This window comes from Coptis chinensis, chromosome 1 (genome assembly GCF_015680905.1).
Source record: "Coptis chinensis isolate HL-2020 chromosome 1, ASM1568090v1, whole genome shotgun sequence".
Taxonomy (NCBI): Eukaryota; Viridiplantae; Streptophyta; class Magnoliopsida; order Ranunculales; family Ranunculaceae; genus Coptis; species Coptis chinensis.
The window spans coordinates 62247443-62319531 of record NC_141456.1 but is presented as its reverse complement, the minus strand read 5'-3'; the positions used below and the strand labels follow the sequence as shown (position 1 = coordinate 62319531).

The window sequence follows — 72089 nt, the reverse complement described above, 5'->3', positions numbered from 1 at the left end:
TTTACCGAAAAAGAATTGCATGACTTGTATGTACATGAAAGCAATTACTTGTTTTGCTTGTACGCAATAGTGAAATACGACCCACGTATAATCGCACCGATCATGACTCGGAAGCGAAAAAGGGAGATGGAAAATTCACAATATGACCATCCTTTGGATCTTCCATTAGAATCTATAGATCCATTTGTTCCTCCCGAATTCGCTCCAAAGCAGATAGTGAGTTGGTACATGAAGCGGATGATAGTCCCGGTTCCCGATATGATACTATCGAGCTGATGATCTCCGATGCACAAGATTGGCGCCTTCCTTATATCCACTACTTGCAAGTTTCTTCACTTCCGCCCGAGAACCAAAACTTCGCTGAAAAGAATCAAACGTGATGCATGGAAGTTTTGGTGATATCCGCACATCGACGGAAGTTTGCACTTATATTGCAAAGGCTCGGACTTAAACCTTATGTTGCGATGCCTCTCAAAACAGGAAGGACTTCAAGTTTTGGAAGAGATTCACTCCGCTTATGCGGAAGCCACCCAAGGGCTTAAGTTTAGCTCATAAGGCTATGACAATCGGGCTATTGGTGGCCGAGATGCAAAAGGATGCAAAACACCTATCCGAGAGGTGTGAGCCATGCCAAAAGCACGATAATATGAGTAAACTACCTTCTTCGAAGTTGCATCCCATGCTTAGCCCATGGCCATTTGCCAAATGGGGCTTAGACATTATTGGCCCTTTACCTAAAGCTCCGTAGTATAATGATTCCTTCTTGTGGCAACCGATTATTTTTACCAAATGGGTAGAAGCAAAGCCTTTGGTCCAAATCCATGCTTCCAACGCCAAAATGTTTTATGGAGAAATATTGTTTGTCGCTTTTGGCATCCTCGCGGCACTTGTATCGATAATGGTAAACAATTTGATGCTGAAGAAATTGGCCGGCTACGTGGCTAATTTGAAGATACGGCATAACTTCTCCGCGACCTTATCATCCGCGAAGTTAATGGGCAGGCCGGCCACCAATAAGGTGATTTTGGCCAACCTAAAGAGGCGTTTAACTGGCGCCAAAGGAAATTGGGTCAAGGAGTTACCAGCTGTCTTATGGGCTTATAGGACAACGCCAAAATATTCAACTGCATAATCACCTTTTAACCTTGCATATGGTGCTGAAGTAGTCTTACCTACAGAACTGATTTCCAGTACATCTCGGTCAGTTGCTGTTGAAACAGGTTCCAATGACACTACTTTGGGTCAGTCAAAAGCTCTTATTGATGAGGTTCGCTCTGAGGGACTACAACAGCTTATTAAGTATCAAGCTAACATGAAACGGAACTACGACAAGAAGATCCGTCCTAAGTCTTTTGCTCCTGAAGACTGGGATCTCTGTAGAAACCCAAAACTTATAGAATCAGGAAAGTTTGGGGAAAATTGGCAAGGACCCTACATCATAGATCGCCCAAAGATCTAAGGGGTCATATTTCCTCCGTACTATTTCTGGAAGAATAATAGAGAAGCCATGGAATGCTTACCACCTTCGCAAGTTTTACCGTTAGGAAATGTTTTGCAATTTTACATTACTCCATCAATAACAAATCTATCCATCTATGTAGTTCGTTCTATTTTATCCATCAATAAAGGCATTCAACATCCATTCTCTTAGTTTGGTTGTCATTTTACATTTCTCTATTCGGCTGCACTTTTACTTTCAACAATGTCATTCATTAACGTTCATTCTAGGGAGGTCATTCATATTATGCCTTTTTCGGTCCAAGTAAGTCGCATTCATGCCTACTTGACGGAAATCCGAGTCAATAAGATGGTTATTCTTGCTCGGAACAATTATTGCAATACTCCCACAATACGATATCCGTACTAATTCCACTACTAAGGCAATGACGTTGTGTTTTAGTTTGGTCCCAGTGCACGGGTGACGACTTTGAACCTGTGACAACTCCAACAGTTGTCAGGCCTTGCTTCACGTTCGGTACAAATATTTTAACACCTGAATAGCTAGGTTCATTAAGGACGATCATGTCCCCTTTGCCTTTCAATAACTTTCTCCAATGGTTCTATATTGGGAGGTTTTTCTCTCTACATGGGGGCGTCTCGTTCTTTTACATTCATAAATCAACAACACTAAGTTTTATGCAGGTATGTTATCTGACATCACATGATATTCCATAGCCAACACATACTTTATTTTTATTTTCATAAAAAGAATTTTTAGCTCTATGGTATTACATACTCGCAATCACATGATCATTGGTTTGGGAAAATCCAATGGTTCCTTCCCAACTTTTCGCATATACAACTCGTATAAATCTTTGTAATTCATCTTCTCACGTTCTAGTTCATCTCCCGTTCCTATTAAAGTCTCTGTTAGTTGTCTTACGGATGATTCACAGTGTGCCATTTGCACGTGATCTTGGCCGAGCCGCCGCTTAAATCATCATTAAACTTGTTATTTTTCTCTACCTCTTTTTGCGCACGTTTAAGTTCCTGATCTTTGGTCGCCACGAGTGACTTCAATTCTATCACATCTGCTTTTAAGTGTTTGTGTTCCTCCATTATCTCACAGGCTTTCCCAAATTCTTCGTATGATCTCTCCTCTACTTCTTCCGTCCGCTCGTTTAGGTTTTTGTTTTCGTCTTCTAACTCTCTGATGGTTCCGCTTAACGCTTTGTTTGCCTCTTCCAATTTTTGGTTGAGTATCTTCACTTTCTCTATTTCTTCTAAGGCATTGACTTCATTCGGAACGATATTTTTCTTCGCGACTTTTTCGTGAATTTCTTTGGCCCGTACTACCGCCGTTTTAACCTGCGCCGAAAAATATCTGATTTCATAATTTTTCAGACTTAAACACAAGTTTGCAATAACTGATAAAAATAATACTATCATACCTGGTTTATACTATCAAAAATCATTGACATTGCTCTGTCATATTCTCCGATGTTCTTCGTATTCTGGTCACATTTTTGATATTTTTTGAGCCCTTCCATTGGTGTAATCCCGGCGATCCCTTCACTTCGCCTTCCAAACTTGAACATCTCGCTTCATCATCGCCATTTTCATCGGTTTAGTGTTGGACACAAATTTCTTTACCGCTCTAACGCAATAGTAAAATCAACGGTCAACTCAATCGCTAACAGATTCTTACGTGGTTTTCCTCCATGAGTAGTATTACCCCCGGCAAGATTTTGCCGCTGGTTGTTAGATTCTTTGCTTCTGCATTTTGCTTTGCCGTTTATTTTCTTTCACCGACTTTGTGTTCTTCGCTGCACTATCTTTTGTAAGTATTACTGTTTCGTTCTTTTCCCAGCCATTCTTTTCCTGTATATACCAAAACAGAGCGAGATATTACATCTCTCTACACTTTTACATATCTATGTTTTCTACGGTACATACCTTTTCCTCTTTGTGTTGAGAATGTATTATTTTTCGTCTGGGTTGTTTTGTACATTGTAGTCTCGTCCCTCGAGGCATCATACATTGTGACGTTGGTTGTCTCTCGTAGTCTCCGTTCGCCCGTTTTCTTGTGGAACATTTTCTTTTGTACAATTCGCTATTTGTATTTGGCAAGCTCAGCACTAATTCTCGCTGTGTTAATTCCTTTCCTTCTTCTTTTTCACTATCGCTATCGCTGCCAAATATTGCATTTCTGAGACTCTTATTCTTCTTCGCCATTTCACTATGTGTTTCCATGGACCTATCGGGCCGTTGTTTGATACCCCCGTAATGTCGGAAATCAACAATATCATCAAAGTAGCTCAAATCTACCAATCTTTCGTCAGAACATTCATGAAAGAAGAAACGAAGGTTGTTCTCCACTTCCTTGTCCAATTCAATATCTAGTAGTGTACTCGCGTTTTCTGTTAGACACAAAAATAACTCGTGTTAGTCAACAGTTTACTCGTAGTACAATTTTTCATACTTATGTTTTGGCTTACCTCAAAATTTGTTCGGCACTTTAAACTCTGTCGGATTCCACTTCCCTCGCAAGCGGTACAGAAATCTATCCCATCGGGTGTATACTTTTGGGAACCCTTTAAAACTTCTGTTTGAATCCTTGAATTCAACTTCAAATTTAATGTACCCTTTCGTCAGTATGACTTTCGGTCGTATCAACGCGAAGATTTCTTGAGCCCCGAACCTTCTGTTAAATTCATTTTGTAAATGGTGCGCTCTCGTAAAGATTAACCAGAACGATATTGGCAGTTGTCCCGGTGCTATTTGCCACCACTCCAATAATTGTGCAATTTCTTTACTCAACGGAATTGCATTCCTGCAATTTAATTGTGTGTAAGCCATTACTACTTCATTTTCTTCGACTTTCGTTTCAAATTCGTACACTTCATCCATCTCAAATTTCTCGAGTCCTAGTATTTTCTCAGTTTTCCTTAAAAGCGACCATCGACGCGGTTCTAGGTAGTCATTTGATATCGCCACCTTCTTTCCACCTCACTAAGTCTGCAATCGTCATCGAGTTTTCTTCTCGGTTACTTTTCGCCCGTATATTACGGTAGTTCTACCTACAAAAACAAAAAGGTCAGAAATCTCAAAAATCGGAGTCACTTTATCCATTTTAATACAACACAGGTACGGTGCCCTGCCTTTGCTGGCGCTGCACCATATCATGTTTTGTATTATCAGTTTGAAACAACTTGAGCGCCATCGTCAGTTTTTTTTTTTTTTTTTTCTTCTTTCTCTGGCATGTTCGCTGTTGGTTCCTATGCGGACCTTTTCGGTACACGCCTCTCACATCTTGCTGTTTCAGGCAAGATGCAAAACGTTTTTTTTTTAACAGGTTGAGTTTTTTGCCGATACGCGGATTTTTTTTTTTTTTCGTGGTCGCTCCGATCACCTTTTTACTGGTGCGATAGTAATAATAGATGAAGACGATGAGGAGAGGAGTTACCTGGAACCATAGGAACGTATAGGTGGATTACAACAGTACTAACCTTTTTCGTTTTCTTCGACACCAACAACTGCACAGTACGGACACTCAATCACTCTCGCAGTGGTTTACTTCTATTTTCTTCTCGGTTAACACAGCTAGCTCGATCACACTTATCTCTCTCTGAGGTTTGTGCTACGTAGGGGTTTGTTTTGCAGATCTCTCTACTTAAGTTCTCTGTTCTGTTTTCAGGAAAACCATCTGTTTTTATAGTTTTTTTTTCCGAAACTTGCGTGGTCCGGTATCTAAGTCCTTGTGTAAGTCTATTATACAAACCGACTTAAGGTGGGTGACACAATTCTAAGCTTTATCCGATCCGGATTTATTTTAGAGTCCTAGTTTTATATGATGTACACTTCTTTTATATTTCCTTATGCTCACTTATCACGCTACTCGTATTCATATTTCGGAACAAATTTTTGACTCTTGTACATTTTTCGAATTCCAATTATTCCGTTCACAATAATTCGCGAATTTTTCTCAACAGTTTTCAACGGTATAATCCAAGTATCGCTATTCCGTTGGCACGCATCGTCAATTCAACTTTCGTAGATTATTACGTGGACGCTGCTCGTACAGTTTTGCCAATTGAATTTTTTTGCAATTTTATTTCGTGCATCTTTTGTTTTTCTGCATTTTTCGCCATCTTTTATTTAACTACGCCATTCGTCCCGGCCCACGTTAATTTGACATTATTTCGCTTCCGATAATTCACGAATTTTTTCCGATTATCCTTTTTCCTATCGTTTCCGTTCACACGACACTTTATTATACATTTCGCTTACTATTTTCGTATTCTATTTTTTCCTTGCTTTTTCTTCTCTTCTTTGCCATGTGAACTTTGTTCGCATGACAAAGAGAGGGCGGTGTTTCGACCCCCACATACGTGGCAAACGTCAATTAGTAGGGGTCTCCATTTTATTCGTTTAATCAACAGGGCTAAAGCCCAATTTGCAATGCCATGGATCAATGTACAGGCCCATTAACTTATGTGGCTAAGGCTGAACCTTAGCCACATGGCTTGCCACTAATGTACATTGATTTATGTCCAGATTCGTTTATTATCAAAGAGATAATTATCAGTTGAAAGTTATATCTATCACAATTGCTCAAGCTACAAGATTACTTGAGCTACAAGGACTCTCTACTCTACCTATATAAATACCACATTATTTTTCATAAGGAACTACGTGGAAACTTGATCCCTAGATAATAGATCTTGGGTACGTAGGCAGCCATTATCTTGGTTCAGTTTTATCTCCCCCAACATCAAATTCCTCTGTTTCTTAGTGTGTTCTTTACCATTGCTCTCGTTGTGTTGAAGTAGTTTATTGCCGAAACAATAGCCTCGTGAGAGTTTTCTGGAGATGATACTCACAAACTTCATTTATACTCCAACTACTAAGAAATAAAAGCAATGCTACCTAATTTTATCTCAGATATCTATACATCTCACTAGCATTTAAACAAGGATCATCAATCTAACTCCTAAATTAATACATGCATAATAATCAAATCATCTTAAGATAAACAACTATACAATGAACTATGCTATGAAATGCAATGACAGGTCCGTTTTGAAACTTTTGGGTAGCGTGCCTAAGTAGATTCTCACAAGGAATGTGTCAAGACACATAACACTCTGATATTTCCACTCAAGTTTGCTAACTCTAGTGTGCAGTGGACATACATTTCCTCACAATCTCAATGGCAATCCAAGGAAGCCGAGGTCGATCAAACACATATACCACTTACTATCACACCAACCTATTCCTAATTAAGCTAGAGGTCTTTATTAGGTGATATGGGGTGTAGGTGTTGGTTAAAGAATGAAGGAAATGGATATTCAAATAGACAAGTCTGAGATAATAGGGTCTTAAAAATATGTAACTAGAGAAAACCTTGTTCTTATTTTGCTTCAACACTTTGTTTTCATCCTTTGCCCTTTTGTTTTGGCTTTTGACTCTTTTGATTATGTTTTTAGAGTTCTAACTTTTTATTTTATTTTTCTTTTCTTTGGATGGAAACTTTATTTTCTTTTTCTTATTCTTTTGAAGTAACTAACTAATTTTTGTTTACACAGGTTTTTTCTCTTATCTTTTCTTCACTTATCTAGATAGGTAGGCTGATTTTATTTTTCATTTTGTTTTATTGGGTAAAGGATTTATGGTTTGTGAAAAGGCTAATGAAAAGGTTCATTAGGGCTTACTAACTAAAAAATATACTTAGGTTAGAATTTCTGGCTATATCGATCCAAAGAGGGCCAAAATTCTCGCTTAGGATATAATATGATGATCAATCAAGTGGATGCGTTATTTCTCTACTCGGATTTGACTTCTCCCTTGTGTCATCACTCAGATATTTCACTCTTATGAGGCTTTAAGGCTAGATGCTCACAGGATATGTATTAAGTACTCTAACCTAGGTCTCAGAAAAATACTGCCAAGTATAATCATAGATGCTCATGCAAGTTGTTCATGAAAAGATGCAATGACTATTACCTATATATTAACCTAAGTTTCAAAAATTAAATCCTAATTCAAGTACTATGTGCGATTTGTAGACTAATATCATCATGGAGAAGGGAACAATACCATTATCACTAAGTGCATAGTATAAACCATTTTTATGATTTTTATACTTTTCTAATTTTTATACGACAAATAATACATAATATACAACCTAATATGTTCTTAAACATTTACAATGTGTTTCTATACCACCCCCAAACAGAATCATGCTTTGTCCCCAAAGTATGGAATGAAAATAAAGGATAGAGAGTACCATAGAAACATACTTGTAAATAAGAGCACCTGAAAAAGAAGGTTAATCTATAATAATATAAAGAAATAAAAACATACGTAACTACTATATGATTTCCTCCCGTTATGGGGATAACATAAAATAATAAATAGCGCTTGGGACATAAGCGAACTCTAACAGAAATAAAATAATACCATAAGTTCACAAATCAAACATGCGAATATCGTGGCTCCTATAGGATTAGCTTTTGAAATTCTGCTAAATAGTGAAATTTCACGAAATTAAGGTTCATAATTAAATTATGCATCCCAATTAAATCAACAAGGCCCATGGGGTCTATATTTTAATATTTATAAATGCAATTTTAATACGTGAACGTACAATGTGCTAAAATTAATATATCACCCCTAAACAATTTGGGAGAAAGGGGTTCATGAAATAATTCAATAGCACAATTAAATTACGTAACTAACTAACCTAGACTCTACTGGAGTAAACATGACAGACAAAAGAGGTGGCAAAAAGTTTTGAAATGAAAGGCCAAAATACGCCACCCCCAAACAAAATTTGAAAACTCTTTTTAAGTTTGAAAATTTTGTGGCCTATACTCCATTAAGGTGGTATTGTACACAAACTTGGGTATTTTAAAGTCAGATTCCCTAGACCTACTAATATATGTTTATATTTTTATTTTTATATTTTAATTTTTATATGTTTGATTTTCGAAAAAACAAAATTACGAGAAAGAAATTAAAATGAAACTCACTCCATAGAGAAACACTACTCAAACAATGAGAAAAAGTGCAAGAGATGAATGCGTGAGTCACATGAAATGTGAACTAAAAATCCGGCACTTACAACCACTCACTCCAAAAAGAGGGTCTGGTTACCTTAATGGTGCACTCACATAATATATGAAATAAAATAGAGTACACCAAAGATTAAAATGAGTCTTTTATAGTCAGATAGGTACTCAAGACTTTAGCTAAAGCATGTATTAACATATATTTTACCATATATCAACAATCTAAAGAGTTATGAGTTTTTCTATAAATAATTAACACAGAAAGCACCCCCAAACAGAATTAGGTACCAAGATTTCCTATGACGTGGCTTAGTGAGTTGAGAGTGTAGTCTAATGGACCTAGAACCTAATCGAGCATGCAATTTCTTCTTTTTCCTCCAACGAAAGGGTCTCCAAGTAAATGATCGTGATAAAAAGAATGGTTGTGAAAAATATGTGGAATCTGGATAAGTGTTAGAAGGAAGGGATGGAAAAAATGAGAAAGTGTCAGGTGGCTTGTCCTTGGGTATTACTTCTTCCCCGGATGGGTTTAGAAAGTCATGAAACATAGGAGAAACAAGAAGGTAAAGTGCAAACTGAAGGTGCCTTTGAAAAGATGGAGGGAGGGGAATAGAGGTGGTGGTAAATTATTGGTATTTATTAGGGATTAGCTTAGGTGGTGCTCTAGGTAGTTCTTGAGAAGGTGGATCATCACAAACTCTTAGAAACTCATCGAATTCCTCATGTAGGTTGTTCGCGTCCATATAATTGTAGTATTCATATGCATCTTTGAGAAATTCATCTATCTCGTCCATTGTGAGATTGAATCCATCTCTCATAGGGTCGGAAGGTAGGGTGGAAAATTCTTCCTCTATTTTAGTTATGTTCAAGGAGTAGAAATTGTGATCTTTGTCTTCTTCTAGAAGAGGTACATCTACTAAAGTGGGGACTAAAGAGTCGGCTGTACTAAAGTAAGATACAAAACTCTCAATGTACTTAAGCTTCTCATTCTACAGGGCAAACCTAGTTGTCCATGCTTGAGTCTAACCATGTTAACCTCTATAGAAAGATTGCCAAAGGAAAGAGTCATTGATCCATCTTGGCAATTTATTTGGGCATTGGCAGTTGCCAAGAAAGGACGCCCTAAGATGATAAAATATAATCATGAGCAACTTCTGTGTTAAGAATAACAAAGTCGGCTGGGTATGTAGTAAAAATCCTAAACTTTAACTAGAATGTTTTCAACTATGCCTTTGGAATACTTAATAGAACGATCGGCTAACTGCAAAGTCATTTTGGTCGGTTTAAGTTCGTGGAGACCTAGTTATTTATATAAATAAAAAGGGAGTATGTTAACACTTGCCCCTAGGTCTAATAGCACAGTTCTTATGAAGTTATCTCCCAAGGTGTATTGTACAGTAGGACGACCAAGGTCATTGTACTGAACGATTCCGTTATGTTCAGATAAAGAGGGATATTATTCAGTTAAGAAGGCTTCTTTGGATATGTTGGTTTTTGTCTTTGTGGTGCACAACTCTTTTAGAAACTTAGCGTGTCCAGGTAGACTTTTTATAGTATCTAAAAAAGGTAGGTTTATAGTCAGATTTGTTTGTTGACTTAAGATTAGGCATTGCTTGACTCGGGAACATGCCTTGTTGGTTATTATTGTGGTTAGGAGAAAGATCAAGTACCTATTGGCACAATGCCTGCAACATATTAGTTTGTTGTTGTTGGTTTTGTATCATGGTTAATAATAAGTCATCTTTTGATGGGTTAGCTGGTTGTGCGGTAATAGGAGGGGTGACTGGAACTAAAGTTTGTTGAGTATTATGATTTTGATAGTACTAAGGTACGTGTACTAAACTTCTGTTCTAGTCACCTAAATCTTCTTGTCCTAGATGTTAGTTAAATTGATGGAAGTTTGTAATAGGCCCAACGTTTTGATAATTAAAGCATGGAGGTGTAGGTTGTTGTTGTTGAGTATAATTTGTGTTCTGCATCTATCGTGTGTTAAGGTTGGTGAAAGCGTAATTATCTACGGGTTGTGGTGGAGGTGAACCGTAGATTAAGGGACAAAAGGAATTGGTATGGTTGGGATTAAAACAGACATTATATGGAATAGTGTTTATGTTCATGACCGAATTAGGTTTTAGTTTCTTGTTTGTTAACGAGAGGGGCATCGACCTTTCGGGTGCATGAGGGATTCAATTAGAGATATTAACTCAAGGTTGGCCTCAACTATGTTGGTTGCCTTAGCTGTTGATGAACAAGTATAGTGGGAGTACTCACTACCTCCTCGGCCAGTTGCTTCTCTTAGTTGATTGATCTTCTAAGAAGATATACGCATTAGATGCACTTTTACTTAAGAAATTTCCTCCATTCATAATGTCTAGAGTCTGCTTGTGGTATTGTGAAAGACCTTTGAAGAAAGCATGAACAAGCGTGTCTTTATGAAGGTTGTGGTGGGGACATTCTATTAGGAGATCGGTAAAATGACTCCAAGCCTCTGAAAAAGATTCATGAGGGTTTTGGCGGAAGAAATGGATCTTCCGAAGTATTTCATCGGTCTTTTGTGGTGGGTAGAATTGTTCCATGAATAACCCAACTAGTTTCTCCCATGTGTCCACAAAGTTTGGTTTTTGTGATGTTAGCCAAGCAGCCGCTTTGTCAACTAGGGTGAAAGGAAAATACCCTAAGTTTTATTTGTTCAGGACCTACTTCAAGATGATGGAAGGTGGTTAGTACTTGTTGTATCCTACGTAAGTGGTGATAGGGTTTCTCATATCATGGTCTAACCCATGAAACATAGGTAGTAAGTTAAAGATATTATGGGGGATTCTAAAATCTCCCGTAGTATCTGCAAAAGAATTATGCATGACTCAGGTCCATCATTTAAAGCCTTATAAAAATCAGAGAGGGATCTCTTTGGTATTTCTTCACCCATTGCTACAAATGTAGTTGGCGTTTGTGTAGGTGGTATGTGTGTGGTGATGTGTGAATTTCTAGACAGGGGATTATTTTTGTGTCTATGATAAACTAATAAGGTAGGTTTATGTGTACCAGATCTTAAGCTCATGCAAGTTTTAAGTCTAATAGGCAATTACTAATGAGCATGCAAAAATTAGCTTGATTATTACTAGAAATTGAATCCTCTTACAATATATTCGAGGATGTAAAGAGGTGTTACCTGGAGCGTCCTTGCTACGTGTATAAATAGCGCCTTCAACAACCTTGAAACACGTCTATGTTACTTGAACAATTATACGAGTACAGGTCCAGGTACACAAGGTGGATAGTGAAGTCCTGTAAAAAGTTTACCTTGATTAGTGATAAAGTATTAAGAATAAAGTTATTTAGGCTTTTTATTATGGGCTTCGTGTTGGGCCTGGATGTCAGGCCTGTGAAACGGGCTTTGGTAGTGAGTAGGCTTACTATTTAAACTAATATTAATTAATTTTTTTTGTATTTTTGGATAAACTAATGGCCATGCCACTTAAGAATTGAGGCAGGTTGTCCATGCGTGCACGTTCCTTAATTAGAGAACCCCAATTCTTTGAGTTTTCTAGACACCGTATAGTATGAAAAGAATTAATTTTAATTACTAAAAGTTTTTGGGCATATGAGTAATATATTGTACTCTTGAAGTAATATTGCAATTAATATTAAAAAAAATGATTTATTATACTTCACATAGGGCGCGGGGCGTGCTGTGTGAAGGCTAATCTAAGGCGCGGGGAGCGCTCGTAAGTAAAAACATTAGGTTCAGGTCACAGAGTTGTAGGGAGTTGGTTTCTCAACTCGTATGCACTTAAACAGACCCAGAAATTTTTCGAACAATCGTGAACAGTGAAAACAGTGTTTTGGGTTGAAAACAGTGAACAATTTTGTGAATTCTAAACATGCGATACAAAAGCAAACAAGATGGCAGCGGCGCCATTTGATAACTAACTTTTAAAAGATGTAAAAACAAAGTTTCTAAAGTATTAAAACATGATAATCAATATATAATAATACTCTCAAATATGTTGATATATGGGAGTAGTTGTGTTCTATCCACTCTTGCTTGTACGTACTTGAATGCAAATTTAGACTAACTAAACTAATTAACTAATGAGAGTAATATGCTAGGAAAATAGTAAATTATAATACTAAAACAGTGATTTAAAGTGATGAGAGAAAGATATAGAGAAGGTTAATGTAACGCCCGTATTTTTAAATACGTATTTTTTCTATTTATTAATTAATTTAATTATTTATTTTCAAAATTCGTCGGATTGGACTCGGGATACGTGGGCCTGGTTTTGGGCCCGAGTCCGTGTTGGGCTTGGGTTTCGGACCCAAGTATATAAACACTTTTTTCTAGAAAATAGGGTTAAGAGAATAATAAAATAATGAAAATGGAGGCAGAGATGAAAGCTGGATTTCTGGAGGGTGGAGCGCGACGGCTCGGACTCGGAGAAATTCGTAGGAGCTGTTCATACAGGTGAGTAGCTATTTTGCTATTTCACCGGATTTATGGTTTTCCCTGTATCGGAGTATACCGACTAAGGTTTCGGCCTATTAATACTGTTCGTTATACTGTTGTGTTGGACTTCGTGCCATTTGTTTTATTAAACTTTGTTATATATCGGATTTTTATTAAACCTGTTAAACCGTGGAAAAGCGGTCGGCTTGGGTTTCGTTTATACTCTGTTTGGTCGTGGTTTTGGAAACTCCGAACTTAAGCTGTTCAAGCTTCGGAGCTTCGTTAATGGAGGCGACTACTAATTAGTTTTAATTAATAATCCACATATAATCAACTGTTAGTGTGAGTATCATTGTTGGGATTATCAGTTTTATTAGTTTTGGGTTGGACTGTGTTGATTGGTTGTCGGGTTAGAATCGGGGGTGGCTAGTGATGGTGAGTGGAAGGTGGCTGTCGAATTACGATTGGTGGCGGTGGGTGGTTGTCAAGGTGCTGCCAAAGCTTTGGGGGAAGCTTTAATGGCGCCGAACGCCATTACTGTGTTACTGATGGTTTTTGATTTGTGATTTTTTCGTTGTTTGAATTGTTTGGATATTGTTATGGGTGGTTTGATGATGTTTGGTGGTAGTAGGGATGGATGGGGGCTGTTGGAAGCTCCCAAAACTCATTAATGGCAACCGAAAATTTGTAGATCTAGTTTTGGGGAAAGATTGGATTTAAGGAGTTGGGGGTTTCGGTTTTGTTAAAGTTGTAGGGGTTTTCTTAAGGAGAAAAATCGGTAGGTTTGTGTAGGGTGGTGTGTGGAGGTTGTGGTGGTCGGTTTTGGTGGCTGTTGGTGGAGGGAGAAGATGAACAGTGATTTCGGTGTGGGCTTGGGCCTTAGCTGTTTAGGTTGGGCCCGAGTGTGGGTTAAGTTGTTTGGGCCAAAAACTGATTTGTTTCTTTGGGCCGGTTTTGATATTAGTTTTGGGCCGAACCCATTTATGTTTTGAACCAGTTTAATTAAGTTTTGTTTGGGCCTTCTTCCATTTGTTTTTCGGGCCGAACTCAGTTGTGTTTTGGGCCAGTTCAGTCTAGAGTTTTTGGGCCCGTTTATAATATTGTTCGGGGCCAGTCCATAGGACTTAAAATAGATCCAATTGGGTCAGGTAGAATAAATAAGTGGATTTTTAGACTTTCGGGTTCTAAGGTTTGGGTTTGGCCAGTTGGGTCCGAACCATTACTTTAGCCATGAGCCATACACATTGACCTTAGCCATGAACCATGGCTATGACCCTGGACCTGTCGAACACGGAAACGACAGTTTGACTTTGACCAGGACAGTTTGACTTTGACCATGATATGTTGACTTTGACCATGATATGTTGACTTTGACGATGACAATTTGACTTTGACAATCGACCGTTGACTTTGACAGTTGACTTTGACTTTGACCATGACATGTTGAGTTTGACCTTGACCATGATGTGTTGACCTTTGACTAGGACACGTTGACTTTGACTATGACATGTTGACTTGGACTTTGACCAGGACCTGTTGACCTTTGACCATTGACGGTTGACTTTGACTTTGACTGTTGACTAGGAAACGTTGACTTTTCTAGTTTTTCACACGTTTGTTTATATTCATTATATAATTATGATTTGACGTGAGTAGTGTGTAAAGCATATATATATATTGGGCTTTGATTGTGGATTGTGGACTGTTTATTTGTGCTACGTTTTATGTGTATATTATATGGACACATATAGTAATAAAATGCTGTGGAAGCTTGTATAATTGGGTGGTCATTATCTAAGAAAGATTTGACCTTGATGTTGTGTATTTTTGACACGTGACGATATTGAGATATTAGGAGATATTATATTCCTAATACGTTATAATAAAAATGTATGTGATACGTTGAAGCATTGTGACATGAGATAATATGCTGGGATATTTATATTAATGCAATATCTTGGAGAAATGTATATACACTCCATTATTTTATATGTGAGATGCTAATATAGTATTGGTGAATATTTGCCCACGGGAGTGTGGTGTAGTGCAATAATATATTAGCACGTGAAAGAATGAAAGTGACTATGAGATATAATTGAGATGTTTCTAGATATTATGGCTTAGTGCAATAAGGTAATTGACCTGCACGTGATATAGTAGAAATGTTTATGAGTCATTAATGTATGACACCTGAATAAATTACGTAACGAAAATCCTAGAACCTCACAACTCATGTGATTGGCCCTTCTGGCGTTTCAGTTAAATCTGAATGGCCTTCGGGCGGCCCTCCTGGCGTTTCAGTTAATCTGAATGGCCTTCGGGCGACCCTTCTGGCGTTTCATTAAAGCTGAATGGCCCTCCTGGCGTAGCCGAATAGTGGCTGGATTATTCCGTTCGCAAAATAGAACGATGATGCGCAATATTTTATGCCGAATAGTGGCAGTACTTACATAATTGCTTCCGTGTGAGGATTTACCTGGTGTGCGACATCCCGCTCAGGGTAGTTACGCACGGAGTGGTTCATTATGTAAGGGGAGGCATGTGGATGTACATGTTCGGCGTTGGGTAGCGATTGTAGTAGCCAGGGAAACTAGGTAAGACATAGATACGACGTGCTTTTAGGGACACGCAAAGAAAACCTTAATTAATATAATTATGGTAATATATTTGTTAATGATGTATCTGTAGATAGACGATTATATATAGTTTTGCAGAAGGGTGGGTCAAATTAATTACTTGGGCAGAGACGACCCACTCTGTGATTGAACAGGAAATGAGGTACGTGTATAATACGTTTGTTTGGTTATTTGTCTAGTTGAACCTAAGGCGCCTCGATGGAGGAACTACATGCCTTATTTATTATGTGTATAGTTTGTTGTGTGGTTAGTGGGAAGTTAAGGCACCTCAGTGGAGGAACTACCTGCCTTAATTATTATTCTTAAGGATGTTGTATTTGTCGTTGAAAGTTAAGGCGCCTCGGTGGAGGAACTAACTGCCTTGTGGATTGTGTATATATATAGGTATACGTATATTTGTATTTTAGGGCTACTCACACCATCATTGTTTATAATGCTGACCCGATTTGTATGTTTGCTTATCGAGTGTGTTCATTAAATGAACATAGTTGATAAGTCTTGACAGGTTTAGTGATGAAGAAGATTGGTTGCTGCTTGTGGTTTGCGTTAGCATTGCATCTCAGGTTGTGTTTTGTTTTCCCTTGAGGTGATATAGATTTTCAGTTGAGATAATATTATTTGCATTTTCATTTGTAAATTGTTTTATAATGAAGAGGACTTTGTTTAAGTTAAAATTTTTATTGGTTTTAATTATCCGCATATTTTAAACTGTTTATGGGTTTTTGGGAGTGGAGAGTGCGTCACACCTCGGAAATCGAAGAGTCGGGAACAAATAATGTTTTTCCGAATTCTGTCGAAATTCGGGGTGTGACAGTTAATCCACCACGCGATTCGATTGGCTATTAGTTTAGTCATTGAATCACTTTTCTTGATCCCTAGTGAATACCAAGTCATCTCTGATCATGGTTTCACTAGCATGAGAGTTTAGCTCCCCCACAAATCTTTTTGATGGTGGCTCTAAACTCTAGTTCAACTCTTATAATTTTTATCTCTAAATAATCATGAGAATCAAACTTGAAATGCTATTTTACAAAACAATAACTATACTACTAACAATCATCCTCACGTGGCTTCATTAACCACCTATAATGGAGGTTTTAGCCTTGTTTCATTGGATTAAATTTAACTAAACAATAATAAGAAAACATAAGAATAAAGAAAATTGAATACTAAAGCTTTATTGAATGGGTTTTAATGGAGGCTACAAACTAAACTACTTAACCTAAACTAAACTAAACTATTCTAAAGAAAGGGGGAGAGAGATAGAGAACCCTAATTACTACTAAACTAATGGGGGAGTAGCCAAGTTTTGTTTAGCCTTAAATCTCTTTATAAAGGAGAGGGTTAGGGTTACATTTTCGTGCATGGGCCAAAAAGGGGGACTTTAGGCCTCTAATGTGAGCCCAAAGTCCATTAGGTTAAGTCTAAAGATCTCATAGCTGCTGGAAATTACTTTAGTGCCTTTTTTGTCTACTTTTACAGCTCTTATTGGGGCAAGGATAGATCCATTGGAAATCTTATTCTGATCTAGTCGTTTTGACATAAAGTAGGCCCAATGCCGAGGCACGAGTCTAAAGATATGCCCTTTTGAAGTTCTGATGGCTTTTTGTCCTTTTTCTACCCGAATTGACTTTGACTTTCCAGTTTTGACTGGGCTTGAAAATGCTTTTTCTTCTTGATTATTGGGTTTTAAATATAGAACTCTTCTAGCAATCGTCTTGACTTGTTTTCCATGCAAAATGACATCTTTAAGCACATAAACAGCTTCAAGACCTGAAATACACAAAAACACGTAAACAGTACTAACTTTTATTTATTATAAACATAATTGGCCTAAATATAATACTATTAAGGAATTTAAACTACACTTTTGGGTGCTTATCAGGGTCTGCCCCTACCTCTTTTTCCAGAATGAGTTTGTTGGTTGCTTGGTTGATTACTTTGCTTCTTATGGGCTCTAGTTTGAACTGAAGAGCTCCCTACAATCACTCTCTCAGGAACCGAGGTGGAGATGTTATCTCCAAAGAGTTCTGGCTCTACATCTGATAGGTCGTCATCTTCCAAGTCAGCTAATTCCTCAAAGACATTTCGTTCAGCCTGAAATAGTTCATAATCTGGATGAGGTGGCTTGACCTATTGAAGTGGGGTTTGTAACACCACTAGGGAAAAGTCTTCAGAACCTTGGGCAGTTTCAGAAAATGTGTATTCAACTCTACCAGGAGATACCATAGTAACACTCCTTGAGTCTATTATCTCGTTTTCACTCAATGGATACCAAGTTATCAGCTGGGGTGTAGCAGCTGTAGAAGTGCATATATCAGTTGGGTTATCTTCTTTGATAATCAATTCTCTTGCTCAATAGTCAAGCTAATCACTTTTGTTAGGGGTTCAGTGATTTGACTATTTACTTCTTGAACATTTATGTTTTATCCTTCTTGTTGGCTATATGTGTTCCTCTCAGTTGTATCCTTATTGGCTTGTACATCATCATTTTTTTGTGTAGTTCTTCTTGTCCGCACCCTTGTGGTTTTCCCAGTACATTGTTTAGTTAAATGCCCAAATTTGTTACATTTAGTACAAGATAGGGGCTTCCATGGATACTCAAGTGGAAGGACTACCTCTCGCTTTCCAGCTTTAACTTAAATAGTTTCTTTATAGTCATGATTGACAGGGAATTCAAAACAAAAATGTGCAAAGGATAATCTTTTCCTTTTTGCAGTAGCATCATCCATAAACATCAGTTTACCTCCTACCAAGCTTGCAAGATAAGACAAGCAATCAAAAGTCCATATCTCCTTTGGAACGTCCATCAACTTGACCCATATTGGTGCTAAAGCCACCTTGTTTTTGTAGTTGTCAACTTCCACAGTCCATGCATTGACTTTATTACAAGCACTCTTCCAGCAATGAAAACATGCCCCTCTTCTAACACCATTTGACGATCTTCTAGGGTAGTAAAACTCATGTAGAACAACTCTTTATCAGTGGTGATCTCAAAGGAGCCTTTTAACATCCCACTTATTTTCCAAAAAGTCCTTAACCATAGGAAAGGAGAGTTTGGAGTCTAAAAAATAACCCACCAAATATTAATCCCATTGTTTTATTCCTTGCTCTATAAGGTCTTGTGGAAAAACAACTACTCCATCAATGATGACAGGTGAGTACTCTCTGAAATTAAAGTGATCGTAGCTTCTTGTGAACCTAATCTACTAAAAAGAGCACTCCACGAGTTGGCTCAAGGTCCAACATTTTTGTATGAGGTATTCGAAGGAGGGGGGGTTGCTTGTTGACGCCATAAGGAAAAAGAAAGGAGAAATTTTGAAGAAGAAATGGCGGTTTCAGGCATGTTCTTCTACGAAAGGTGAGGGGAAGTTTTCTTATTAGGAAATAAAACTCTAGAGAATAAGGATAAGACAAACTTCACTTAACTTTTTTTAACTATAAAAGGATTCTAAGGATAAGGTTCTAAGTTATTTCTAGAATGAGAAAGGCAGAGCATCTCTCTCAAGCTAGAAAGCAACTAGGCTTTAAATGTTTTTTCTCCTTGAAACTTGGGCTTGAACCATAAAACTTCTCCAGCAATTATATTAACTCATTTTCTATGTAAAAATGATGTCTTTATACACATATTCAGCTCCATGACCTGTAACATACAAAATCAAGTAAACAGTGATAAACTTACTTATTAATAACATAATTGACCTAATTGAAATACTATTAATGAGTTTAAACTACAGTTTTGGGTGCTTATTACATACCATAACCAGAATTAAACTAACCACTAATACTAAAGACTCCTAACTAACCCACTAATAATAACTAGATAATATGAACTAACTACTCAAATCACATATTCATTCTTTATATAACATTGTAAATTCGTAATAGTACAGTTTTTCGCGTTAATTTTTTTTTTTTTTTTTGATACATGATAGATAGTATTGAATGATCATATAGGGTCTTTCATCCTTTTAAAATAAGGGAGATAGATGTATTTAATCTATGTTAAGTAGTTGTGAAGGCAAGTAAGTAATTTCTAACCCATAAATAGTATTTTAATTATTTCATTTGAGCATCATCCAAGGGTTTTAATTGTATATGGAAGCAAATTTGCATTGCAACTACATTTCTTAATTAGTTATCAATGTGTAGTTTATTATAGCTCAACTAGTTTTTTTTTTTTTTTTTTTTTTTTTTTTTTTTTTTTTTTTTTTTTTTCAAATAAGTGGAAATTTTATTGATAATGATAATGAGTTTTACAAATAATTAGGATAGACATGTAACAAGCTGCGCTGCAAGTCCTTTTTGAATAGCAAATCATATCCTTCTAAAATCAAACTCATTAGAACCAGCTATCATTACGTTGTTGTCCATAACTTTCTGAAGTCTCTTGATGAGCCCAACAGACTGTTGTGCCAAAAACCCGCAAGTGTCAAAACTAAACGGAATAAAACAATGTTATAGCTAGCCCTACAAGCCTCTTCAGGCTTCTTTATCTTCCATATCGTTGCTCTATTAGCTGCTTCTCCTACCTCAAAGTCACCATTCCCTAGCCCTACCAACAGAGAGACTCCAATTACATCAACACATGCATGTTTTCCCTCAGACCAACTGTAAATCAAGACATCCGTCGGCCGAAGTGTCGATCTGCCCTTATTTGGATCAGTGAGAAAGTTAATGGGAGCCTCTTTCTTCACTTGCACCCCAACCTTCCAAATTGCATCACTTAAAATGTCTCTAACATGATCATTTCGGTATTTAAAATTGAAAAAATGTCTACAATGTGTTGTATAGTCCCCAAAGGCATCTAGTCTACTCTTTTTGCATACAGGACAAAGACCACCATCAGAGTATAGAGGAATCATAAGATGATACTGGAGAATGGCACGATACTCCACCTGTGACGTACTTTGTCCAAGTCCTTCCATCGAAATAACAAGTAGAAAATCTTTTGCATGTTCAACTACAAGCACCCAATGACTGCTTTCTTATGAGTAGATAACTCAACTCCCTTTCAAGACCAGCAACAATCTTATCGTAGAAAGCTTATGCTAAACTTTTGAGGTTTTAAATGGACGGTAACATTCATAGCCAGAGTATTAAGGTCAAAATCGGGTAGACAGAGACGCAATGCACTATTAGCATCATCAAGAATCTCACCCATAGGCACCATGCCACAACTCCTAAGAATGTGGTTCTGAAGCTCTTAAGTCTGAAAATGAGAGACAACAAAAACAAAGGCAGATACATCAGTGGCATAATAGATACCTAACCCACCAAGACCTAAAGGAAGCGTCGCTAAATGCCACTATAAATCACCCAAGCCAGGACTATCAAAAACTATAATACCCTGAAGAACAAGGTGAAGATGCCGATCAAAAGTTGTAACTACCTCCCTAAAAAATGATGGTGGACAAGTATGAATCGCAAATACCAGCTTAGAGAGCCCGACAAGCTCGTAACAGCAATATCTCACACTTTGGATCTTCTAATACAGCTAAACGTACAGTCCATCAAAATCATAACTTTTTTATTTTTATTTTTATGGTTGACTATATTTATACAAGGAAGTCATAATCAGATTGTAGTGAACACGTAGGTGATTTTATGGGCTCGTGTTATCACTAATTTAATAGTGATGAGAGGATCAAGAATCACATAATATTTCACATGGCATAAAGAATATAAAATAATGAATCAATAAATCACTTACCTTGATCCATAACAAGTAATGTGCATAATTGAAATTTACCTTGATCCATAACAAGTACTTTAGGAGAGAGGACGGTAATTCTAACCCTAGATTCTTAATATCTATCTCACTTTCCCATAAAATTGAATTTTTTTATAGACCCAACTTCTCTCAACCAATAAGAATTAGGGATGTGCATAATTGGATAGTGACATAAGAGACATTATAATTTGGAAACCAAATTCTCATAAAGTTTTATTCGTATAGACCACTTTATGTGAAGATATGATAGTGTGGTCCACAAGGTAATGTGGACTATAATTTCGAATTCATATCTTACAGGTCGCACATAATATAGTTGGTTTATGGTTTAATTTCTAGCTTGTTCAACTAAATAAATTGAGTTTTTTTATACCATGTAATTATGAAGTCATATTTGGAAACACAATTTGAGACATATGAATAGTATTTTATATGGATGTCAGACCATCGAGAGTAGCCATCAGGAGAATTCAAGTTGGTCTAAGGTCTTTCACTGATAGCCAAGTTATCTTTTTCCCTTGATTAGAATCAAATACAAAAAATTGAAATTATTTCTTCGTGGTAATTGTTGGTTTGTTATTGTAAAACTGTGTGGACCTTGTTGGAATAACAACTCGACTATTTCTTTAGTTCCATGTGGCCATTTAGAGATATCTTCTTTAAACTCTTGTGGATTCAATAATGCTACACTCTTTGATTAGATGCCTTAAGGTGTGCCTAGCTAATAACTTCTATCATGTAGACAAACAAAGTTTTTGATTCATATAATCCATTTGTTAGACATTTTTAAACATTTTAGTTTCTTATAAACTTAGGTGGTAGATAGGTAGATAGTCGTTAAGCTTTCTAGTGAGTTCCAGTTAGAAGAACTAAGCATAATGGCGGGAACTACAATTTGTTGAGACTGAAGGAAATGGAAAGTCATCTATTGCATAAAGGAAAAATATAATAAAGGAATAAGCCTAACTATAATCCATACATTGAACTTTGGGTACTAATTAAAGAAATTAATGGATGAACTTGGCTCACGTATTGATATCCTTTTTTATTTTGCTAAGTAAGTTGAATTACATTAAAAAGGATCCAAGTACATGTGTTTAGGGTAGGGCAACATACTGCACCTCCCTAATTCAATCAAATCTCACATAACACTCATACAAATACAAGTATTTTGAACTAACAAAATTGGTAAAATATTTCAAATGGAGCTTCCCACTCGTGTAACCACTGGGGCATCCCTTCAATAATGACAACCTCCTGAAGGGTAGGGCTGTACCTTTCTTAGACAATGCATCTGCCGACGTATTAGCTTCTCTCCACACTGTAGAAATCTTGAATGTTTGCAACTCCTTCTGGCAATAGCTCCATCTTGGAGTCAGCTCCCATGGTAAGTTACCGGTATTGAAGGCTTTGGCAGCAACTTCAGAATCAATTTCTACCCACAAAAGTCTCCAACCTTTAAGGATTGCATGCTCAACTCCTTCCACAATTACCATACACTCTGCCCTAAAACTTGTTCCCACACCAATATTCTTGCAAATTGATAGCTTAAATTCTCCCAAACTATTTCTGTATGAGATACCTATACCAGACATACCTGGGTTGCCGGTAGAAGCACCATCAGTGTTCAACTTCATGATATCGGGTTTTGGTGGAATCCAAGAACATTGTTTCACCTAAGGGGCTTTCCTTCTTCTTGGACTTACATTCCAAAACTGAAGTGTCTTTTGTTCCTGTGCAGTGTGAGCACTCCCACCCTTTGATTTACTTGCAGATATTATAACTTGAGTTCTCACCAAGTGTTTACATTTGCCAATCTTAGGAGTCTTGTTATCAAAATGAACTTTGTTTCGCTACTTCCAGATACGAACAAGCCCAGTCACCAAACAAGAGTTCCAAATATGTTGAACTTTTGAACCCTAATTTTTTCCCAGTTTCATTGCTTCACTAAAATTCTGCATCCTTTGTGAAACACCAAATGCTTGAGCAATCCACGACCACAACTGCTAGGAGAATGAACACTGCCAGAAAAGATGCTCATTATTTTCCACTTTGGCTTTACATAGCCTACAACATGAAACCAGTCGAATGCCATTACTCTGAATTCTTTCATCTGTAGCAACTCCCCTTTTGCTGATCTTCCATGCCAATGCAGCCATTTGAGGATGTATATACTTGTTCCAAATGTGTTTATGCCACCCAATTCTAGGTTTTCTCCTCCTGATTTCTTCATAAGCAAATTTTATGGGAAAGTTTTCATTGATGTCCTAGCACCAAACTAGATGGTCTTCACAATTTGGTTCACACTTAAGAATAGAATTCACTGACCAGTTTATATCAGACAATATATCTTCTATTGGTTGTGGGATGCACCACTTATCAGCCACTAGAAGATCACAAACTTTTGTTGTACAACCTTTTAGGGTGTGTTTGTTAACTGGCAAATGGGGATGGCTAATTGTATTTTCCCACTAGAAGCACCATTTGCCAGTGTTTGGGTGTATTTAAGGGCCCTGGCAAACACTATTTGGAATTAGTCGGCAAATCAAATTATCCCACTAGAAGTGGGAAAATAGAAAACACCTCCCCCCAAAGTTGAATTAGTCACCCGTTATTTTCCCACTAGATAGAGAAAATAAAAACACCTCTCCCTCTCGATCTCTCTTCTCTCTTTCTCACTGGCTGCCTCTCTCCCTCGATCAACTCGCTCTCTTCTCACGTATTCTCTCTCGCTCTCATCTCTCATCTCTCTTTTCTCTTTCTCTTTCAAACTATGGGTCTCTCTTTCTCTCAATCTCTCTTTCTCTCTCAAGAAATTTTTTCAAACAAACACTAGCAAATTGAAATTTTCCCACTATAAATTAGCCTGGCAAAACTCTAGTGGGAAAACACTGGCAAATCTAATATTTTCCCACTACAGGTTTGCAAGTAAACAAACACACCCTTAAATCTTTTGCATATGTTAAGCTTCTCTTTCAAGGAAGATTTACTTAACCAATCATGTCTCCATATTGAAGTTATAATAATGGTGGAAGTATACTTCAAAAGAGTTTAGATTGGAAGTTAAGGTTCATCCTAAATTGTTTAGAGTTGAGTGAGGAAGATATGAAGAAGAAATGTAGACTCTTGTAAAATTAGAATGGTTCTAAGTTATGAAAACTTAAAAGCTTTGATTATTGTATGGAAATGAAATGAAAACATGGAGAGGAAGATTGATTAAAATATTGAAATGAAAGTAAGCAAACGAGATTGATGATTTAAAATATGAAAGCAAATAACAAGATTGAAGATTAAAACATGAAAGCAAATAACAAGATTGAAGATTAAAACAAAAAAGCAAATAACAAGATTGATTGAAATAAAATAAAATAATAAGAAAGTAAAAACATGAATTGAAAAACAATACAAGAATTAAACAAACCAAATGGTTTGGATCCTAAGATAATGGATGATTTTCTCTCTCCCTTGCTTTTTGCTTATATACCCCTAGTTTTGTTTTTTACAAATTTGCCCTTCTCCATTACAAACTAGACACCTCACACTTTTGCTTTTACTTTTACTTTTTGGTGCCTTCATGACCAAGATAGGTTTAGGGAGAAAGTCTTCATAATTTGAGATAAAGGCCTCCATCTCTGGTCTTCTGATTTGAGGGCTTTGACTTTTGACTTTGACCGTTGACTTTGACTTTTTCAACACTTTTCCACAACAGCTACTGGTCTTCATAATAAGCATGATTAATTCTCTTTTTGGTGCTAAGACACAACTTTTATGATAAGTAGTCTGAAATACTCCTTAACCTGAAAAAGACAGTAAAAACTATGAGTTGTCTTTTCGTTAAAGCGTAAGAGGGACTGTAATGCAGCAATATATGAGTAATAAAATGCTCATTTGAGAGCTGATCACATATATCCACCCTTTCACCAGTTGCAATTATCCACTGAGATCTTAGGTATACTTCCTCCATAGTCCTTTTTATGCCTGTCCATATAGATGATGGTTTTCCCATTTTGATATCTCATTTTGTTTTCTTTTAGCATGTAAAAAATCCCATGAGTTTCTTTATATGTTTTTAACTTGTGTCATAATTCGTGTATGTTGTTTACCAGAGGTTTGGTGGATATTTTGGGAGCTTATAGTGGAGGTTTTGCTTGTCCAAAACATATATATGTATCATTTTCAACTTTCTTAATTAGCAAGACACCATCTAAGTGGCGAGTGATCCGATCCATGCATATGTATTTTTTTTCTTTTTTGTTGTGTAAATCTAGACTTTAATATATTACATGCAAGGGTAGATCAATGAGTTGGTTGTCCAACACCCCCCCCCCCCCCTTTAACTTTTCCATATATATATATATATAGGGGTATAATTCATGCATAGTGACCACTATAAAGTCAAAAACCAAATATTAGTGGTCACTATGCATGAATTATACTCCCCCCTCAAAGAATCCTACATCCACCCCTGACTGCATGTAACTTAGATCGGATCAAACAACTGGATATATTTTAGGTATCTCTTCTTTAATTTGTACATAATGCATGTTTATAAAATTTGTAAGAAAGATCCTTTTATTTTGTAGATATATGGGGAGCATTTATAACAGCACGAGCAAGTGTTTATATACTCAACATTTTGTGGAGATGATCTATATAACCACAAAAAATTAGGTTTGAATTCATTTTCTAGGTAAAGTTTTACTTACGTACTTATTTTAAGTTAACTTAAGTAACTACTTTTTAGAGAATGACTATAGCTAAAACGTAGCTACTTAAGTCAACTTAATAAAATAAGTATGTAAGTAAAAATTATTTTGAAAATGAATTCAAACCTAATTTTTTGTGGATATGATATACTCAACATTAAGATCATCTCCACAAAATTTCATCTCATTTGGAACAAAAAATGATTGCGAAAACTCAACATTTTTGGACCGTTAGATTTCTTTTTTAAAATGACAACAATTTTTATCTATGTTAGAGGTTTATATACCTTGACATCTTATTTTGACAATGTATGGGTAGGCTACCTTGACATCTTATTTTGACACCTTATCTTGACATCCAAAATCTAAAAATGAACTTGCACATTAAAGTAAGGGCTGATTTTTGGTAGAGAAGATCTTCTTACCATAGATAGAATCTCCACCAAAACTTGTCTCAATTAGATATGTCTAGCTTTATTAAAAAGAGTGCTAAAATTGTGGGCCGTTAGATAAATATCGAACTTAAACACAACTTTTGACAATGTTAGACACGTTCAAATGTCTTGATATTTTGTGGAGATAATCTCTATTATATGGATAACATATTCGCAAAAAATTAGCCCTTAGTTCATTGTGTAAGTTATGGATGTCAAATAAGGTGTCAAAATAAGATGTCAAGGTATATATATATAAATTATACATATTAACAGATTCAGAGGCCAATCGCCCTACAAATTGCACCGCAAACCCTTTCTCATGAATAATAAAACCTATCTTTCTGAATTAGATACTCATTAGAACTAGTTGTCATCAACTATTGTCCATGACTTTCTGTAACCTCCTAAGGAGTTCAAATCAAGTGTTTATGGTGTGAAGATATGTTGGTTAGCCTCATAAAGTCTCTTGTGTTTCTCCACATTTACTAATGTTGCACCCAATATGACTGCTTGTCCTACCTCAAAGACAATATTACCAAACCTAACCATTGAAAATACTCTTATAATATCCATACATGCATCCTTATCTTTGGATCAATTATAGATCAAAGTATTCGCTAGTCGAAGTGTTGATATGTTTTCTCTAGGTGTCACTTTCTTTTTTTACCCAAACACAGGAAAAAAAAATGGTCTAAAGAAGCTGAATTTTGGGCAACAAAACTGGCTCTAAAGCACGCTCAGTTTGTGGTGATAATAAAAATGTAGTGCTTGTTGGAATATTGATTTCCTGCTTGTTTGTGGGTGATGAATCGATGAAGCAAGTGGATTTCCATTGATAGCTGGGATTTTCTGGTCGTGCAAAGTTAGTTTTTTCCGAGTCTATTGTCTGAGCTCATGAAACACCAATTTTGGATGATGTTACTGTAGTATTGATCAGAGACAGAGACAGTGCTCCAATTTCAGTTTCATTAATCTGCGAATAACATTTTGATGAGCATTCTGGATGGTGGTAAGAAAGTGTATGAATGTTTATTCCTTCTGAGTTTTGAGAAGTCGGTTGTGACCTATGTTTTGATTCCTTCTGAGTTTCAATCGGTTTAGGCTTTGTGGTTTATTGTTCAAGGCTTTGAGTTGTATAGTTGCAGGTTTGAGTTTGTCTTGGTGGATTTTCTTGTTGCAAGACCAATGGGTCAGTTGGGGTGTATGCAACTGGCACAGAGAAAAATTATGTTGCTCAATGATTGTCTATGCTACTAAGACTGTACCTGAGTAACCACTTGATAGTTACTGAGACTATGGATGTGAATGATACTGCCGAGCAAATGACTGATGACACTCATAATCCATCCACACAAGGGTTTTCTCTGGCCCATGGCTCATTTTGGGTGATTTCAATGCTGCTGTGTGCTCTATTGAAAAGGAAGGGGGGAATCCTATACCCCCTAGCTACTTGGATGATTTTGTTAGCCTCATTAAGGATCTTGATATGACTGATCTTGGGTTCTCTGGACCATCTTTCACTTGGTCGAATCATAGAATGGGTGAAGCCAACATTAGAGAAAAATGGGATCGAGCTATTGCGAATGTGGAATGGCAAGATGTTTTCCCTATGGCATCTATTTCACATATTGCAACTTCTTCATCTGATCATGTTGCTCTTGTTCTTCATATGACTGGTGTGGCTGATAGTGGCCCAAAGCCTTTTAGATTCCATGATATGTGGAGTAAAGATGTTTCGTGTGAAGGCGTGATTGAAAACTGTTGGAGTCACCCATCCTTGGGGTCGCCGTCTTTCATTCTTAATTCTAAGTTCAAGCTTCTCAGAACCTTTCTTTGGACATGGAATAGGGAAGTATTTGGGAACAATTTTACCCATATTAAAGAATCAGAAATGAAGTTAACTTCACTTCTCTCGGAACCTGTAACTGATGTCTATCTTCTGGAGATCAAGGAAATGATAAACAATATTATGGACCTATATCAGAAAGAGCAGTTATACTAGAAACAAATCTCTCACTCACCCTCTGTGTTGGATGCGGTCAACAATACAAAAATTTTTCACTCCTTTGCTAGCTTTCGATGGAGAAGGAATTGTATTGATAAAATACAGAGAAGGGATGGCACATGGCTTACCTCCAGACAAACTATTGCCACCAAATTCCTCACTTCCTTTAAGGATATTTTCAGACCACCATCTAACCCGACTCTCCCTATTTCTCTGAATACAATCGTCAATCTCTTTGACCCTTGTATAACTGATATAGAAAACATGTCTATCATCAGATGTCATTCTATTACAGAGATTCGAAAAGTTGTTAAATGCATGGGGAGTCACAAAGCACTGGGACCTGATGGCTTTCCAGCCATGTTCTATCAAAGATTTTGGAGGATTGTGGGTACTGACCTTGTTAAGATGGTCCATAATTCTTTCACTAAAGGACAGTTTGGAAAATATCTTAATCAAACTTTCATTTCTCTTATCCCCAAGATAGACAACCCTTGTTACACTTCACACTATAGACCCATCAGCCTATGTCCTACAAGATTATCTCCAAACTCCTTGCGAATAGGTTAAGAGGGTTGTTGCCTAAGTTTATCTTTCCCAACCAAGGTGCCTTTGTGCCTAACCGTACAATTGGAGATAATATTAGAGTAGTACAGGAAGTCATCCATAAAATAAAAAAAGTGACGAAGAACAAACTGGATCTTTTTGCTTTGAAGATGGACATGTCAAAGGCTTACGACAGAGTTGAATGGGTTTCTCTCCTTGCTATCATGAGTAAGCTGGGTTTCTCTGACAGAGTTATTGCTATGGTTCATTTTTGCATTTTACTGTGAAGTATAATGTTTTGCTGAATGGCTCCCCACTGATGACCATCACACCGATTAAAGGGCTTCGGCAAGGGGACCCCCTATCTTCATACCTTTTCATCATACTCTCTAAAGTTTTATCCATACTTCTTCTACAAGATTAAGCTGCACAAGCCATCTCTAGCATCAAGATCTCAAGGAGGGCTCCTAGTATCTCTCATATGCTGTATGCGGATGATTTGATTATATTTGGCAAGACTTTACCGAATGAAGCTCACAATATCGATAAGATTCTGAGACTCTATTGTGATGCTACTGGTCAAATGATAAATGAAGACAAATCATCTATTCTTTTCAATTAGGGAACAAGTCCTGATGATATACAGGAGTCGGTGAAGCACACTTTGGAGGTGGCATGGATGACTGGGTCTGATATGTATCTTGGCTCGCTTATCATCTTTTCAAAATCTAAAGTCCAGGACTTTTTCTTTTCTAGATAGGGTGAGAAGTACAGTGGCGAATTGGCAAGGGAAACTTCTTTCCCAGGCAGGCCGGACAACTCTCATTAAAGTTGTTGCTCAAGCAAAGCCAGTTTATACTATGTCTGCGTTCCATATTCCCATCTCCATTACCTCTAAGATAGACAAGGCATGTCGGGATTTCTGGTGGAATAGCCCGGATAGTAATGCCATTCACTTCTATAAATGGAGTAGCTTGTGCAAAACTAAAGCCGAAGGGGTTTGGGTTTCAGGGATGCTCAATTTTTTAACTTGGCACTCCTTTGCAAACTTTTCTGGAGAGCTATGACAGAAAAGTCGCTCTGGAGTGAATTCATGAGGTCTAAGTATACCAAAACTCTTACCCTACATAATTTTACTACATAAACTTCTGATGTTTCTCCTATATGCCAAGGTTTGAAAAAAGTTAAGTCTTTTGTGGAATTAGGTGCGCTTTGGAGGATTGGGGGATGGTGCATTGGTGAAATTTTGGATTGACCAATGGGTGATGGTGATGAACAAACCATGGGCTCTTCTTGACCTTGTCACCCCTCTTCCACCATGTGTGGACTTTGAACTTACAGTGGATGATTTTATGGATCCCAACGGCTCTTGGGATTATGTGCGCCTCTCTTATCTGGTTCCTACTATAGTTCTTGATTCTATCAAGAGTGTGCAAGCTCGGCCATCTTCTTATGATAAACTGTTGTGGAATCCAGCTCCAAATGGGAATTTTTCAGTAAAGTCTGCCTATGATTTTATTTGCTCTCATAACATGTCACAAGGTCAATGCTCAACTAATCCACAAAATAAGGATCTGTTGGGAATATGGAAGCTCAAAATTCCAGCAAGAGTGAAACTTTTCTTATGGAAACTTGACAAAAAACTACTGCCCACTAGTAGTGCTTTGGTGGAACATCACATCAATGTGGAGAATTTTAGCATTTTTTGCAATGATCGATCGGAAGATTTGGATCATTTGTTCTTTGAATGCCCTTGGAGCAAAAGACTCTGGTTTTCTTCTTGGCTCGGGCTCAGAGTGGAGAGTGGAGCTTTTATGTCTCAAAGATGATTTAACTTTTTTAAAGGCAGAGAGTTATTCTGAGAATGTTTCCCTATATGCTTTTTCTTTGTTGTACCACCTTTGGTGGCATAGAAATGATTGTCGGTTTAGGTTTGTTCGACCTAACCATGAACAAGTTCTTGCCAAGGCTTTTGCTGACTGGTAGGAATGGACTACTGTGGATAGCCCCTTAGCTATCTTTTCACAACAGATAGAACCTTCTGAAAGTGAGGGGGAATGGATTGCTCCTCCTTTTGGTCAGTTCAAAGTGAATTACAATGGTTTGTTACAAAATCTAAGCTCTCTAGTGTTTTTGTAACGATTATCAGAGACTGGAATGGAGTGTGTGTTACTGGTGCAACCCAACACATGCAGTCCCTCCCTCGCACTGAAGCTAGCCTTCTTGCCGCAGAATTTGCAGTTGATCTCGTCAGACAAAAGGGAGTGGTGAATGCGATCTTTGAAGGAACTACTCAACAAGTGATCAAACTCATCACTAATCCATCGACGAGCTCAAATAGGGATCGTAGCGCTGCTATAGAAGAGATGAACAGGAAGCTAACAAATATAACAAAATTTTCATTTAGGAACGTTTATATAACAGGGAATGAATGGGCTATAAAGCTAGCAAAGTGGACTAATTCTAATGGTCCTAAACAGTTTTATTTGTACTGCCCTAGGGATATTTTACCTATTTTAATATAATGTATGAAGGTTTTATAAAAAAAAAATAGTCTGTAAAATGATTAACATGATCCTCTTTCTTCACCTGTACACATGATTGCCCAACCATATCATGTAGAATAGCTTGCACGTGATCATGTCTGTATTTGAAGCGACAAGTGCTTGCAATGGGTGCATGGTCCCTAATTAAAAGAGTCAAGTCGTGTATCTTTTTTCTTTTTTTAGTTTTTTTTCCAGTTCATATGGATCGGATGGAGGCCAATATTCTAGATAGTTGTGGATATTGTAGCCAAGAAAGTATAAAATATTACTGGAGCCCAGCCTGTAAGAGGATATACAGTTCAATGATAGACCGTACTTGACCATGGGTCTATTAACCAAGCATGTGTATCGCAGGCTAGCTTGAACTTGGCCGAGGTGCACGCGTTACTGCACCGCCACACAATGTAAATTGACTTTTACATTTTAATTTAGCAAGTTGTAAATACCAAAATGAATCTATTTAGGGCCCACCTCAATATTACACTAAATGATATTAAGAATAAACTAAGTACTGATTATCGGAGAAGCTTTTGGGTGTTTGGTAATTACTGTACTTCTTGGAGGAAGATGTCTATGTATTCGGAATCAAACCAACATAGTTCTATTGTTCTAGGGTTGGCCTTTACAGAAGTGGAGCATGGTGTGAGTCATGATGACAATAGGATATGAGTCATGCTTGAAGGTATGGCTGAATTGTACAGTTGGTGAAGAAGCATGATTGTTGTAGTTGGTGACGTGGAAGAGTGTGTGGTACGGTGATTAATTGCAGAAGAGTGTGATGATTGCAGTTGGTGAGGTAGTGGTGTTGTTGCATAAAGATGGTATGTGATGGAGCCATACTGTTATGCCTATAGGAGATGGGAACATCTTAGGCTTCGGCTGGCGACGTTCTGCATGGGGAGACGTACATAGGGTGTAGTTCGGTTGCGTATGTATACTTAGGGTATGTAGGCTGGTTGCATTGGCTGCGTGAAATGTCTTCTGCTGGTAGAGCGTTTAGAAGCATAGGACATAAGATCTATACTTAGAGCACTACTGCACAAAAGGCTATAGATAGCACTCAAAAAACGCTATCAAATTTACTTGATAACATTTTTAAAAATGCTATCTATAGCCATGCTATGCTTTTTAAGATAGCATTTGTGTCCAGAAACACTATCAAAATGATAACGTTTTTTTTATAGCGTTTGTTAAAAATGCAATAGATTCCATAGCGTTTCTGTCTCAAATGATAGCGTTTCTTTCACGCTATTTAACGTCTATAACGTTAGGAAAAGTGCTATTGTTTTTGTTAATATAAAATAAAAAAATTCAAAAGTATATTAAAATTATTAAATTAGTGAATGTAAAAGGAATTGGATCCAGATGGAATCGAACCATCAACCTCTCAATTATTTGAGCTCTCCTCCATTTTGAACTTATGGATCCATTGTATCACACAATCTCATTATACTTGAGGAAACACATAAATGCATAAAATTAATGTAAAGAAGCGAAAATCATATGCAAACTTTATGGTCACAAATACTAGCCACGTTACTCGTCTTTAACCCATTTGAGAACAATTAAGTAGAAGAATTTTTAAGAAAATGAATACATGAATTCCTGTTTAACAACTATAACAAAAGTCCTGGCCAACAAGGAGAAAAAAAGGATAAATTGACGATAAATTTATGAAATTTAGTAACAATCCATTCCAAATCCTACAGGTGTAAGAAATTAAAGGAGGAATGTGTGGCACCTATCAAACTTTTCAACTATAAGAACAATAATAGGAACTTCGGGAAGTTGTATAGCCAAACGCCCACAACTTTCGATTTTCGTCTAAACATTTGATGGTCACTGAGTTTGCACCTTGGGGAAAAATCGGGAAATCTGTTTTTGCATATTCCGTTGGCAAACATAGGCAAGCCCTAGACTTTTTGGACATACCATCAGCAACATTGGTTCTGGAAAGAACTTTCTCAAATAGAAGCTTCAGCACCTAAAGAAGTAAAAAATTAGAGTAGTTTACTAGTTTGATCGACAATATCCCATATGCATGCATGTGAATCCATAGCATTAGCACACATCTTTTTGCCTTGAGACAAAATGTTAGTTTACTAACCGTGCGTCCTAGAGGGGCTGCCCTTTCTGCAAACATGTGGCACCATGAGTCTCTTACTAAAGTCTGGTTGAAAACTGTACATACAGTAAATTGCACAATGCAAAGCTAAGTAGTATTGGATGGACCCCTACCCAGGCTTAATCTCACCCAAGCAATACTTTTCGGAGTTCCAACACAGGATCACACTGCAGTTTCAAATTGCCCTTGAGGACCATTGTTTAAGCTCACAAAATGTGAAGGCATCCACAGGTGAGTGCACAGACTTCCTCTTTCTTTGCCATAAACCAATGTAGATAAATCATTTTACTTAAGAAAAAGGGCCCGAAAACCTGGTAAAACCCTCCAAAGGTCCCAATTAAAAGACTTTAGAATTGAGCTGGAAATAATGTAGCAATGTAGCACGATTGACTACGCACAGGGGAAAGAAAAATAACATGTCCTGAAGTACATCTAGCACCAAAAAATTACAGTGTTGGAAAAAAACAAAGTAGTCTAACAAGTAACTATACAGTGAAGGAACCCCTTTTATGGGAAAAAGGTGATAGAATCATACAACATCATATCTATTCCTTGTTGATCCAATCAATGATCTGCCTTCTTCTCTAAGACCATTAACTTATCAAATTAATTGATATGGGTTATGAACTTCCTACTTAAATTTGACTTGGGCCTAACTCGGTTCTAAGCATATTGGGGGTGGGTAATTAAAACTAAAATTTGGGTGTACTAGAATCCTAGAAGTGAATATTTTAGAATTTGGGGCGGGGGGGGGGGGTACTCGGGTTTAAGCTCTTTTCAAGTGTCATATGATGTACAAGTATATATATTATTTCAATGAAAGGCTTAGTGTGTATACCTATGTCTTTCTGAGGAGGAAGATTAGCATCTACTTCCAAGATATTTGCTACCATATTTAAGTCTTTCTTCTTCATGTAATACCACAAGAATTGATCTAACCTGTCTATAAATAATTGATTTACGTAAATCAATTATATATAAAAACCACCATACATAATTAAATAAGCAAAAAATAATTAAAAAGATCGATTACACTCGCCCTTGATCTTTACGTCGATCTTCATCGATAAGAACTTCTGATGCCAGCGATCTCAAGCTGAAACATAATAATAATGCATATTGTAAGAAGAAATAAAAAAGAAATTTGTATTCAATTAAGCAAGAAATTAAATTTAAGCTTGAACAAAAGCAATGAGATGATGACGAACATATCAAATTCTTCTTTGTCATCGTTAATTGGTGGTTTTGCAATCTTGATGTCATCGATTGAGGTGAGCCATGATCTGCATGTATATGAACACATGGAATTTCAACACTCGGTCAGTTAACAAATAAAACATGAACCAAGATTTCCCTCTTCACTTTTATGAGTTCACATGAGTATAATACGAACTCCAATTTCCGAACGTTTGATTCACGATCTTTCTACAAAAATAATAAACATAGCAACCAAATTAACGAACTAGATTCATGATAAGTTAACATGTGACATTGATAAGAGCCCAAAACTGTAGTTTTAACCCCTTAACAATCGTACTTTTAGACTAATTATGTGAATAATAAGTAAGAGTTAATACTGATTACGTGTTTTTATACATTTCAGGCTTCAAAGTCCATTATATGCAGAAATGTGCCACTTTAGCGAGATAAAGGAGCAAAGGTCGGTTGCTAAGGAGTTCTGTGATTAAAGGCCAATTTTCAAGAAGACAAAGCCTTTGTAAAGCCCAATCAAAAGATGAAAAGTCAAAGTCCACACGGGCAGAAACAGTGCACAAAGTCAGCAAAACTTCCGAAGACCATATCTTTGGACTCAGACCTCGGAATTGGGTCTACCTTATGTCAAAACGACCGGTTCGGAAAGAGCTTTCCAATGGTCTAAGCCTTGACCCAATCAGAGGAGTAAAAGTGGACGAAAAGTTTGTCAAAGCCAACTCCAGTTGAAGAGGCCTTTTTGGACTGAAAGAATTGAGTTTTGGGCCTGATTCTCTGGCCCAAAACATGGCTCCAAGCCCATGCACGATTTTAGATCTGAAACATATAAAAACAAAAAAAATCTTAGTTCTTAAGTTATCTAGTTTTATTTAGAAAACTAGTTCCTTGTAATGGTAGCTAGGGTTAGATTAGAATAATTTAGATCTAGATTTAGTTTTACATTAATTCATTAGTTAATTCTTGTTCAATTTCAGTATTACATTATTGTTATTCATTTGATTAGATTAATAAAATAGTTTATTATTATTCAATTCGTTTTTTTGTCATTACATTTATAGATCTAGTTTAAATTCTTGTTGATATCATTTCTTAATTATTAATTAGATTTCAATTATTGTTTGTTAAATTAGTAAAGTTGGAATCTTGATATTATGTTTAGTTTAGATTCATATGGAAATGATTGCGGAATGATTCTCGGCTAAACCTCTATTAGAGGGGGTTGCGAAGCCTTGATGAAAGCTTGATTTGTGTTAGCGTAGAATAGTCGTAATTCCTTTCCACTCTAGAAATGATTAGTCACCATGAGAATGGGTTCAATCATTCACATGCTAGTTATAATTGGTAGAAATGTCATGTGTAATTAGGGATTAGGAAGAACCAATTGTTCTGCGAAGCAGTTCAATTCGGATTATGACGATTCCTCGTTAGCAAGTTAAGTTGAGTTAAGGTGGAATCAAATCCCCCCTAATTCCTTATCATAGAATCAACGTAGTATTTCTGTAGTTGAATTATCGTATCTTGTTAGTATAAATTGAATCCGTAGTATAATCGTAGAATAGAAATTTCACATAACACATTACTCTCACCATTGTTTTTTGTGTTTGTTCAATTGAATTTGTTTAAGTCTTGAGAGTTAAGAGTGGAACGAATCCTGACTATATATATATTGCATGAATCTATATGTGAGAGTAGGAAATAAAATATTGATACCGTAAGAATAAGGTTAGAGTAATCTAATTGAGTTTTTACGGGTTATCAGACATCATCCAAGATTTACATATAAATCCAGTCATATATTCATTTGAGGTATACTGATATTTGACCCAAGTAATATACCTTGCTATAATAGAGAATTGAGCAGAGTATAGCAACATAGTCTAAGAAATTAATGACGTGTTTTATAGTCTTCTATGTTCGCCGACTCTTAAACACTTTGCATCATACTCAAGTGATGTCTCCACAATATATTTAACATACACCAAAACTCCACTACAATACTAAATATATATGTCACGACATGAAAAATTCATAGAAGAATAAATGAATTAATGTAGATAGAAAGGTATATAAAGCAGGTGAGGGAGATACCAATACTAACATAATCCATGCAATAAGATTAAGTTAAGTTAATAAAACTTTGAGGGAACTCTAAAAAACAAGAGTGGTCCAGAAGTGGTGATTCTTACTACCTTAAGAAGATGATAGTTGGGTCCTTGGGAGATGGTACGCACATGCTCGTAGCCACTCAACGCGTTGATCTGCTCTATTGAAACTACAATTGACATATAAATCAAAGAGGAAGCAAGCAGCTGCTTATATTGAAACGAAGTTCCCTGATCTTCGTACAGTACGTAAGTCCCAAAACTCAAAATCAAAACAGGAAATTGCACAATCTAACTCACACAAGACATCCGTATAACCACCAGAAATAGACCCCCTTCCTTTCTAGTATCTCAAACAGTCTCGCTTAAATCACTATCCAACGCTTAAAATGTGTTACTATGTGTAAGATGCAAGAAGAAAATAAATAAAGATCACTAAGCTTTTCTTATTCCATTAATGGTGGTTTACATTGCTCACCATTTCTCTCTCTGTTTACATGCGAGAAATAGAAAAAGTAAAGTGTGTCCATATGAATGTCGTCCTTTTTCTTTTGTCTCCACTCCTTTTATAGCAATAACTTTTTGACATGTGTCCATCCTTGTCTCTTTCCTTTGTACCTGAAATTTATCATGAATATATCGACCCTCATGTTGATATTGTATTAGAACTTTATTGAAATAATGGCGAATATCGGTATGTACAATATTTGGCCACCACATTGCCCCCTCCCGAGAAGCATTAGATTTTTTTTTTTTTTTTTTTTTTTTTTTTTTTTTTTTGAAATTTTGAAATTTGAGATGTCATTTTTTCGAAATCCGATATGGCAATTTTATTTTTTGATATTTTACCTGGTATCGATATAATTCTACAGACATCAGGATTTTTTTATATTGACTTGGTATCGAGACAATGGGCTACAAATACCAAGATTTTTTTATATTGACCTGAATATCGATATAATTCTACAGATACCAGGATTTGAATTGAAATTGAAAATTTTGAATTTGAAATAGAATTTTGATATAAGGAATTTTTGAATCCGAAATAGGATTTTGACAATCAAAATTTTTGAATTCGAAATAAGATTTGATCTTTGATAAATAGAAAAAATAGGATTTTGACAATTAAAGTTTTTGAATTTGAAATATGATTTGATCTTTGATAAAAAGAAAAAATGGGATTTTGACAATTAAAGTTTGTGAATTCGAAATATGATTTGATAAATGAAAATTTTTTATAAAAGAAAATTTTTGAGCTCTTCATCCAATCTCAACTTCTAAATCCGAGATGGCAACTTTTGCAATTATTGTTTTTTATTTTTTTTTGTACCCCGAACTCGACATTGTTGCCAAGAACTGGATTTAATTTTGACCCGAACTCGCATTTCTGCCAAGAACTGGATTTTTTTACCTAGTATCAAGATGAAGATCTACAGATCACCAAGATTTAATTTTGATTCGAACTCGTATTTCTGCAAGAACTGGATTTTTTGACCTTGTATCGAGATGAGGATCTACAGATCATCAGGATTTAATTTTGACCCGAACTCGCATTTCTGCCAAGAACTGGATTTTTTGACTTGGTATCAAGATGAGGATCTACAGATCACCAGGATTTAATTTTGACCTGAACTCGCATTTCTGCCAAGAATTGGATTTTTTGACCTGGTATCGAGATGAGGATCTACAGATCACCAGGGTTTAGGTTTGACTTGGTATCAAGATGAAGATCTACATATCACCAGGGTTTATGTTTCACCTGGTATCGAGATGAGGATCTATAGATCACTAGGGTTTTTGATTTTCCTGCTATTAATATATAATTCTAGAAATACAAGTATATGTGGTATTTGCATAGATATTGATTTTGGAAATAACAATATTTTTATTGAATGTATAACTTGTGAGACAAAATACATGAGGGGGATTTTGACAATTAAAGTTTTTGAATTTGAAATAGGATTTGATAAATGAAATTTTTTGAATTCGAAATAGGATTTGATTTTCATAAAATGAATTTATGAATTCAAAATAAGATTTTGACAGTTAAAATTTTTGAATTCGAAATAGGATTTGATAAATGAAATTTTTTTTTATAAAAGAAATTTTTTGAGCTCTTCATCCAATCTCAATTGATCGATCCATATTGTCATTAAAAAATCGCGCCCAAGTGATAATTTCATATCGGTATTTGATTTTTCACCCTCAAATAGTTTGTTCATATCGGATATCGGCTATCGAAAATGATTTAGTTTCCCGAGCCTCTAATTTGATAATAAAAAATCAGCCCATGTGATCTATTGTACCTCGAGCCTCGGCTAGGAAAAAATATTGACTACTTGCCTCCAAGTGATCAACTTTGATACCCAGTATCGAAATATTAATTTTATATTGGATTTCCATTATATCGGCTTTCCTTTAATAGATCCCTCTTCTCAAGCAACCTTAAAATTTGATTTCTAAATATGAGTATCCAAAGAAGGAAGTCCACCATCGCTCATCTCCACTTTTAAGTATACATCGAATTTGAAATTCCTTTGTTTTTTGTGAATTCGATACTGACTTCTATAGCCCATCTTGTATTTCCACACCCAATTTATCATTTAAACCCTTCTTCTCTTAATTTCCGCCATTTTAAGTATTCAACTGATTTCCGACATCCCCCGATGGCCACTACCGAGAAACGAGATCTTAATGAAGTTTCTGGGAGTTCGGTATCAAAATTTGATTGTTGGTATTTGATTGGTGTCGGTATTGAATTTTGTTGTTGAATATTGACTCGTTATCGAATTTGGGTTATGGTTTTGAAGTTTGATATTAAGATCAGGGAGGAATCGAAGTCGGGTATCAGAATCGACGCCCCCAGTATTTGTATCGACCATGGCAAGTCGCCCCCAGCATCGGTATTGGGTACTGGGTATTGGGTGTTGAAGCTGGGTTGAGGTTGAGGTATCGAAGCTGGGTATCGGAGTTGGCAGTGAAGTTCTCCTCTGAAGGCTTGATGTCGACCCAATTTACTAATCTTGAAACTGGCCACTAAAAAATATTCTGGTATCGGCTATTCTCTATTTCAAAAGATTGATTTTGGCCACCACTATCCTCTGCATCAGCACCTCACTTTGAACAAAACCTTTAACCTTTTCTGGAATTTGTTTCTTGTTACATTTCAGTTTCACTTGTTTTTCTGAAGTTGTCTCCCCCATCCGATACTGAAACCAAATACTGAGCGTCTCAATCCCTTCTTTCAGAAGCATTAGTTCCCACCAAGTTCTGTACATCGATTTAAGGCTTGATGTTGACCCTCTCCCCAGTATTGGTAGTGAGGTGATTGTATATGGGATATCGGTATCGAAATTTGAGTTGATATCGACCTCGACCTCGGCATCGAAAATGGTCAGTATCCAAGTCGCCCTAGTATCGGTTATGAAATTGTATATCACCAAATTCACAAAATTTAAATCGATACCTTATTTCTTCAAAAACAGCAAAACCCATCAATAAAAACAGCCCATAATTCATCATCACCATAGCAGAAAGCGAACTTGAATTCATACCATCCTCAAAAACGTGTTAAACCCCATGAATCTCATGTACTAAGAAATCATCATATAACAGTTTATAGAATAGAATTGCAATTTATAGAACTCAAAAAATGGGTTGTGTATATTAAACTAAATTTAAAGAATTCAATAAACTTAACTGACTTTAGTTCGGTATCAAATTTGGATGTTATCCAGACTTGAGATCAAAATGCATCATCAATGTTTCTAGCTTCATCAATTCATTATCTTAACTAACTTTCTTCAAGAAGCCATCCAAGAAAACACTATCATCACTTCTTCTACTGTTTCCTCTTTTCTCTTTGCACTTCCTGTTTAAAGCTTTTTCATGAAGCTTTAATGGTGGAAATCAAGAAAAAACTCAATTGACTAATCCATCTCTTCTTTATCAAGAACGTAGATTTGAAATCGAAGAAGAAGAAAATAAAAGTTTTCTTGTCTTCGATGCACAGATGGCGCCAATGTAAGATGCAAGAAGAGAATAAATAAAGATTACTAAGCTTTTCTTATTCCATTAATGGTGGCTTACACTGCTCACCCTTTCTCTCTCTGTTTACATGCGAGAAATATAAAAAGTAAAGTGTGTCTATATGAATGTCGTCCTTTTTCTTTTGTCTCCACTCCTTTTATAGTTGCTCCACATGTGTTCATCCAATAACTTTTTGACATGTGTCCATCATTGTCTCTTTCCTTTGTACATAAAATTTATCATGCATATATCGGCCCTCATGCATATATTGTATTAGAATTTTATTGAAATAATGGCGAATATCGGTATGTACGATATTTGGCCACCACACTAAGTATGTAACGGTGAACAAGTGTTGGTAGGTAAAAATATTGTGCGTTGCTAATATCTCATTATCAGTGTGGTGCCTTGTCCTATATACTGAGTTCAGCAGTAAGAAGACAGCCAATTAATATATACACTACACCATAATAGGATATTTGCAACACGCACTTTTTTTGATTTGCAACAGTTATTTAGCGTTAGTAAGTTTCTAACGTTAAATAAGTGTTGACAATGTTGTAAAGCGTTGCTTTATTTGGGTGAATTTCCGGAATTAATTGCTAACGCTTAAAAAGCGTTGGAGAAGTGTTACAAATTAAAAACTTAAAAATTTCATGACGCGGAAAACGAAAAAAATCGAAATATAAAACATAACTTTTTTTTCTCTCCTCTCTCTCTCTCTCACCGCCGCATTATTTCAAGATCCCTAATTTTCGCACTCCTCAAAATCAAATTTCATATTGACCGAGTCAGTCGTTACTAGTAAAGAAAGAAGAAGAAGAAGAAGAAGAAAACAAGGAGTTTGGAAGTCCGTTTTGACATTCATTCCTCGTATTTTCTTGCAGTTTGAGGTAATAATCTCAAGTCTTGTACGTTCTTCTTTTGAGGTAATAATCTTTCATTTTCTTTCTAGTTACTAAGATGGAAATATTATTATTATTATTATTATTATTATTATTATATATATATATAGGAAGCACTTGGTTTATGTATTCACAGATAATGGCAAACAATAGAAAAAAAATTGAATAACAATAGTATTCGGACGAAGGTGAGTTTCGAACTTAATTAACTAGTCCTGATTATCGACATTGCAAGAAATGGATGAATTCTGTTTTTTTCATTCCTTTCTTAGCTAGTGGTTGTTTTAGTTAGTTTAGTTAGTGTCTTAGAAATGGATGTTTAGCTAGTGGTTGTTTTAGTTAGTGTCCACAGCCCCCATATTTTGTCTCAAGTTCATAGCGTCACTTGGTATCTAATTCCTCTTCTTTGATCCGATGGTTGGTGTTTTTGTTGGTCCCTAATTTTTCTTCTTCTCTTTCAAGTGGGACCGTGTTGTAGGAGAACGCGTCAATGGAATAAAGTAACAATCGTAGATTTGTATCCACTAAAATATTATGGTCTCTAAGAAAAATGATATGCATGGCCAATTAGATTCGGGATTTTCTTAAAGCATTGGTGACTAGTGAGGGATGATCACTTGTGGATTGTGATGCGGACATAATCGCGATAATTTTATCTTGAGAAGTTAGGCCGAATTGTAAACGAAGTCTGTTTAGCCAACCAATAATTGGTAGTGTTTGTATCGAGCAAAGGTACACAATACCTAACCCGGTGTAACCCAACGAACACTAATGCCTCTATTTAGCGACAAGCGGTATTTTCAAGAGTGTTAGGTGCTTGGCCCAAAAGTCCCTAAAAGCGGTTTAACCTAAACAAATAAACTCGAAGTAGTTAAGTGAGAGTGACTAGGCATACCGTTCTCACTAGACACGGTCCACCGGTCATCAACCAACTTAACTTAAGAATTAGGACAAGCTTAATTTCATAGTTCAAGAATGATTACTCGCTTTCACCAAAGACTATCATTCTTGTATAACGTCGTTTCCTAATCACAAATTTTCTATTTGATGCAACTTGAGTCATTTCTTCATCTCTTGTTTCTTGCTTTCATGTTGTTGTTGGTATCTCTTGGTGGTGTTGGGTGGTGGTGGTGTTTGGATTGGGATCAAATCTTCTTCTAGTTGTTGTTGGTAGTGCATTATTGTTAATGGGCCATTGCTCATACCAGTAGTGGTTATGTGTGTTTCTTCTAAGTTGTAGCAGCTATTTTGTTTGACAAATAGAGAATTAGTCTTCAATGTGGTTTCAGATTTATCTAAACTTAGTATAGCATATATATGCCTTTAGGGTTTAAGGGGTTTTACATAAATGGACTGATTTCACCTCTACATGCTGGTGTGAAGAGAAGAAGAAACATACTCTTCATCAAGGTCTCATGATCTTATTTATTTTTGAGAGTTTTCACACCCCCTCTTGTTTTTCACTTTATATCATCTTGGAATGTTGAAAGTTGTATAAAACGATTTCCAATGAGATCTAAACGTATATGCAAAGCTGCATTTTCTTTTTCAAACAAATCTGTCCTATTCTTCTTCTTATTTCTCTGAGTTCTCTTTCAAACTTCCTACCTACTTAGCTTTCTTTTGTTGAGCACTAGAAACCAGGCCGGGTAACTTCGCATTTATGTGGGTACAATAGAAGAGAGAGAGAAAGGGTTTAATGAGAATGTTAAGTGCTATTGTGTGGGTGCATGTGTTTGGAATTCAATGATAAAAGCACTTTTTCCTTTTTCCACGCTGATCTTTCTCTTTCTCTAGTCCTCTATTCAGTGCCTGAGCTATGCTACTTATTTTAGCCTTGTTTGCTTCACTACTGTTTCATAAATAAGACTAGCTTCATTTTTTTCCCCTTCAAATAATTGATTTTATATTTTTAAGGTACTTGGAACTTTAAATGTTAAAGAACTAAAGACAACTGAATCCCAATACTAGCTGGGGTTGTTAACATTGCTTTTTTAGGCTCTTGCTTTTCCTTGGGATTGCATTTATTTATGTAGTTATGACTTGTGAGTTATGACTGCTGCTGCCTGAGATACTACAGACTAGTAGTGAAAGCTACCAATGTTTGAAGGGTCTAATTTTGATTTATTTATTGCTTCCGTGTTTATTAAGGGATGTTGAATCTGCTTATAGTTACAAACTTTGAAATTAAACTTACAATTTTAAATAATTTGATGAAAAAGAGAATGCTGCATTTGCGGTTGCAGAAAAGTTGCTTATAATAAACTCGGTATTTTAATTGAATGAGGATCTGTCTTCATAAGCTAACAGATTAAATGTTTTTTTTAGATAACAGATTAAGTGTTGATAGAGAGAGATGGTGTCTGAGAAAGCTGGACTTAGATGTAGGAATCACAAGGCACATTACATGTTTTTTTTTTCTATTCAAATGGGAACATGTGGGCACTCGAGAATCAAAATATAATTGAGAAAGAGAGAGGGTGTGGCAGACCTATCTATTATGAGCTCTATGCCTGGGATTGCCTCATTGTTGGGGAGTTCAGAGTTCAGAATATGGGAAGTACGGTCTTAGTTTGTGCCTTGGTATCCATATTTAATCTGATTCTCCGTGCCTTCTATGAATGATATACATTTGAGCCCAAAGTGTGCAAACATGTTTACCCCCCGTCTGATTCACGGCAATAGTTTGTGTTCCCCTAGGCTTTCTTGTTCTATTTACAGAAAATTACTTTTGCATGCCTCCATTTGAGTGACAACTTTCGAAGGTTTTCACTGAATTTTGTAAATTGAGGTTCGGTGTTCAACCCTACTAGCCTAGTGCCCTGTTACTGGAAAGAGAATCCAAGGGGTATGTTTTGTTGTTTAAGGGTTATCATGTCTTTGATTTATAAAGATTATATATGCATATGGGTTATTGTTTGATTTAATAAACTTTTCATTGAAATTGATAAGATAAAATTGCATTTCATAGAGCTTGATTAGGATGGTTAAGTTAAATAGTACTGACTGCAGTATGCCGTGATTGCTTTGTTTGGAATTTTGGTGTTATCATAGGCCATAGGGGTAGAAGAGTGATGGCTTCCAGGTAGTAGCGTACGGTGTTTCTGTTCACTCTAATAACATATTATAAACCATATCACCATTCTTCTCATCCGTAAATTCTTTGCCGTAGCAACGTAGAATGTACGGACATTGTTCAAGTTCTCTAAGTATCTCTCTTACTTAAGTATTTGGTTTATGTTGATTTGGAATGGGGATCTCAATTGGTCTTGTGATTGGCTATTTTTTCTTTGTATACTTTCAACCCAGTGATGTTAAGGTCAGTTTCTCTCTCTTTTCAACATAATCATGTTTTGTTGTTTATATTATATGAATGGGATTATGTTTTGGATTTGTTTAGAAGTCATATTAGAAGCTGTTTCACTTTTAGGAGTTGATATTGTCTTTGGATTGAGAAGGCAGTCTCTAACTTTAAATAACTTGAAGTAAGATGTTAGTGATGTAAATGCACTTCTTTTACATAGTTGGAGATGATACACCGGTATTTCTTAGGGGAAAGGCTATGCTAACATAAACTTATCTGTACAGTAATTATTGCCGGTCTATATTTGGATTTTTGTGTCATCCTGTCAAAACTTTCTTCTACGGATACCTCTTGAGGGAAGCATCATCTAGTTATTCGTTTTATAAAAGTTATTATAAGTGTGGTTTGTGTTGTAACTATTTTGTTTAAGCTGCATAGTATCAATGACAATGATGGTTGAATTGATCAGGATCCCGCAATTCGTCAACTGGTTGAGCAAGATTCTAAAACTTTGTAGCGGATTCTTCCAGAGATTCCTTTCTGGGTGAAGAATCCAGATTATGATCGTGTATGTCTCTAGTACTTGTGTCTACTTTCTATATTGAAACTTAGATTGATTCCCGATAATTATCCGCATATTGTTTTTTTTTTTTTTCCATTAAAGGTTGATTGGCTCAACAGATTTATTGAACTCATGTGGCCTTATCCGACAAGGTGTGTGCTAAAGCTTATAAAATTATTAATCATGCAAGTGCCTTCTAATACTCTTTTTGATGGGTTAATTGTTGTCGTTTATTGTTTAGGCCATCCGCAAAGGCTGCAAAGAATATTGCAAAGCCCATTATAGGCGAAAGCAAATTCCAAAATATAAAATTGATTCATGGAGTTTGAAGAACTTACTTTGGGTCACTTTGCCTCCAACTTTTCAAGGTTAGTGATGCTACTCTTTAATTGGTAGTTTCTGGCGATAAATCATCTTATTTGTATTGGGTTTACGATGGGTCATCGTGAATGCTAGTTTGGGCTCTCAAATTAGAGTGTGGGTTGAATTAGAATATGGGTTGAATTAGGAGTAAATACCATAAGAGCGTGCACTACCTTAAGATATGGGCTTGAGTAGGGTGTTTAGCAAAATTTGTGTAGGTGGTGGCGGTGACAGTACATAGGATAGAGCATGTAAAAATGTGTGTACACATATGATGGTGTCCGACATGGACATTTATTGTAACTCTGGATTGCCACGTTTGCAATCTTTGCTCAAAATTCAACCGCAAAAAATTCGGACAAACCTGGGGCCTTGGATGCATACTGATAGCTAAAGTTATTTTAAAGATGACATTTTCTTTTAAATCCCACGATTCAATTGGTAAGAAGAACTAAAGTGGAGTATCTTATCTTGTTGTTAGACTTCATCATCCAATTTAGTCATTACTAATCTTAAACTCCATTTATATGCTTGTTGATGAAATACTAGTTACTTACTTTTTTTTATCCTGATGCTTTATAAATTTCATTCCATAGGTTTGGGATACAAGGCAACATACTTGCTGCAATTCTTTTAACGCCCATGAAGAGTACATTTATGATATGACTTATGCAGTGGATTTATTGAAACTTTTGGGAACGAGGTAGATCTATTTTCTTTAATATTTATGATATTACGTCGTTCTTTTATGCAACTCTGGCTTGCGTATATGTTTCTTATTGAGGAATGGATAAATTGATTCATGATGACAAGGGCAATGCTACTATTTCTAATGATGGTGTTACTATTATGAAACTTCTTGATGTTGTTCATCCTGTTGCTAAGATTCTTGTCGATATTGCCAAGTCTCAAGATTCTGAGGTATACAATAGAAAACAAATTTACTAATTTTAGTGATTGGCTGACTAAAAGAGTGAAATTTTTATGCTAAAGTTTATATTTATCTTAGAGTGGGTTACGATGGTTGCATTACTACAATATTTAACAGCTTATACTTTAGAGAAGATAATGACATTAACAAGGACATTGTCTCAGAAAAAGTTGAGAGAGTATCATTAATAATTGTATTGGTTAGGTTTTAGGGATAAATTTGGAATTCACTTGTAATTTTAATGACCGGATTTATTGTCTATAGGTGGGTGATGGAACCACTAGAGTAGTTCTTTTTGCGGGAGAGTTTTTAAAGGAGGCCAAACCTTTCATTGAGGATGGTGTCCACTCAAAGTCTTTATACGTAGTTTTCGAGTTGCTTCCAATTTGGTAAGGAATTTGGATCTTTTGGTTTGATTGGATGGATATGTTCATGACAAATTGTTCTAGAAGCCATGAGTTTGCTATTTGTATTTCAGGCAATTAGCAAAATTAAGGAACTTGCTGCGAGTATAGAGGGGAAAAGTATGGAAGAAAAGAAGAGTTTGTTCGCAAAGTGTGCTGCTACCACACTCTCTTCAAAGTTTTTTTTTAATTTTTTATAGGAAAGACCTCACCCTTTTCAAAGCTGATTGGTGGTGAAAAAGAATTTTTAACATCTATAGTTGTGGACTCAGTTATTTCAATTGGCAACTATGATACATTGTTTATTGTAGGTTTAGCTGGTCTCGTAACAAAATATGAGAAATTATTATTTTTTTATTAGCAACCCATCAGCAACGGTTTATAACCGTTACAAACGAATTTTAAATTATTTTTTTTTAAAAATTAACTAGCAACTTTGCAACGGTTACAAACCGTTGGTAAAATTTTTAACAAATTACCAACACTTAAAAAGCGTGTGTGAAATAAAAAACCATTGTAGAGATTTTAAATTTGTGTACGAAATAGTTATAATAAGCGTTGGAAAGTTATGTTTGCAATGGTCAATAACCGTTGAAAATTTCTGTTTGTAACGTTTTTTAAGCGTTGCAAATATTTCCAACACTTTACCCACGCCATATTTGCAACGCTTAAAAAGCGTTGGGAAAATTATTAGCAACGTTTTTTTGCCGTTGCAAATAGCCTGTTATGGTGTAGTCAATGTGTACTTATAACAAGCACATGCCGTCAAACAATTACTCGTTAGCTTAAATCCACATTGCTTTCAACCTTCTATACTTATTCCTTCCAAGCCTCCAACTATCACTAGATAGCTAGCTTTTCTCTTATTGGTGCTACAATTTCCGTCGAACCTTAACATAATTTTACATCATAGAAACAAAGTAACCCTTCAACAAAATAATTTCCAAACCTCCAACATGCACCAAAGTAGATCCACATAAAATATGTGTGAGTGTGTGACATTCAATATAAACAAAGCTCACCTGCTTTTTGCTCTAATTATACTGCCTGACCCCAGAAGCAAGAGCAAACTGAAGAAGCACTAATCCCTCTTTCGACAACCTATACGCACCCATAATCAACCATTAAACAACACAGCATAGAACCCAAAATTTGAAGGTAATCAAGCCATTATATTATTTAATACGAAATATAAATCACCAAATAGTTCTACGTTCGAAATACAATCTTACCGTATCAAGTATCAAATGCGTTCTCATTTCTTGACTTTAAAACTCCCCATTAGTTAATTAAATATGGGCATTGAAGTGATTGAACACTCCTCAATAGCACATGTACTAAAATTGACATTTTCTCATTCAATATCCAAAGGTATGACAACACTACAACAGTATTAGCAAAAGTCGGAGACACTAGATCACAACAGTTTATTCTATTATTATTATTTTTTTTTTATGTTTTAAATTGTGAGTATATAGAAATGGTGCGATATAGTTGTAAGAAGGATGAGGGACCTCAACTAGCTAGATTCTTTTTACAGTTTACATATCTTCCTTTTTGTCGCCTCCCAAAATACATCACTCAAAAGCAAACCAAGTACTACTTCCACCAGCACCGCTATCAACAATCAACTTTGAGTGGACTGTTAAAAGAAAAAAAAAAATAGAGGAGAAGAACTGAAAAAGAGAGTGTAGAGAGTGTAGGGAGGTTGGAGAAGAAGTGAAGAACAAAGAACTGGAGAAGAAAAGAAGAGAACTGAAGAACAGAAGAAGTGAAGAACAATAAAAGTTGACACAAAGAGCACCAAAAACCAATATTTCAAGGTTAACACAACAAGTTGGCAACAATATCAACACCTAGATTATTCTCCCTAACCAAGTTTACCCATAAAAAACCAACCTTTATAACAAATACCAAAGTAAACTCACTAACAACACAATCCCCAACTCCTAATTCCATCAAAAAACCATTTTTTCTCCTTAAATTACTCACTTACAGTCAATAATTCAAAAGAAAATAAGATGTACTTGAAGACTAGCTCGATTTGATGTTGGTTGCGACTTCTAATCCCATGCATCAACCATCGGAGCTCCTTTCTCAGATTTTGTTTTTAGGGCTTTCAATTTTCTGTTTCCCCCAAAGTTAATGAGTTTATGGGTTCTAAATAACTTATATACTCCGCTGATTTTGTCACATGTGTCAACTTTAAGTGCCCCACGTATGAAGTCAAGATAGCGTTTATTAGGATTTGGGGACAGCATGAGAGCGCTAAATGCAATTGAAATCGAAAACATACAAGTAAAGGATTGCGTTATATTTGGCAAACGCAATGGCTATTTTTGGGAATCGCTATATACAGACCCCATATCTCTCAAGGCAGATCCCATTTAAAAAAATTAAAATGCGGGCCATGTCTCCAAATAATCTCTTAGGACAGACCCCACTTAAAAGTGAAAACACCCAAATTTCAACTTTTGTCATTTTACTCTCAAAAAACTTTTCTTAAACCTACCCTTTTTTTTCTCACCCTTCTCCAAAGAAACTTAATGTACACATCTCTTCTTTCTCTACACATATTCATATTTTTTTTTCAAATTATTTTGTTCTATTTCTATTTACAACCCTAAAACCTCTCTTTTTGTTTTTCTCCTTTTTTTTTTATGACAATGAGTGAAATGGAATGGGCATATGATGTTTTTAATGTGGCAAATGAACTATTTAATGAAGAGAAGTTTCAATCAAGTGACCAAGACGGCGACCAATCAATAAAGAGAAGTTTCAATTAATAAAGAAAGGAGATTGTGTTGGTCATGCATTAAGAATAGTATATCGGAACCAACCTTAAAATAAAAGATGTTTAGATGAGGCTAACTTTGTCTGCAATGGATGGTTGGACTGGACCGTCTTATAAATAGAGGAGCTGAGATTCTGTTGGTCCTGCATTAAGAACGGTTTAGCGGAACTAACCTAAAACGAAAAGACATTCATATTAGACTAACTTTGTATGCATTGGACAATTGGACTGGACCGTCTCATAAACAGAGGAGATTGTGTTGGTCCTGCATTAAGAACGGTTTATTGGAACCAACTTTAAAAGAAAAGACGTTCAGATTAGGCTAACTTTGTCTGCATTGGATGGGTGGACCAAAATTCAATTTCACCAACCATTTCAAATAAAGACAGTTCGACCATACTAACCTATTTCATTTTGGATAGCTGATATGAACCGTTTAGTTGGTCAAAATTGGTTAATTTTAGTAATTCACTAAAATTTAGTCCACAGTGGCTGACAAAATCTTGATTTTAATACAATAATTCAAAAATCATCACTAACCATTGTTTGTATACCTAATATTTATTTTATGGTTTTCCCTACTATATTATAGGTTCACATATGAGTTCAGTTTAAGATTTATGGGTACGGTTTTGTAATTTATAGAGATGTGAATGAAATTGAATTTGAACAATATTTTTTTTTATTTCAAAATTTATTATTAAATTTTGGCTAACAAAATTATTTTTGAAATTTAAATACATGACTCAGTTTAGGGTTTATGGTTTATAAACCGTTTAGTTGGTCAAAATTGGTCAATTTTAAGTAATTTACAAAAATTTGGTCCACAATGGCTAACAAAATCTTGATTTTAAGACAATAATTAAAAAAATCTTACAAACCATTGTTTGCACACCTAAATGTTACATATTTATTTTATGGTCTTCCCCACTACATTATAGATGTACATATGAGTTAAGGGTTTAAGGTTTATGGATAAGGTTTTGTACTTTATAGAAATGTGAATGAAATTGAATTTGAACAACATTTTTTATCTTTACTTCAAAATTAATTTATTATTGAATTTTGGCTCACAAAATTATTTCTGGAATTTAAATACACAACTCAGTTTTGGGTTTTGGGTTCAGAGCATATAGTGAAATTTCCCGCCCAAAATTTAAAATTTGAATTTGAATTTTAAATTTTAGTCAAATTTTGAATACTATTTTGGTAATTTGGTTTGTATTCTTCATTTCATGTTCAATAAAATATGAAAACACGAATTGAATTGAAATTGGAGTTAGTGATAACACAAAACCAATTTGAAATTCAAAACACAAAATTTGAATTGAAATTTCTTGCCCAAAATTTCAAATTTTAAATTAGATTTTAAATTTCGGGGAAATCTCGAATCCTGCCCAAAATTTGAATTTGAATTTTGAAATTGAACATTGAAAATAATATTTTTGGGCTAATATTTGACGTCTGTGTCGGCCTAATAGAGCTAACATTATGACCTTCAGTAAGTTGGACCGAAATATTTTGTCAAAATTTCAAATTTCAAATTTTAATGTAACTAATTAACTTAAAAAGAGTAGATGTTCAAATTGGGCTATTCTATGCCCCTTTTTGTTGGTTGGAATGGACCGTCTTATACATAGATGAGATGTACCGATCCTGCATTAGGAACAGTTTAATTAAACTAATTTATAAAAACCTTCCATGTTCAAGTTAGATTATCCTTTTATGCCTCTATTGGTTAGACTGGACTGTCTTACACTTAGATTAAATTTTGCTGGCCCTGCATTAAAATCGGTTTAATTGAACTAACTTAAAGAGAAAAGACACCAGGCTAGCCTTTTCTACTTTAGTTGGTTGGACTGAACTGTCTTACACTTAGATTAGATTTTTGTTGGTCCTGCATTAAGATCGGTTTAACTGAACTAACTTAAAGAGAAAAGACGCTCTAATCCGGCTTGCCTTTGCTACTTTAGTTGGTTGAAATGGACTATCTTACACTTAGATCACTACTAAAAATATGATTTTTTGTCGTGGCCAGTTGTGGTGGCGAAAAGTCCAAAATTCATGGCAACATGTGTTTTGCCACGAAAAAACTTTTTGCCTCGCTCGAAGGCAAAAAAGGGTGTGGAAAGAAGTTTGTTGCCACGACTTTTGCCCCCGCTACAAGAGAATGAATATTTAGCCACGATCATGTCGTGGCAAGACATTGTTTTTTTATTTGAATTAGTTCAATTGTCAAAATAAATAAAAAAAATTTTGTCACAGGCTCGATGGTTGCCAAAAGTATTTATTGCCACGGTCGTGGCAAAATGTTTGTTTGTTTGTATTTTTATTTTTTTATTTTTTTCCCTAGAGTATTCATATATAAAATTATAAACTACTTCAGAGAAGAATTCTAACATAAAAAATTTCACATTTTCTATTAAATCAAATATTTCTTCGCTACAAAATGTCGTCATTGAATCAATAAATACCTTGGTAGAAGGAAGAACAAAAGGGAAAAAATATATATATATATACTATAAAACAAGCTTCAGTTCTTTTCATGTTGTCAATTTGTCATACGTACACCCGGCCACTTCACCATATGCACTACACCAGAACAGCATTTTTGTGACGTCAATTTGATGTCACAAATATTTTTTGTGACGCCATTTTGGCGTCAGAAATTTGGTGTCACAATTTGGTGTCGCTAATATTTGTGACGCCATTTTGGCGTCACAAATATTTGTGACGTCATATTGACGTTACAAATTTGTGACGCCAAAACGACATCACTAATATTTGTGACGCCATTTTAACGTTACAAATATTAGTGACACCATACTGACGTCACAAATTTGTGGCGCCAAAACGACGTCACTAATATTTATGACGCCATTTTGGCGTCACAAATTTGTGATACCAAAACAACGTCACTAATATTTATGACGCCATTTTGGCATCACAAATTTGTGACGTCAGTATGGCGTCACTAATATTTGTGACGCCAAAATGGCGTTACTAAAATTGAATTAATTTGAAAAAATATATATTGCACAATTAGCCCCAAATTTGGGGCTACATCCACGTACTCTAAATAATATGTCCAAGAATCACTTAGAATTTTCATTCACCCACACAAGTCCTAACAAGAACAATAACTACATTACTTTTTTATAGATACAAAAAAAGAAAACTTTACACAACATTGTGTTCTCAATACTCAATATATATTTTAACATTACACCTTCCACATAGTCCCAAACTATACATTCCACTTGTATTAACATTAAACATGTACAAAAGAAAAGTAAAAGCGTAAAACTAAAGAAACCAAACACAACACAAGCTTCTACTAAACAAGATTTAAAAAGTGTTCATAAATTTACACTACAAAAATAGCTCGCTTGAAGCTTTCGCAATAGTTCTCCCATGAAAACATCCACATTCTTCCCACCTACAAGGAATAAATAGAGCATATGATCAATATGTCTATTCAGTAGATTACTTCAATATAAAACTAACCAACTAACCCTATGTTTTATGAGGATCATCTTTTGAAATTATGTAGTTAACCCTCCCCCATCGCTTTTAAAAGGATCATATTTTTGGAAATTACTATCTTGAAGGTAACACTACCAAAGCATCCGCTTCTAAAAGATATATTAGAAATATACAAGTACTATCTTTTATAAGTACTATACATTCCATGCTTGTGGAAGTAATAGTATTGTTCGCTATTTGTTCATCCTATTCCCGGAAAATACAACTCAGATCCAAACTTGTGTGAAAACATGTCGTTTTTATTTATTCCAATGCCTAAAGTCCTAACATCACACGCTTGATCACAAGTACAAAATATGCTTAACAATATGCATATTTAAAACAAAATGAGAGACCCCCGAAGGCGTCAGAATACAATCAATGGCTACTAATAACTATAGTAAGCACTTCTATATATATGGCTACGAAAGCACTACCAACTTGTTTACAACTTTATCAAAACTTATGACTTAAGAATTGTATGATTATGCAATCACTAATTCAGACTTGAGAGAACTTGAAAATACACAATTTACTCGCCATAATTTTAAAATGAAGAAAGTGGATAGTCTACTGTCTTTTTATATAGGGTAAGGGTGTACCTCAAAACAGTTAAAATTCATATCTGGGTGTCTGAAGCTTTGTGAGTTTGTCCCTCATAATCACTAGAAGAAATAGGTATCACATCAAGAAGGAAATACAAGAATAGCTCAGCTTTTATTTAAAAAGGGTAAAATAAATAATCGGACAAGATAAAGCAAATTGTTCGATAAGTATCCGCCCCAACATAATGAACACTAAGAAATGTAAATTGATATGTTATTTCAAGTACCGCATCTTGATATCTTTCTTCCGTGGTAGTCAGATACAAACTCCTAATCAAATGAAGTTCCTCTGCAAAGTAAATCACGGCCTTCCTCAAAGACCGGCAAGACATAAACTCGTGGCTTAAAACATTGAGGATTAAACCTAAACAAAGAAAACGAAGAACAACAGTAAAAAAAAATCCCAGCCAACTTCTACCAACATCCGTTCAGGTGAGATGAAAGACAATTGTGGTCATATGCCTTTGAGAACATGGACACAAGCTATATACATTGTTTTTCTTTTACTTGAAACTCATATTCGTATAGAAACATATGGGACAATCTCTTTATGCTAATCCATGCTAATTTAAGGAAAATATTGTCGAAAGCGGACTAAGTTAATGCATGCTAACATTCTTGGTCTAAATTATTTGGCCAACTACAACTGATGTGTCTCTTCTAAAGCAACACTAATGGATAGAATGGTTCAATTAAAAAACGCCTAGTTACAGAAATTAATATCATCAGTGGAATATGACTTCTAATCTCTAGGAAGTGAATGTAAACATGGAGGCTATCTGAATTATATATCATTCATTTTATCTACAGATGTCATCTCCACATCATATACGAGTAGTAGAACTAGTTATTCTGCTTCCCTTTTAACTAAGTGCTACAAATTGTTATACTATATTTTTCAAACAGTTTTTGCTGAAAATGAAACATGGAAGGCTTTATTGTGTATTGGTATTGGATGATACTAGTTACAAAGGAGCTCACTAAGAGAGAAATAATAAAAGAAACGGCAATTTAAGTAGCAAAACAAAGAAGATTCTTATTGAACACAAATTGATCATTCCACAACTCCTAGAATTAATATACCAGAATCTCATTTTAGTGAGTAAATATTTAATATTCACTCCCATGATTAGCCTCCCTGGAAATGAGAAAATATTAAACTATGTCTCATACTGCCGCTATTGATATTTTTTTTAAAAGGTAACCAGTTTGATACTGGAATATAAAATCCAGTTTCCTATCCCAGTCCACCTTCATACCTTGTACATCCCATGACTGAACCAGATTTGAAGAAGAGTGACTAAATAAAAAAGGAAATGGAAGGGGAACTAAAGGATTAAGTATATGAAACATCTTGAAGAAAGAAAGGAAATAAATGAGCTAGCCTAGTCTAGGTGTTTGGCAAAGGGAGAAGTCCCTGTCCACAAAAGAAGTTGTATGCAAGTGACTTATAAAACACTAGGTCATTGATTGATACCTGTCCAACCGAAACACGATTGATACCTGTCCAATGATACATCATAGCAGGTCCATGGCAGCAGTAGACACCAGCATCAGGCACCAGCGGCAAGCAAGCACCCAAAGAAATGACACCACCACCCGCCCAAAGAACAAGCGGACACCCAAAGAAGGACACCACCAAAGAATAAAGAACACCCAAGCAAAGGCAGCAACAACAACACCTGCACACTCACACCCCGCTAGCAGTACACTCACATTACCACATGCACACACTCACACACTAGCTAGCAGCACACTCACATCACCACCTGCACACACTCATGCACTCTGCAGCACCTGGAAGCTGCAGCTGCAGTAGTACCCCCGCAGCACCAGTTTAGTACCACCACAAAATGAGAAAGAAGTTTACGCAAGTAAACGGAAAATCCAATCGACCACTTAAATAAAAAATGATAACACGAACCAATTAATGGTAAACAAGTTGATAACTAAACAACTTATAAATGACAAGGAAAACAATCATCTCAAGTAGCAATGGCGAAGATAATTATAATGTTTTTCTAAAAGAAAAAAATCATTCAAAGAGCATATAACTAAGATCTTTATTGCATCTAATAAATAGTCTCGCCAAGAAATCAACACACATCCATAGTTAACTCACTTAAGATCCACCAGCGCTTTCCTCACCAGCCGAATCCCAATGTGTTCTTAAGAACTTTAGGCGCAAAACTACCATTGTATTTCCAAACCAACAAGGCGCGCGAGTACCACTAAATTCTCGGAGTAGAAAGAAAAAAAAAAAAAAAAAAGTAGTAGTAAAGTTACAAAATCAGATGGTTTTATTCCCTCGTTGCATTTCGACTTGACAAATAAAAGTTGCAAACATACCGGTTAAGTCGAGAAATGCCTCAGCATCAGCTACCTGTTCTCTAGGCGTTTGAACTATAAACCAACAACAAAATTCAACATATTAGCCAAAAAAATGACATAAGGACGCCACCCCCATCAAACAGAGCCCACGCACTTCCTCTTCTCATTCTTTTACAGACATTTTCTGCTAGGATGAGAGTCATTTGGGATTTCCAAATCCTCTCACTTACAAATTCAGTGAAATGATGTTCTAAATCAGATTTACCTCGCACTTGATGTAGATGACAGAATTCCATTATATATAAACAACGCCAATATGATTAAACCTTGCCGCTGTTGTGTGAAACTCGAAACTGACATGAAATTACAAACCCCAAAATCAATTTGAGAGAACCAACAACTAAAGATTCCAACTTTTGAAGGAAAAGAAGTAATCAAAAGTGGCTGGTTTCAACATTGATATGAACACACATTGAAACAAAGGATATCAAAACTAACTATAATTCTCAATCGAACAATACTAGACAATATCAATAACTTATAATCTATCACTGTAAAGAAAAACACAAGCTCAATACTTATACAGTAAACAAACTATACAAAAACCAAAACAGAAGAAAAGAAACTAGACATCATATTATAATAATAAAGAAACATACTTTAAGTGGAAAACTAATGTTAGAAGTTCAAAAAACATAACTTCAAGCAACTAAAATTTCGAAAAATAAATAAAAGCTTTGGGTCCACAAAGATCATTCGATGATTTACAGGCATGTTCTGATTTACAACCAATATAATTATTGTTTGGTTTATGACACAAGTATGTTGAGGCTCTCGACTCATTATGTAATTGGCACTAGTTCGAGGAGCTAGATAGTATCCGAGCTATACTGAGCTCGAGTATCTCAGTTAGTCTACTGTTGTAGGATGGTAGTCGATGAGTTTCAATATTTTCAGGTTTGAGTGTTCGACTTGTTTTAGACGTACAGGATTTAAAATATGTTCATACTCTGCGTATATCATAACACAGTCGAGTTGAGTTTGAGCGAGCTAACAAAGTGGCCAAGCTTGAGCAGCTCTACTAATTTACCATCCCTACCTCTAAATGAGTTGAGTAATCTCCACCTAATTAATGTAGATTATTACAGAATACAGAGCAATCTCCAGCTAATACAGACATTTAAGTTGTAGTTCAAATAGTTACATCTTTTCATAATACCTACATGTGCACTAGCTTGAAAATTGTATAATCGATCCAAAATTGGATATATGATTTGCAGCTCTAGGTTCAAGCAAAGTGATTATATAGTTCAGAAATATTCCCAAATATAGAGTATAAAACTCTTCAATAGAAGTACATAACATTGAATTTTTCAGAACTATACAAAATCCAATTCCACTTGTGGTGCCAAACCCACGATGAAGCAAAACCCCCAATTCAGTGAATTTCATAACCCCAAATCAATTTATAAAAATAACTCTACTAATCAAAAAAATACAAAAAAAAATTACTTGCTTTTCGGTTTCGTTTGCCATTTCTTGAGCTTAATTGAAAACCCAACAATTGATTGAAGAAATAGTTACCTTCAGATGGACTTAGCAATTCGTTTGGCAGGACTTGAACTCTTGTTGTCCATGATCCACAACGAAACCCACCTGAAAAATTGAGAGGGATACAATGAGTGGGAAGATCGTTGAACGCTTGAGAGCAAATAATAGAAGCTTAGCTTCAAACTGACGAATATGAGTTTGAACTTTTCATGTTCGCACAATCAATTTTCCATTCTTCTACTAAAAACCCTAGGGCTTATTTGAGAAGTCAAGTACAGAGAGAGTTGAGATCGAGAAGAAACCGAAGTGTTTTGGGTGTGACGCCTCACGTGCGAACATGTGCGCTAGTTTTAATTTTTTATTAGCTAAAATATTTATACCTTTCACGCCTATATGCCGTCACTATGTTTTTCAGTTTTTTCTTGAAAAAAATAAAACAACTTTTTGATTTATTGTGACGCTAAAAACCAAATACTGACGCCTAATTGGCGTCACAAAATTTCTGACGCCATTTTGGCGTCACAAATCCCCAAAAGCCTCTGTCACAAAAATACAATTATGGTGTAGTGATGGCTTGGTCTTTCTAGTCAACCAATAATCAGATCCCAAATGAGTGATACTCTCAGCTTCTTTATACTGCAACAAGTAAAAATAACACATTAAGTTTTAGAGCAACAATCAAACAAATGATTTAGAATCAAGTTTTAGAACCACATTCAAAAAAATCAGCAGCAAGTTTTCAAAAGAACATTTTAGCAACTTGAATTAGCCCACTCCTACACATAGAATTGATAAAAGAAAACCATCAATTAAAAGAAACATGTATATTTGGAGTATGCCGCAAATATTTGCTATGTTTTAATAATGCCATGTTCATTTAATTAATATATGATATAAACGATACCTGGAATTTTGTGTCCAGAATGCGAGCATTCTCCACGCGCTTGAGATTTATGTGTGCGCCTCTACTGGAGTTATACCTATTCTCTTCCTGTACAGAAGAGCTCAAATAAAGACGGCAGACTTAATAACACGTACTTCAAGAAATAACAAAAAAACAAAACAAAAACATAACAAACTTAAAGTACTATCCCTTTTCCTATGTCTCTCAAAAATTGATTCCCTTTCCAAATGTAACTATTTCTTTTCCCAAGGCAATCCTAACTTCCGATCAGTATGATCTCTCCAATTCAAGGTTCGATGTTCATGCAATTATACTGAACAAATTCAAGTAGATGGCGTCCATACACACTTTGCATATCCTCTTTCATATTTTTGTTAGGAGACGTCATGAGAAAATTATACTCTAAATAGCATTAGGCCAATTTCCGGTATATGTGCATAAAATGAATATAAAATTATACTCGAAATAAACACTCAAGAAGGCATTTGGGGTTTACTTAAACTATACTTCCGACATACCAAAGTTGAAATAGGATCATCTAAGGCAACACTAATCAACAGAAAAATGTGTTCAAATATCACCTATTATAGCTAAATGTAATTTTGTTGTCTTGATGAGACCCCTGAGCAATGAAGTTCTCATGAGTCCATTTCACCTTCCCAATTACACATTCCATTAGCATACAAAAATTACAAAAAACACGCATTGAACTTACAGAGTGGTATGCAAAAGGTGGTTTTCCTTGTCGCTCAAAATGTTTAGTCATGATGGAGAACTCTATCGGCCCCCAGTCTTGAATCTCAAAACAATTCCCAAGCGCAGATTTGTATAACTGCCCAAGCAAACAACACAACATCATTTTAAAAAAAGAAAAAAACAAATAAGTTACACTTACAAAACTAGCAAGTATAAAAATAAAGAGCTTATGTACAAAACTAGCAAGATTTGAGGACAAAGAAAGAAACTTCGAAGAGCTGCTGCAAGAAGAAAGAAAGAAAACGAAGCAATCCACTGCAAATCTCAAAACTCAGGAGGATGACAAACTCAGGCGTGAGGAGATTGCTAATTTCATACAATCACAAGCCAAGGGCATCAAAGAGTTTGAAGTGGAAAGGGAGAAACTGATTAAGATGCATGAAGAAAAGAAAGCTGAGATAAAATGCAAGTACCTGCAAGAAGAACTAGAATTAGAAAAGAATTTGAAACTTCTCCCCGGGCTTATGGATCAATATGCCCCTCATTCCTCTGAAGTTCGCACCACTCCCTTTTAGGCTGATACATGAAAATAGTTGAGGACACTAGCAGTTTCCTGTTCCATATCCTTCGCCTTAAAATGAGTAAGAGACCCCAAATATACAGAGTTAGTGGTGACTGACAGGTAGATCTTTACAATGACCCCTTTTGAAGTGTAGACTCCATATAGGATTTAGGAGTATACCAAACTTATGGAACATGGAGTTTAGAGTGATTGATAGAGACAACGTTATTGTACTTCTAGTTGTTCACTTCAGTTCAACTATAGGCCTTACTGAAGACTTAGTTGTGAAATTTATGCCCCTTATTATTTGCTGGTTCTCAAAGATTACTTGGTAAACTAAAACAGGTTGATTGCAAAGTTTCCATGATTCAGCCTGGATTTTCATTGGCAACAATGTGTATGCAAGACTTAAATAGAAGTTTCATTAAGAAGATGGCTTGTTAAGAAATGCATTCTAGTATGTGTTTCACAGTCCATTTGAGTGTAGGAAACAATGATTTTTCATCTTTGCACCTCTAGGACACACGAGGCATGTGTTGGTGTTAATAGCATACATGTTCAAGGATTTTGGAGTCATCCAATTAATGGCATACTAATTGGGATTGATGAATATGTAAGCAAGCAATCCAAGTTAATGTCTGTTATTCGATTGGAATGTCTACTAGCTAATCTCTTTTGGCAAGACCTAGCTTTGGGAGTTCATCAACCTGGAAATGTGTGCACCTACATTTAAACTTAAAAAAGTATAAAAATAAAATGAAAACTATCACACCCCGAATTTCGACAGAATTCGGAAAAACATTATTTGTTCCCGACTCTTCGATCTCCGAGGTGTGACGCACTCTCAACTCCCAAAAACCCATAAACAGTTTAAATATGCGGATAATAAAAACCAATAAAAATTTTAACTTAAACAAAAGTCTTCTTCATGACAAAGATTCACAAATAAGATTAGGTTACAACTCTCCTTTCAATAACTCTTTAATAAAATTTACAAATGAAAAATACAAAAACATTGTCTAGACTGAAATTCTATATCACCTCAAGGGAAAACAAAACAAATCCTGAGATGCAACGCTAACGCAAACCACAAGCAACAACCACTCTTCTTCAACACTAAACCTGTCAAAACTTATCAACTATGTTCATTGAATGAACACACCCGATAAGCAAACATGCAAATCGGGTCAGCATTATAAAAATGATGGTGTGAGTAGTTCTAAAAACAACATATACTTATACAAATATATACATAATCTATACGGCAGTTAGTTCCTCCACCGAGGCGCCTTAACTTTCAACGACTAATACAACATCCTTAAGTTCAATAACTAAGGCAGGTAGTTCCTCCAATCGAGGCCTTTTAACTTCCCACTAACCACACAACAAACTATACTCATAATAAATAAGGCATGTAGTTCCTCCATCGAGGCGCCTTAGGTTCTAACTAAACTATAACCAACCAACATATTACCATAATTAGATTATTTCAGGCTTTCTTTGTGTGTCCCTAAAATCACGTCGTATCTATGTCTTACCTAGTTTCCCTGGCTACTACAATCGCTACCCAATGCCGAACATGTACATCCACATGCCTCCCCTTACATAATGAACCACTCCATGCGTAACCACCCTGAGCAGGATGCCGCACACCAGGTAAATCCTCACACGGAAGCAATTATGTAAGTAATGCCACTATTCGGCATAAAATATTGCGCATCATCGTTCTATTTTGCGAACGGAATAATCAAGCCACTATTCGGTTACGCCAGAGGGGCCATTCAAATTTCTTCGAACGCGCCGGAAGAAGCCTCAAGGCCATTCCATTAACCTGAACGCCGGAAGGGGCCAATCACATGAGTTGTGGTAGTCGTTCTAGGATTTTCGTTACGTAATTTATTCAAGTGTCATACATTAATGACTCATAATAAATCCACTATATCACGTGCAGGTCAATTACCTTATTGCACTAAGCCATAATATTTATAAATATCTCAATTATATCTCATAACCACTTTCATACTTTCACGTGCCAATATATTATTGCACTACACCACACTCCCGTGGGCAAATATTCACCAATACTATGCTACCTCATAGTAGCATCTCACATATATAATAATGGAGTATTTATACATTTATGTCTTTAAAACTATTCCATTTAATATATATATCCCAACATATATATGCTTTACACACTACTCACGTCAAATCTTAATTAGATAATGATAACTAGATTTATATCAGCTTCCACAGCATTTCCACATTTAATTTGTCCATACCATTTACAACATAAAATATAGCACAATTATACAGTCTACAATCCACAATCAAAGCCCAATATATATATGTTTTACACACTACTCACGTCAAATCATAATTAAATAATGAATATAAACAAATGTGTGAAAAACTAGAAAAGTCAACGTTTCCTAGTCAACGGTCAAAGTCAAAGTCAACCATCAATGGTCAAAGGTCAACATGTCCTGGTCAAAGTCAACAGGTCTTGGTCAAAGTCAAACTGTCCTGGTCAAAGTCAACATGTCCTAGTCAAAGTCAACGTGTCCTAGTCAAAGATCAACACATCATGGTCAAGGTCAAACTCAACATGTCATGGTCAAAGTCAAACTGTCGTTTCCATGTTCGACAGGTTCATGGTCATAGCCATGGTTCATGGCTAAGGTCAAAGGTGCATGGCTCATGGGCTCATGACCAAGGTAAGGGTTCGGACCCAACTGGCCAAGCCCAAACCTTAGAACCCGAAAGTCCAAACATGTAAAGACCCAGAAAGATCTATTTTAAGTCCAATGGACTGGTCCCAAGCAATATTAGATACGGGCCCAAAAACAGTTAAGTGGTTCGGTTAAAAAATAAAAGAAAACCGGCCCACAATTACAAAAATTAGAACTGGCCCATAATAAGTTATCAACTAATAGGAAAAGGGCCCAAACAAAAAAATAGAAATGAACTGGCCCAATACTTTAGAACATAATCGGGCCCAACCCTCTAAAATAGAATCCGGCCCAACCAATTAAACTAGCTAAGCCCAAGGCCCAAATCCAACCGAAATCTACTGTTCATCATCTTCACACCACCAACAGCCACCAAAATCCGGCCACCACTCCTCCACACACCACCCATTTTTAACTAGGCGGTTTTACTCCCTGCAAAAACCCCTACCTCTTTAACAAACACACATTCCTCAAATCCTTAAATCCGACATCACCAAACTAGATCTGGAACCAACTTTCCGCCGCCATTAAAGCTTGTTCCAAGCTCAAGTCGACAACCCCAACCATCCCCACTACCACCAAACATCATCCCATCAACCCACCATACAAAAACACAGTTCAAACACAACCAAATAAACCCAAATTTCAAAACCTTCAGTAGCCCAGTAATGGCAGTAACACCATTAACGATGGCTCAAGCTTTCTCCAAGCTTCACTGCCCTCACTCGACATCCCCACACACACAACCCAACAAACCATTCAAGCCGACGAAATTAAAAACAAACAAAACGATTTCTGTGGCTGATGCCATTGTAGTCTGTCGAAGCTTCGACAGAGCTTCGAAAGCCCAATATCAACTAACGAATTTCAACCAAATCCATAGTTCAACTAAAAGTATTGACACCAATATCAATGTCGACAGTATAGACACAGTATCCCAGTTCGACAGTTTAATTACAAAAAACGAAATTTAACAAAGTTAAATAATACAAAGACACGAAGTCCAATACAACAGGTTTTAACAATGCTACAGGACGCCGGGTAATGAACAGTAAAATTAGTGAAACCATAGGACAATAAAACGGTTTCTGTATTCCGGTGAAATAGCAAAAGAGCTACTCACCTGTATGAACAGCTCCTACGAATTTCTCCGAGTCCGAGCCGTCATAAGGCTCCACCTCTCGAAAATCCAAATTTCATCTCGCCTCCATTTTTAATATTCTATTATTCTCTGAACCCTATTTTCCAGAATAATGTGTTTATATACTTGGGTCCGAAACCCAAGCCCAACACAGACTCGGGCCCAAAACCAGGCCCACGTATCCCGAATCCGATCCGAATTGCCAATTTTAAAATAAATAATTTAATTAATTAATAAAATAGAAAAATACGTATTTAAAAATACGGGCGTTACAAAAACCTTAGCAGTGTCAGTTAGTAATTCTGTCCCAGCTGGAAACGAAGCATAAAAAACTGATCCTCTCTCGATGTCCCAACTCTTGTGTCAAACAGCGGTTTGTATCGTGTGATGGAAAGGGTTAGAAATGGGTTAAGAAAGACTTATGTATTATTTGTGTACCAGTAGCTCAAACAAGAAACAAAGCCGAAGAAACCAGTATAGGAAACTAGTTTATAAACTATAGTTGGCTCAAAGAAGTGAGTGTTTAGATCATTCCAAATAGAATAAATAGAAATATCAAGAGAAGATATTAATTAATGCATTAAAGTTATGAACTTTACCTTTAGATAAGAAGAAAACACAAGCTTTAAACCAGTAAATCACACCTTTTGCCTAGAATCATATAGATAAGAGAATAACAATTAAAGAAAAACTATAAAACAATTATAATTGGTGATTTGAAGTGCGTTGGTGAAACTCTTAGCTTTCGCCCAATAGTATATTTACCTGGGCAGTAACTTAAAGAGTGAAGACCAATTGGTGGAAGTAGTAAAGATGGAGAACGACTTGCGGAAGTAATGGAGTAGTGAAGATGGAAATGAAACCCTAGCTCTTGGCTTTTCAACTTTTTCTTTTTTTGTTGTTGTTTGAGAATTTGGATTTTGGGTCATTTCAATTTTTGCCAAAATAAAGGTGGGAAAAAACAAAACTGACCGCTTGAATGAACTCATATTTTATTCTTTTTTTAATTAAAAAATCTATTTTTAATTAATTTTTAGCCACCACACAATCCAGCTGCCACAAAAGGCATACCTAAAGCCACAACCCCAACTTAGTCATTGCAAAAAGCTACACATCTAGTCGTGGCTGGCTCGAAGTTGTTGCGAGACATTCACTTTCTGCCACGAAAGGATACTGTCGAGGCAAAAAGGCGCCTTTTGCCACCATTTCTAGTTCCTGCGGCAAAAACCTGCATCTAGCCACTACAACCATGGCCACAGCAAAAAAGTTCGCTGCTAAAAGTCACTTTTTTGGTAGTGGATTAGATTTTGCTAGTCCTGCATTAAGATCGGTTTAACGGAACTAACTTAAAGAGAAACGACGTTCTAATCAGGTTAGCCTTTTCTGCTTTAGTTGGTTGAACTGGACTGTTAAAAATCCTTATCTTTTCAGTTTACTTACCAAAATTGCTTGACCTTCATTTTGTGACTAGCTTTATTTTTCTTAAGGGAGCACGAATGTATATAACCAAAGTTTGACCCCAATCCATTGCAAGTTTCAGAGCAGCAATCCATTGCAAGTTTGGCTTTAGAATCAAAGATAGTGTATTGTGATTTTTAATACTATAAAATACACATGCTAACAGAGACTGAAAGCTGACATTGTTACCAACTAAGTCCAAAGTTCAAACAGTACAACCATGTGTACACCCGTACCTTCACAACCAGCAATACCAGGGGAAACAACTTAAATAACAGTTTTCAAGTATAATTATTGGCCGATTTTCTCTCTTACCCTGTTGAGAGTTGAGACAGACATGGCATCATTTAGAAGAAGGACCTAATCATTTATATTAAAACTAATAACATTACACCTTTGTGAGAGACAAAAATATAGAAGATGGTCAACAAGAAGTCTGCATCAGATGGCTACATATTAAAACTAATAACAAAATCATCCATATCTCCTCTGACAAGCATTCTTTACACTACAAGAATACTGAGTATTAGCCACGGCCATTAACCGTGGCTAAAGACATTTTGCCACGGTCATTGGCTGTTACACAACCATGGCCAATGCACCTGTGGCTAATCTGTTGCCACGGTTTTTAGCCATGGCCAAAGCTTATTTTTTGCCCATAGTTCTAGACCGTTCCAAGGGCCGTGGCAAATGACTCTTTTGCCACAGCTAGCAACCGTGGCTAATGCTTATATGAACCGTAGGTTTGCTTTGAGTGTGCTGGATGTATTGTTTGGCCACGGCTGAAGGCCGTGGCAAATTTTTTCAATTGTTTTAAAAAAAATTGTTCCAGCACCTTTATACCACATTTGAACTTTATATCACACCTGAAGTTCATATCATACAAAGATCTACCATTTCAATAAAAACAAATCCCTGAGAATCATAATTCTCCACAATTTAAAATATCATATACAATACTTAACATAAATATTTTTACATCAAAGGTACAATTAGGAATCCAAACTTACATAAAAGAAGATAATATACTACTAACTACTCTTTAAGAAGTTTGAAAACTATTAAGAATCCCAAACAAAAAACGAAAACATCACCATTTATAGTGCCTAAACTCGGTAGACTGCATTCCTAGCCATTTAAACAACGCCTCAACTGTGTCGGATCAAAGTCTGCATACTTAGTGTCACACCCCGAATTTCGACAGAATTCGGAAAAACATTATTTGTTCCCGACTCTTCGATCTTCGAGGTGTGATGCACTCTCAACTCCCAAAAACCCATAAACAGTTTAAATATGCGGATAATTTAAAAACCAATAAAAATTTTGAACTTAAACCAAAGTCCTCTTCATTACAAAAATTAACAAATGAAAATGCAAATAACCTTATCTCAACTGAAAATCTACATCACCTCAAAGGAAAACAAAGCCTATCTTGAAATGTGACGCTAACACAAACCACAAGCAGGAACCAATCTTCTTCAACACTAAACCTGTCAAGACTTATCAACTATGTTCATTTAATGAACACACCCAATAAGCAAACATGCAAATCGGGTCAGCATTATAAAAATGCTGGTGTGAGTAGCTCTAAAATATAACATATAATTATACATATATATACACAATCCATACGACAGTTAGTTCCTCTACCGAGGCGTCTTAACTTTCAACGACTAATACAACATCCTTAAGTACAATAATTAAGGCAGGTAGTTCCTCCACTGAGGCGCCTGAACTTTCCACTAACCACACAACAAACTATACGCATAATAAATAAGGCATGTAGTTCCTCCATCGAGGCGCCTTAGGTTCTAACTAAACTATGACCAGCCAAGCATATTCCATACTTACCTCATTTCATGCTCAATTACAGAGTGAGTCGTCTCTGCACAAGTAATTCGTTTGACCCACCCTTCTACCAAACCATATACAATCATCTATCTAAAGATATATCATTAACCAACATATTACCATAATTATATTAATTAAGGCTTTCTTTGTGTGTCCCTAAAATTCACGTCGATCTATGTCTTACCTAGTTTCCCTGGCTACCACAATCGCTTCCCAACGCCCGAACATGTACATCCACATGTCTCCCCTTACATAATGAACCACTCCGTGCGTAACTACCCTGAGCGGGATGCCGCACACTAGGTAACCCTCACACGGAAGCCATTATGTAAAATATCGCCACTATTCGGCATAAAAATATCGCGTCGTCTCGCTCTATTTTGCGAACGGAATAATCAAGCCACTATTCGGGCTACGCCGGAAAGGGCCATTCAGATTCATCGAACGCCGGGAAGGGCTAATCACATTACTTACGCCCGAAGGCCATTCAGATTCACTGAAACGCCAGAAAGGCCAATCACATTACTTACGCCCGAAGGCCATTCAGATTCACTGGAATGCCAGAAGGGCCAATCAAATTGCACACGCCCACACAGGGCAGATCACATGAGTTGTGGTAGCTAGGTTCTAGGATTTTCGTTACGTAATTTATTCAGGTGTCCTACATTTATGACTCATAATAATTCCACTATATCACGTGCAAGTCAAATACCTTATTGCACTCAGCCACAATATTTAAAAATATCTCAATTATATCTCATAACCACTTTCATTCTTTCACGTGCCAATATATTATTGCACTACGCCACAATCCCGTGGGAAATATCCACAAATACTCTACTAGCATCTCACATATAAAAATAATGAAGTGTTTACACATTTATTTCTCCAAAACTATTGCATTTAATATATATATATCCCAACATATTATATAATGTCACAATATCAACGGCAAATCTTAATTAGATAATGACCACCAAATTTATACAAGCTTCCACAGCATTTTAGCATTTGATTTGTCCATACAATTTACAACATAAAATGTAGCACAATTAAACAGTCCACAATCAAAGCCCAATATATATATATATATATGTTTTACACACTACTCACGTCAAATCTTAATTAGATAATGACAAACAACGTTATATAATTTTCGACAATATTTTATTACTATATTTGTCCATATTCTTAAATATGAGAAAAATTGGAAAAAGTCAACATTCCACAGTCAACGGTCAATGGTCAACAGTCAAAGTCAATGGTCATTGGTCAACGGTCAAAGTCAAACTGTCGTTTCTATGTTCAACAGGTTCATGGTCATAGCCATGGTTCGTGGCTAAGGTCAAGGTGCATGGCTTATGGGCTCATGACCAAAGTAATGGTTCGGACCCAACTGGCCAAGCCCAAACCTTAGAACCCGGCCCCAAAAGTTTAAATGTTGAAAGACCCAATTTGGATCTCTATTTTTAAGTCCTCTGGACTGGCCCAAACAATATTAGAAACTGGCCTAAAACAGTTAAGTGGTTTGGCCCAAAAATTGAACGAAAACCGGCCCAAAACTTTAAATTAAACTGGCCCAAACTAAACACAACCGGGCCCAACCAAAAATAGAAATTTTGGCCCAGCAACTAATCAAGCTTAGGCCCAAGCCTCAAGCCCAACCCAACAGATCTAGTGAAACTAGAATACGTCCGGGAGCACCGGATCGCACTCACCTTCTTCTTCCTCCAACAGATCCTCCACCACCAGCCACCAAGTCGGGTTCTCCTCCTCCTCCCACTTCATCATATTGGTTTTTGCCCTCGGCAAAAACCAACCAACTTTAACAAAAGCACAAACCCCAAATCATTCAATCCCAATACTTTATCAAAATTAGATCTATAATATTTCGACCTCTATTAATGGTTCTTCAAGCTTTAACAGCTGCCCCCTCACTCTACTACACTACCATCAACTATACACTAGTCTAGGTAAAAGCCTCACACTCCAATTAAACCCAAAAACAGCCCAACCACCGGCGCCATTAACGCCTCCAAGCTTTGGTAGCACCGTAAACCAACCACTCGATGCCCCTTTCCTAACCACAATTCAATCAACAACAACCCAACAAAAACAACACAACAACAAAGATAAGTTAAAGAAAACAGTATGATTCCTGAGCGCGCGCCGCCATTAACGCTCTTTCAAGCTTCAACAGCCCAATAAACGCAATAGTCCAATAACTTAAACAAAAGCTACCCTAACATTATCTAGTTTAATCAATTCGACAATATCGCCAAATAACTACAGCCAAACAAACAGCCGAACACACCGAAAATGAATAGAAACAGTTGACAGTAGAATTTTGTCTGTATACCAGTAAAATTCTAGATTCCGTGAAATAGAAAAATTATCTACTCACCTTTATTAACAGCTCGACGAATCATTCATCGTCCAAACCGTCGCGCTCCACCCTCTAGCAATCCAACTTTTATCTCTGCCTCCATTTTTATTTTATTTTTTTTATTCTCTAAAACCCTATTCTCTAGAACAATGTGATTATATACTTGGGTTTGAAACCCAAGCCCAATACAGACTCGGGCCCAAAAATCAGGCCCGCGATCCCAAATCCAATCCAAAATTCGATTTTTAAATAAATAATTTAATTAATTAATAAATAAAAAATACGTATTTTAAATACGGGCGTTACACTTAGGGTCGCTTGGTTGTACCTTATCTTCATGTATCCTGCCTTAGAGAGTAGGCTTTGAAAACTTAGCTACAGCCATATAAAATCAACCATTAGAACTAAAACGACACACCATTCGCACGGAAAATCATGTGATATAGCAAATATCAATTGAAAGAGAAAGCACTAACCATTACGTGTTGTAAAAACATTGTACAAATTAATCCTAGCCAAACGCTGCATCGTAATTAGTCGTTGACTCCAACTGCTTTGCTTCTAAGAAACGGCTCCTTCTAAGAAAAGTATAAGTAGAAAAAGTACTAAAATAGTCACTAGAAATCATCCAACTAACAAAACACATTAATGTTGAAGTTCCATCAAAAGAAGATAGATTATTTAATCGAATACATGAGGCAGATTATTTAATCGTATACATGAGGTACGAGCGTATGGTAATCATAAACTCATACATTATCTAAATTAAAGTTAACTAGCTTTACACATTCAATTCTAATTAAAACATCGTTCAAGGTTTATAAAAGTTCTAAATACTTACCTGAAGCAAGCTTCACTTCTAACACCACTTTCCCTTAACAACAAACCTTCCATCCAATCCTCACTACAAGCACCAATCCACTTTATGATTATATGTTGATCTTTTCACTGCCAGCACCACTTTGGTATAAGCTTTTACCATGATAATATATATATGGATTAAGCTCCCAACCATACTTCTCAAAGAAATAGAAAACATATCATTGATGCATAAAAGATAAAACTCATAAAAGTTAATACCATAGCATAAGACAACATCTAATAAGCTAGCAATTAATTACAAACAACTTAAGAATGCACATGCCCGACGATGAAGTTGCTTCTCAATTCATAGTTTCTTTGACAAGGTGAAAGACATCATATCTGAGAGAAGTATTAGAATGATATCCATCATTCGATCAAGTCAACATTCTTATAACACATGCATAACCGATTCCTACTTTACCTTGCACTCAATTTCTATTGCAACGGAAAACTTCAAATATCACAAATAATTGTTTAGAACTTCTACCTGAAATTTTAAACAAGTTCATTAAAACCATACCAACTGCCAACAATCCAAAAGAAATCACAATAAATTTCAATAACTAATAATACAGCTACAATATAAACATATTTCTTTAGCATTGGTTCATTTTTAAAAGGAAACACGTGAGTGTTAATAGGATAAAATAGTAAAACTTTAGCTCGTGAATTAGGGTTACAATTTGCATCAACATATTGTGTTCCGACAAGCGGGAAACCTTATGGATATTAAGTATTGCGAACACATCCCAATGCTCATAAATGCTATTACTAGCAGTGTACCTAATAAGTCCATTTTGAAAAATATATACTTCCTACTCATGTATAACTCAAAAAATCAGGCACCCAATCACACTAACGCTCTAGCTAGCACAGACACACCAGTATGATTATCATAAACAAGTGAAATCTACATTCAAATACTGTTCAAGATGGTAGATGCCATAACTCTATAAAACTCGCAAATACTCTCAATTTTAAATCATTCCTCAGGCATACATTAAGCATTTTTCAAAATAAATAGAGATTGAATTAAGATAAGGCCATAAATATCTGTTCAGGTTAGATTCAAGTATGAAGTATTAACGAAACTACTTTAATAGCAACACTGTTAATACTCGATTTCCGCGTGTAAAACTCTAATAAAGTAATTGATACCTGATCAGAAGTAGAGATGGTAAACAT

General features: G+C 36.0%; 1 protein-coding gene and 3 long non-coding RNA genes across 10 annotated transcripts; 2 read left to right on the top strand and 2 right to left on the bottom strand.

Moving 5' to 3' along the window:
* Positions 1-27956: 27956 nt before the first annotated feature.
* LOC147524872 (uncharacterized) lies at positions 27957-28472 on the top strand. Its single transcript, XM_086576816.1, has one exon. The coding sequence runs from the start codon at positions 27957-27959 to the stop codon at positions 28470-28472; it is 516 nt and encodes a 171-aa protein (XP_086432942.1).
* A 10867-nt stretch (positions 28473-39339) lies between these two features.
* On the top strand, positions 39340-47868 carry LOC147524871 (uncharacterized). 4 transcript variants are annotated; one of them, XR_015220912.1, is made up of 8 exons: positions 39340-40399; positions 41923-41964; positions 45714-45812; positions 45909-45958; positions 46048-46174; positions 46766-46872; positions 47365-47489; positions 47579-47868. It is a non-coding gene; the product is annotated as an uncharacterized LOC147524871 (long non-coding RNA). The 4 variants fall into 4 exon arrangements; XR_015220913.1 differs by lacking the exon at positions 41923-41964 and having other exon boundaries at positions 39444-40399; XR_015220911.1 differs by lacking the exon at positions 39340-40399 and having other exon boundaries at positions 41625-41928.
* Positions 47869-56124: 8256 nt separating this feature from the next.
* Positions 56125-58640, bottom strand: LOC147524870 (uncharacterized). Of its 4 annotated transcripts, none has more exons than XR_015197468.1 (5): positions 58344-58640; positions 57025-57112; positions 56778-56831; positions 56551-56666; positions 56125-56238 (listed from the first exon to the last, which is right to left on the bottom strand). It is a non-coding gene; the product is annotated as an uncharacterized LOC147524870 (long non-coding RNA). The 4 variants fall into 4 exon arrangements; XR_015197461.1 differs by having other exon boundaries at positions 56551-56659; XR_015197465.1 differs by having other exon boundaries at positions 56778-57112.
* Positions 58641-58879: 239 nt separating this feature from the next.
* On the bottom strand, positions 58880-65281 carry LOC147524869 (uncharacterized). The gene is made up of 5 exons (XR_015197458.1): positions 65111-65281; positions 64945-64996; positions 59930-60046; positions 59215-59301; positions 58880-58946 (listed from the first exon to the last, which is right to left on the bottom strand). It is a non-coding gene; the product is annotated as an uncharacterized LOC147524869 (long non-coding RNA).
* Positions 65282-72089: the final 6808 nt, after the last annotated feature.

Bases quoted from the DNA above. Each gene is read 5' to 3' on its own strand.
- LOC147524872 (XM_086576816.1), top strand. From the start codon at position 27,957: ATGACTGATCTTGGGTTCTCTGGACCATCTTTCACTTGGTCGAATCAT.